Source organism: Magnolia sinica, chromosome 19 (assembly GCF_029962835.1).
Source record: "Magnolia sinica isolate HGM2019 chromosome 19, MsV1, whole genome shotgun sequence".
Classification (NCBI taxonomy): Eukaryota; Viridiplantae; Streptophyta; class Magnoliopsida; order Magnoliales; family Magnoliaceae; genus Magnolia; species Magnolia sinica.
Window position 1 is genome coordinate 9,915,650 of NC_080591.1, and position 72,089 is coordinate 9,987,738.

At 41.8% G+C, this 72,089-nt stretch overlaps 2 protein-coding genes across 3 annotated transcripts; one reads left to right on the forward strand and one right to left on the reverse strand.

Annotated features, from left to right (window-relative positions):
* Positions 1-11,379: 11,379 nt before the first annotated feature.
* On the forward strand, positions 11,380-12,131 carry LOC131234932 (VQ motif-containing protein 20). Its single transcript, XM_058231933.1, has one exon. It carries the CDS (start codon positions 11,384-11,386, stop codon positions 12,017-12,019), a length of 636 nt encoding a protein of 211 aa, XP_058087916.1. The 5' UTR covers positions 11,380-11,383; the 3' UTR covers positions 12,020-12,131.
* Positions 12,132-36,734: 24,603 nt separating this feature from the next.
* On the reverse strand, positions 36,735-59,499 carry LOC131234498 (uncharacterized). Of its 2 annotated transcripts, none has more exons than XM_058231427.1 (9): positions 58,415-59,499; positions 50,580-50,814; positions 49,572-49,768; positions 47,338-47,480; positions 45,907-46,084; positions 44,868-45,447; positions 43,364-43,476; positions 39,879-40,122; positions 36,735-37,162 (listed from the first exon to the last, which is right to left on the reverse strand). In XM_058231427.1, the coding sequence occupies exons 1-9, from the start codon at positions 58,603-58,605 to the stop codon at positions 36,932-36,934; spliced, it is 2,112 nt and encodes a 703-aa protein (XP_058087410.1). In that variant the 5' UTR covers positions 58,606-59,499; the 3' UTR covers positions 36,735-36,931. The 2 variants fall into 2 exon arrangements, with proteins under 2 accessions (XP_058087410.1, XP_058087411.1); XM_058231428.1 differs by having other exon boundaries at positions 49,572-49,741; positions 58,415-59,498.
* Positions 59,500-72,089: the final 12,590 nt, after the last annotated feature.

Below are 72,089 nucleotides of genomic sequence, written 5' to 3' on the forward strand. Positions count from 1 at the left end.
GTTTTCTTTAAAAATCAATATTTCTTTTCTACCCATATTGAGTCATTGCCTGAGATTAGTATTCTACCTTGTTTCGATAAATTGACTCCTCTCCCTGCACAGTTCAAACCTGGACTCGTGTATACTCGACGTCTATCGACTTTGCCTCCTTCGGAGACTGACCCTTTATCTGAGACTGTTCCGGTAACTTCTCCTGAGGATAACCCGCCATCTAAGATTGTTCCACTCTGTGATGCTGAGCCTGACATGCCTCCTGTGCTGGGCCCTTGGTGATCTACCCGAGTATCCCGTCCTCCTGATTGGTATGGCTTTAATGCTGCTTTGACTTCTACTCTCATTCCTACATGTTTTTCTGAGGCTGTTAAAAGTGAATGTTGGCGGAAAGCGATGGATGAGGAACTTTGGGCTCTCCAGGATAATCTTACCTGGGACGTGGTTCCTTATCCCTCTAATGTTACAGCCATCGGTTGTAAATGGGTTTACTCGATTAAACTCCGCTCTGATGGGACTCTGGACCGGTATAAGGCACGATTAGTTGCTCTTGGGAACTGGCAAGAATATGGGGTGGACTATGAAGAGACATTTGCTCCGGTTGCGAAGATGACTACAGTGCGTACGATTATCTCTATCGCCGCCTCCCAAGGTTGGCCTCTTCACCAAATGGACGTCAAAAATGCTTTTCTTTATAGTGATCTCAAAGCGGATATTTACATGACTCCTCCTCCGGGTCTGTTTTCCTCTCCGTCTTCTGCTGTGTGTAAGCTGAAGCGGTCTCTCTATGGCTTAAAACAGGCTCCCCGGGCATGGTTTGAAAAGTTCAAGTCCACTCTGCTTCGCTTCTCCTTTGTCCAAAGCCAATATGACTCCTCTTTGTTCCTTTGCAAAACCCCGACTGGCCTTGTTCTTTTACTTGTGTATGTGGATGATATTGTCATTATTGGGGCTGACTCTCGTTTGATTAGTCACCTCCAACAACATCTTCAGACTTCTTTTCACATGAAGGATTTTGGTCCTCTTACGTATTTTTTGGGTTTAGAGGTGCACACAGATTCTTCGGGTTTATTCTTGAATCAACACAAATATACCCAGGATTTAATTAGTTTGGCTGGTCTTCAGAATTCTCCCTTGGTAGATACTCCTATGGAGGTCAACGTGAAATATCGTCATGCGGAGGGTGATCTGCTTTCTGATCCCACTGTGTTTCGCTAGTTGGTAGGCAACCTGAACTATTTGACTATTACTCGACCTGATATTTCCTTCACTATCCAGCAAGTTAGTCAATTTATGCAAACTCCACGCCATCTCCATTTAGCTACCGTGCATCGTATCATTCGATATCTTCGAGGTTCACCTGATCGTGGGTTGTTCTTTCCCACTGGCTCGCCTCTTTGTCTTGTTGGTTATAGTGATGCAGATTGGGCCGGATGTCCTGACACTCAGTAGTCTGTTACAGGTTGGTGTATGTTTCTCGTTGATTCTTTAATCTCTTGAAAAAGTAGGAAACAAGCTCGTGTTTCTAAATCTTCAACTGAATCTGAGTATCGTGCAATGTCTGCTGCTTGCTCTGAGATTGTCTGGCTTTGTGAGCTTCTGGCTAAGCTTGGTTTTTCTCAAATTGATCCTACTCCTCTTCATGCTGATAACACTAGTGTCATTCAGATTGCTGCTAATCCCGTTTATCATGAGCGTACGAAGCATATTGAGGTGGACTGTCATTCTATTAGGGAGGCATTGGACTCTCGTGTTATTTCTCTTCTGCATGTTTCTTCTGATTTTCAGATAGCTGACGTGTTTACAAAGGCCATGACCCGCCAGCGCCATCAGTTTCTTGTAGGCAAATTGATGCTTCTTGATTGCCCAGCATCAATTTGAGGAGGGATGTCAGTCGGATATATTTAGCCATAATTAGTCTCTATAATTATGGTATGATTTTGGTGATATGTAAATATTCTGTAATATATTCTATAATTAATAGGTTAATTATATTTTCCTAGTTTAGTTTGATTCCCTGTAATTGCTTCCCTGTAATTGCCTTGTAAAGAGCCGACTACTTCATTATATATACATGAGGAGGAACCTTTTCATTGGGGTATCCAATACAATTGACACATTTGAGCTCTAGATTTGTCTCATATTTTGGGCTCATGCCCTAAAATGAATCGGCTGAATGGATGGTACTCCATAGATATGACCTATAATCATGGTGGGTCCTACAGTTTTTGCACACGAAATATCTTCCCACCTTATTTTTGCGCCAAAACTATCAATGTCAACTTTGGGCCAAGAGTCATATCATTACAAGTAATGACGGCTACTTTATACATTTACACTGTAATATGAAAATAATAAAGTCCTGAGAAAATGACAATTGAGGCATGAAAATGAGGTGGCCTAACTTGATGTCATGATGGCTTCTTTATATTTTTACATTGTAACATGGAAATCAAACAAGTTCCAAGTAAAAGACAATTGAGGCATGGAAATGAGGTGGCCCAACTTGATGTATGTATGACATCAATTTTGTCCATCCTTTGGCCAACATGTATTACAATGTGAACCCCAAATTTAGATAAATTAAAACTTAAGTGGACCACACACAAAAAGTTTTGGATTTGGCTGATCTCTGTGTTTTCCCTTCCTCGTGGTGGGAATAACTTTACAAATGGGTTGGCTAGCATGCATGTAGACATAACAGTGATCCCCGTGAAGATTGCAATGTTGGGCTTTTATATCTCTATTTCATGTAGTGTAGTCTTATATCTTCTTCATTTTTATGCTGTTGTACAACAAAAGTTTGTGAAACTTATATGGATGGGTGGATGTCACATAGGTGATATGGTGGGCCACATAGCTTTTATTGGCCACCCATCATTGAAACCTTCCTGGGGCTACAAAAGCTTTGAATCAAGATTATCTTTATATTTTCCCTTTATCGTAGTGGGAATAATCTTATGAATGCGTTGGACCACATATAAATGTAATGGTGTACCCCACAAATTGTATAGTAACTATATGAACATTATATATATATATATATATATATATATATATATATATGGTAAATTTGTTGAGAAAAATTGGCAATGGAGAATATCGATATCAAATACAACAGAAAATTAAATCATGAACATGATTGAAGCATGTATCACATACGCTTTCCTTAAAGCATTATTCACCCCCCCTCGTTGTTATGAGATCATTGTTGGGTTATTAGCGAACCACTTCTAGAATACGACAAGCCTTAGTGGTTCTGCATGCAGCAGTCATGAAGATAGTATAGTTTTATAATTTGACAAATTCTGTATGTAGTAAAAATAGAGAATCCACTTTTACTTACAGAGAGAGAAAGGAGAGAAAAGATTTGTTATTTTGAAACCTCGATTTACAAAGAGTTTTATAGAGAATGAATGGTGCCCATACATTTTCACATAGAGGTGTTTCTTAGAAACGCATTTAAAACCGTTCACAATGGTCAAGTCTTTGAAGATAAGATGTGACTCAACTCAAAACGTGGAAGTTACTGTTTCTTATAATGGCTAGCTAGATTCTATCAACCGTTCGGCGCAAAGAAAACATTCAACCGACCGAAACATAATAATGGTCTAAATCCATCGGCTGTTCGGTGTAAAAGGTCATTATATTCGATCGATTTGCATAATGGTCGATATTTTCCTATTGATTAGTGATACGACTGTATCTACCAGGTGATAAGTAAAATAACCGCTCTCTTAATGGTCGATTGGAGCAATGACCGACCGATATCTATAACAGTCGTTCTCTTCCGTCGATCTTGCGATGGACATACTCACTATGGTCATTTTTGCAATAGGTCGCATGGGAGCGAAGTGCAGAGTGTGGCACTAATGCCTCTGTTGCCACACTGCCTCGCAGCCCAAGCCCATGCCTGTGCGTGTGCGTGCTTGCTTCTTCTCTCTCCATTCTCCAAGTAAGAATACTATAGAACTTAGAGCTCATAATCCCATTTTTTTCCTCTCTCCAAGCAACGTGGGACTATACTTTTCAATTAGCATTTTTATTTTTCAAATAAATTTTTGGAGGAAAAGCTTAATTTTCAAAGATTAGAATAAAGTAAAAGCAAAGAAAGGTGCATGTGCATGACTCTAATCATTTCTATTATTTAATTTAACCAACCCAATTGAGAATAAATTTCAACAGTTTTTTTTGTATGACAAACTAATAGTAGGGACATTTCTAACTAGCATTACAAAAGATTGGGCTTTATTTAATAATAGTAATAATAATAATAATAATAATAATAATAAGGGAGTGATTTTTATGAGAACAAAATATAAGATGTATATGCCAACAATCCCTTAAGAGGGGGAGCAAAAAAGTTTAAATTTCTTGTAACCGGATCATGACTTAGAATCCAGTGCGTGAGGCTACCCACTATGTCCCACATGCCAAGAGGTATAATGATTGAAGCTATCCATGATTGGACTTACATGGGCAACTTTAAGAGAATTACACTGAATTGATGATTGTAAGCAACATGATCGGTAGATAAATTTAGAATAACGAGTAGAAAGTTTTCAATGACTAAAGTGTGATTATAGGAGAATAGCTTATTGTAATAAAGAAAACATGAGCTTTTCAAATCATGCATTGGACCATCTCAACATGAGGGTCCCATTGAGTGGCAATACATGATTGAATCTATATCCTGACTTCCTAAGTCATAATAGAGGCATAAGGAACTCTTATATTTCTATCACTGTCATGTATGCTTAGTTGCTTATAGTCCTATGCACATGCATATTTCTTAGTTTAAATTAAATATCAGCATATCAAACATATAATTATAAGTTGATTTTTAGCTTAAAATAACTTTTAAGCTTCATTTTTTTCTTTCCTATGCACATGCATATTTCTTAGTTTAAATTAATATATCAGAATATCAAACATATAATTATAAGTTGATTTTTATCTTAAAATAACTTATAAGCTTCATTTTTTTTCTTTTTGCTTTTGTACTTCTTAAAAGTTGCTGAAAGGAGGAGATAACCCACCCGAATGAAAGACAAAAAGCTTCAACTTTTCGCCATTACTGCAAAAAAAAATAAAAAAAAAATTCAAATCTTGCCTTTCTTTCAATGATGATCATTGATTTGATGTGAAAGAGTTAGTAGATGGAGTAAAGGTTTCTCATCAGAGTATCCCGACAATGAATGTTCCCTAAAAAAGCAGCATTGCGAAGGGGAGCAATTTTCAAAACATCAAGGAGATTGTTGGTTTCAAGATGCCTTTATCACTAGTTTTTCGACAAATTCGAGCTTTAGATGCAGTTTCAGTTGACATCTCGGGTCTCAAATTGTGAGAATCTGTTTCTTTTTGTAGTTTTGGGAGATTTTGAGGTCGCGTTGCGGATTAAGTCTTACAATTTATTTATTTTTTATGTGAGAAATTGATAAAATGAATTTATTTTCAGTAGAACTGCAATAGAATGTTCTTTCTTTGTAGAAAATTGATGTCGGGAGAATCTTTAGTGTTTATGATGGGGTGTTTCAGATCTTTTGGATGTTATATATATATATATATATATATATATATATATATATAGCAAATGATTGAGATTTAGGAAGGAACTGCATTTTTTGTTTTTATTCACCCTTTTTTAAGAGATTGAAGGTGGATAATGAAATAGGCTATTGCTCTTATAGGTTCTTGATTTTATTTGTTTACTATATGGGCCCCACAAGTGCTAACTTGGCAATTTGTAAGGCATCCAACCTATGTATCAAGTGAGACCTTGGTGCTTGTTTTTGGAGCAATCGTGCTTTGATGTGGAGGGAAGGAAAGGTTTGTTTTGTTTAGAGATTGAAATCCGTTCTCTCTCTCTCTCTCTCTCTCTCTCTCTCTCTCTCTCTCTCTCTCTCTCTCTCTCCTTATATACATATATGGTTTTATTAATTATGGATTAGGGTTTTCTCTGGCTTCGAAAACAAAAACAAAAACAAAAAAAAAAAAAAAAAGTGAGACGTTGGTGATAGTTTGGCCAAAAAACCTCTATTCAATAATATAAAGGACAAGTGATAGAAACTTGCAAACTTTCTCAGGCCTGCTTTGCTCTTTATTTTTATTTTTTTCATATTACATGTAGTTGAAAATCTTGGTTCTAGAGTTTTTATAGCGATAATTTGTTTATAAATATCCTTAATTAAAATTAACTGTGTAGGACCACCATTTGGTGATTAAAATTGTTCTTGATGGCCCACCATAAATTAGCAATGGGGTTGCAATTAGAATCTCCTTGGTTAGATGATCATCATGACTTTCCATAATGATCAATTATCAACTTATGAGGATTGTAGGGTTGTTAATGGGTCAGGCTTAAGCTAGCCTAAATCAAAATGTTAAATAGGCCCAACCCATAAGTCCCGACTGTGAATGCCGGATCAGGGGGATGGCATTCATGGCCGAGTGCCTTTTCAAGCTTTTGCTTGTGTGATTATATGGTTTGACTCGAGGCATTAGATGTTTGACTTGGAGTCACAACTAGCCAGTAAACTCATATTTCCATAGATGGGTAGACATTGCAATAGCTTTAGAAACTAGAGAATCTCAGGATTTTATGCTTATGACAACTCCTTATCTACGACCTAAGATTCTAAGTAAGGGATGTGACAACGAAGGAAGGTATTAGGCACCTTTTTTGTCTACACACGAGTGTAGTCTCTACTTTATAGGATTCAACAGATTTCAAGGGATTTGATTAACCTAGTATTAAACAACATAATGGGTGGATGATATGCAATTTAGTAGTGAAATATCTAACTCAAGAGTGAGTGTAAGAAATTAAAACACAAGCGATCTACCAAGTCCCGTTTACTTAAGAAAGATAGTAAAGAGAAGGAAAAATACCCCAATCAATTTGAGTTTTTTATGTGAAAAGGTCAAGAGAACTGCCAAGCCACAAAGCATATATTCAAATCGACTACACAAGCAGAGAAGTGGATTTGATGATGTAAATGCTAAAATACAAAAATGATAGAGATGAAGAGGGTGCAATTTCCAACTCAAGAGTGGGAGCGAGGAATCTAAATACAAGCGATCCATCATGACCCATTTATCTGAGAGATGCAGTAAAGAAAAGGAAAAAAAAAAATCTCTGATTGATCCAACCTTTTGATGTAGCGGGATTCAGAGAACAGGCAAGCCCTAATGCATACACCCAAATAAACTAGAGAAGAAGGGGGGATAAAGAGGGATGAGATGATGCAAATGTTGGATGCAAGGATAATAAGGATGAGTAAAGTAGATCCATGATCTGAATAATCCCGGAAGAGGGCAATGGATGGACAAGTTATAGCAAGGATCCATTGATAGAGATGGGTCAGGTTTTTGATGGCTTAAGGCTTGGGGGTAGCCGGACTAGCCTAGGCTTGGATGAACTCTCTCTCTCTCTCTCTCTCTCTCTCTCTCTCTCTCTCTCTCTCTCTATCCTCCCCCCCCCCCCCCTGGTGGATGGATGGGTTGGGCTATATCTCTCTCCCTTTTCCCTTAAGGATGGGTGTATTAATTTCTTAGGTAGTGTACAAATGAATAAAAATGGGGTATTTGTAGGTGAAATGGGCGGCTTTTTTGTTATGTAGGTGAAGTCCAGGGATAGAAATTGTCTTGAAGGGTTGTAATTGGTTGAGGGGATTAGAGTGTCATGCGACACCCACTCATTGGTGGAGGGGGTGGTATGGAGTGTTAAAAAGGGAAAATCCAAGGGTCGATGGATCATGATGAATTGCCGATATTGTGATTGCACAAGGCCTACATTTCTAGACATGCATAAATTAACTACATTAACCCATGTGACATGTCTACACTAGCCCAAACACAAACAATTCAAAATTGGGGCCAAATCGAATTGCAGGTCCAATCATTAATAATCATAGGTGATGGACACATGACTTGAGGGGAAGGGCGGGTGGTCACTCTTATCCCTGGATGATATGGGGAACACATGGTATGTTGGTTGAGTTGGGTCACTAGCATTCCCAAATCCCAGACCCCCTTCTGTAAAATATGGGGATAGGTCTACAAGAAGTTGAACAGCCTCCTTCAAAAATCCCCCCCTCCGATCCAAGAGTCTTCGAGGTAGCCTCACCCCCTCCCCCTGGAAAGAGGGGTTCTGGAGAGAATTTGGAGCTATTAATGTACCACCCTTTCTTGGCCTAGCTCCCTCTAATAGAGACTGAATTCTCTTCATATGTTGCCATGATATTTTCGTTATCTAAGCGGGCTGAGTTTCTTTCCTGCAAATACCTGCGCACAACCGTGGGAATGGTAATGGATGATTAACCTTAATTGGAGCCTCCCTAGAAGTAGTGTTCGGGGGCTGGAGTTGTGGTCGGATTTGGTGAAATAGTCCCATATCTGTATTCTTCTTACTCATCCATGGGGATGGAGTGTGTATGCACATCCCCCTCCTCCCCGAGCACCGATCTTCAGGATTGTTAGACAGACTGAAATATGCCTTGTATAGCTAGCATACCTTATATAGTTGGTTTCCATAGGTAAATGATTCTGATTTTATTTCTTTCCTTGTATAGATGTTGTAATCTCTATATATTCAATCCCTTTGGGTTGTCTCAAATACCCAAAAGCTTTCAGCTCCTCTCGGTTTACATGGTATCAGAGATTCACTGATCCAAATCCGGCACCACCTGTTAGATCCGATCACCCCTGCGTCGTCCGGCCACCCCTGCTGCGTCTTCCGACCATCCCTCTGCTCATCCAGCGCCCTCTGTTGCTCGTCCTGCACCCCCTGTTGCAGATCCGACTACCCCCTGCTCTTCTGACCGCCCCCTGTTGCAGATCCGGTTACTCCTTGCTCGTCCGACCGCCCCCTATTTCAGATCCGACCACTCCCTGCGCGTCCGACCGTCCCCTGTTAAAGATCCGACCACCCCCTGCCCGTCTGACCACCGCTTCTCGTCCAACCACCCCCTGCCCGTCCGACCACCGCTTCTCGTCCAACCACTCCCTGCCCGTCCGACCACACAAAAGCTTTCAGCTCCTCTCGGTTTATAGGGATAACAACAAGGGCTTCAGTGGGAAGCTTATCAGAGTGTGCCTCTAGTCCTGGGATTTGAGCAGGGATTAACCATTTGTCATGGTTAAAGGCGTCGTTGGGTCCTGGTTCTATGGCTTGAAGGTGGTCTCAACCATTCATTGAAAGTAGTGCTCGGGCTTGGACATCTATATGAAGTGTTGTTGTCTCCATATTTTCTCCCTGTTGTGGTGTGTCAGCGGCATTTCCACAAACACCACACGTGTCTGTTCTTGAGTCCCCTTCTGATCTTCCTTCTATGCTGGCTTTTTGTTTGGCCTTTCCTCGAACAGTTTTGGGGCCTTCTATTTTAATAGCCCTCCAAACTCCGGCCTTCTATTTTAATAGCCCTCCAAACTCCCTCCCTTGGTATAGCTCACCTAAGCAAAGGATGAGCGTGATTTTTAAACCTTAGGCCTAAATTTTGGTGTAGCATATAATGGTTGGAATGAATGAATAATCATCATGGCAGGCCTTGTAAAATCAAGGGTACACATCTCTCTTCTAATTTCTTTCTTTGAAGTGACCGACGTGAATAACAAGTCAGCCTGATTTTTAACTCAGCGCCCAAACTAGGATTATACATGTAATGGTCAGACTGAATTTTGCATATTTATTACAATCAAACAGCCAAAAATCAAATAGAGTCATCCCTCCTCAATTGTAGAGAGAAATTATTCAGGAAAAAAAACAAACAAAAACAAAACAAAATCAAAATGGTAGCAGTTGCTGCTCTTGATTTTGTCAGGCCCATCATGATGTCTGTGTAAGATCTATTTCAACCTTAAGATATTCAATTCCATGTGCCCAAATACAACAAATAAGGCATGCATGTGATTCTGGTGGGCCACACTAAGAAAATAGTTGGAAGAGATATATCCATCCTTGATTTTTAGAAGGCCCATCATAATAATTATATAAAATCCATTCCAATCATTAGATTCTTCAGTCTAGATTCCAAAAATCATACCCATGTGAGCCCCTACCGGAAACAGTTTGGACAGTTTGGAGGGTAAATGTTACCCTGCATGGGGTGATTTTGTAGTCCTTAGCCTAGCATAAGGTGAGCAGCTGGTGATCATAGTGGATTTTACATGGTGAGGCCCACTCAAGCAGCCTGACTCATTTGCTCATGGCCGGTTATGAAAGGCAGTAATATGGTAATTATATCAATTAATAAGGTATTTTTTAATGTAAATTTCATGTTAGTTAGGCAGTTTTTCTCGCAAGATTCTCTGCTAATTATTATAGAGAAGGTTTAAGTCCAACCGATTGGGCCATAATCTACATTCACTCTGAAATATCTTCCAAAAAATCATTTTTATGCGAAATCCAACCCTCCTAACCGTTTGTCCCCAAAATTAGATACTTTTAGCCAAAAATCAGTCCATCCACCCATTGAGTGAGCCACACCAAAATAAACAACATTTACCCATTGATAAATAGAAAATTAAAAATGTTGGTAAAATACTTAGAAAATATTGGTGATGTTTGCATAATAATATGGATGATTGGGCCAACTTATCAGACGGTTTTGATTTTGTAAACACATGAAAATTGGAAGTTATTATGTGAGTCGTACAGAAACGATGGATCAACTGGTTGGACTCTTCAGACCTACTCATTATCGTATAGAAACTAGAGAAGGGAGGTCTTGTAGTCCCGCAGGCAACTTTTACAAGAAAGAGACAAGTGACACGCGGGAAACGTGGACCCCACCATTCAGATGACCAACTGAAAGACGCAAACCATCTTACTCAGCTGAACCGCACGTGCAAGTTGAATGGTTGGCTCTTCGCAAGTTACTTGGTCCACCTGATGAAAAGACCAGATTGAGGAAATTTTCTGACGGTTCAGATGTTTCACACACGTGGGATATAGGAAGACGGCAGAGGCACGTATGAAACGTGTAAAGGTCGATGGACAAGGTGGGACGATGAGGAGGAAGAGAGGGAAAGAGATAGAGACCGTCCAAAACGAACCTTCCTCCCTCCCGCCAACGCTACCGTCGCTGTCTATCTACCCGACTCTTCCGTCTAAAATAACGTCTTCTTTTAACAGATTTCCCGCTAAACCCTAAAAACACCCCAACACATCCCTCCATTTTGTCAACGGTCATAATCGCTGGCGCTCTCTCTCTCTCTCTCTCTCTCTCTCTCACAAAAACCTTCCCCTATATATGTCTTAACCTGTCTGCAATACACCTAATTTCGGTGTATACCTCCCTCTCTCTCTCTCTCTCTCTCTCTCTCTCTCTCTCTCTCTCTCTCTCTCTCTCTCTCTCTCTCTCTCTCTCTCTCTCTCTCTCTCATCATTACCATGAGCCCATCTCAGATCAACGAAGATCAGCACGCCAGGCGCGAGATCACAGGCCAACGGCCCACCCCTCTCAAGATCAACAAGGACTCTCACCTCATCCACAAACCATCCTCCTCCTCCTCATCATCATCCTCAGCTTCATCTTCTCTCTCAAACACCGCAACGGCAGCCAAGCAGCAACGCCATCCTGTCATCATCTACACCCACTCGCCAAAGATCATCCACACGCAGGCGCGTGACTTCATGGCCCTGGTGCAGAAACTCACCGGATTATCTCATTCCGACGAAGAAATCCCTGCACCTGCAGCACAAGGCCCGGAGGTAGGATCTGCTCCGTCCGAGGTGAACAATGGTGGGAGGATGAGCGGCCGTGATGACGGCGAGTTATCCTCAATTGTAACGGATGAGATTTGCGGTGTAAGCGATGTGCAGATAAGCTCGTCGGTCGCACCTGCTTTCGACCCGCCAAACCCGTTCTTCTCCGAAGTTCCGTTCTTCACACCGAATTCCTCCGATTTGTTTTGCTCCTCCAGGCCGATTTACAGGTACCCAGATTCAGTGTTCTCTCCTTCAAATATGGGGAGCTCAATCTCGCCATCGATGATGGAGGTTCTGAAAGCATTTCCAGAATATTGAAATTCAAATGAGTTTGGCTTTTATGAGAGAATTCGAGGGCTAAATTCTCTATACATGTCAGATTTTGTCAGATTTTCTTGTTAATAGATGGGCTTGTTTCCATTTTCTTTTTTTTTTTTTTCTTGTAGGAAGATGATTTAAGCACGATAGTAATATGATTTAATTCATTCATTGGCCAAAACCCAAACCCAAAAAAAAGGAATTCTCTCTGTGGTTGGATTTGGATTGATTCCATTTCTATATAGTGCAATTTGAGGATGGTTTTCCTTGAAATATTTCTATCAAGATTCGATCATGAAGATAAAATACTAGCCCTGGATTTTACTTCGATTGATGTTCAGGACTGAGAGAAGAACTGGTGCAATTCCAGGATGATCTTCTTTTGTTAAAAGAAGAAAAAAAGAAAGAATATATTAGATTTCATGAAATTTGGCACCAGATTAGACTGATTAATAATGAAATGTCATGAAATTTCATGATATTTGGTGCATCCAAAGGCACCCTTGACAAAAACAAAAGAGCACCTTCTTGCCTCCTCTATCTCTCTCTCTCAATAAACCAAAAAAAAAAAAAAAAACGATGAGATCTTAAAAGGCTATTATCCGCCATCTCCTATTAAAATATTGGAAAGAAAAAGATCCTCGGTGAACTCGATCTTGCGTGCATCCATAATGAATTACACTTTCAAGAGTCACGTGCATGTATATCCACGTCAGCTCCAATAATTCAACATGGTGGTAGGTGGGCCAGCTCACCAGACTGTTTATTTAGTGGCACCTATCTGTGGATGGTCAGTGTTTGAAAGTTACAAGGAACCAAACAATCTAATCATTCCGACCGTGGGTCGAAGTGAGGGGAGATTGAGAAGGTGTTAAGAGAGCCTGGCCACTAATAATTATGTGGGGCTGACAGAGATGAGGAAAGTTCGTTTTGTCTCTTTTGCTACTCAAGATAAACCATGTGTTGCCACGTACTGGGGCCCACATGCTGTGATGGCCCGATTATTTTGAACCTTCCATATTTTCGTTGCTGCAATACATAAGGAAGCGAATGAAATCTTTGTAATTGTTCTAAATTCATCTACGGGGCCCACCATGATGTATGTGTTTTATCCACTCCGTCCATCCATTTTGTCAGCTCATTTTAGAAAACGAACCCAAAAATGAGTCATATCCAAATCTCAGGTGGACCACACTACAGGAAACAGTGGTGATTGAATGCCAACCATTAAAAACTTCTTGGGGGCCACAAAATTTTTGGATCAAGCTGATATTTCTGTATTCCCTTGGTCGAGGTCTGTGTCCTAATCAAATGGTTGGATGATAAATAAACACTATAAGTTTTTAACAGTGGGTATTCAATCCCCACTGTTTACTGTGGTGTGGTCCACCTGAGATTTGGATCTGCCTCATTTTTGGTGTCACACCCTAAAATGCGCCGCTAAAATGGATGGACAGCATGGATAAAACACATACATCATGGTGGGGTGCACAGAGCTTTTCCAGCACCGACCAGTACCCACCTGGATGGGTCACTACCGAATCCGAATCCGAATCCGATTCACAATTAATTCATTCAGAGTAAAAGTTTATTACCATAGCCACTATAGTATATAGTCCACAGCATGGACGGTCCAGATCGTCGCTATCAGTTGTATCCCCAGCTTCGGCCAAAGCCCGGACTGGGGCTAATATTGCTGAAGTCCTAAGTCACGGCAGAGGAATGATGAAGTCAAGAAATTAACAAGTTCGAAGAAGTCATGGTCGGACTCTGTTCAATGCACGTGTGGTCTACGGAATGAGTGGACCAGACTGCCACTTCCTTTCCATCCCCAAAACGGGCATCATCAATCGAGCTACTGCACGGCATGATTTTGGGCTTACAAGCATATCAAGTGCCAACAAAGTACATGAGTCCCGTGCGTGTAGTAGAAGATATTTGAGAAGCAAGCGTTGGAGATTGTCTCATCTCTTCAGGGGTGTTTTCATCATTTTGGCTCTCCCCCGATAAAGGTAGGTAGTTGTTCCAGCCATATTAGTCCTAAAGCACGTTCTAAGCATACAGCTAAGATAAGGTTATAAGCGATAAGATGTAACCACTCTTTTTTCCCAGTTGGTTGCACGTGAATGCACCATTTGAACAGGCGGTTGTTCTCCTCATCTCTTCCTAGGAAACTATAAATAGCATAAGCTTTTCCTACTTTGAATCCAAAAAATCAACTACTAATCCAGTGCAACATTGTGTATTTAGGTTTAGTTTTCCTTTGCTCAGTAGCAGCAAACCTTTAGTATAAATCTAGTCTTAGTCCAGCCAAATTCATAGGCCGAACTGGCTTTTGGCCATAGTCATCTATAATTCACTTTAATTTGTACAAGCGCACCAGATTTAAAAGAATACTTTAGCTTAGGAATATGTCTGCCTACAACCATATGTTGGGCTGACCTTAGATGTAATTCTCAGCATTGCTTTTGCCTCGCTCATCAGCATTTCAGGAAGCACCTTGCTACTCTCAACCAAGTTGGTGATCCTGTTATAGTGGTAAGACACTCACATTTTTTCTCGCATCCATCTCTCTAATCTTTTTCATTTCGACCGTACAACTGTTGCACCTTCGAAAGTCCTTAAATTTTCAAGAAAAAAAAAGAGCTCATTTGGAGGAAGAGCACCAACCTTTGCCAACCACTTGAGTAACGAGCACATGACAATTGGTGGAATAAGCGAATAGTCGAGCCCATGATCGAATCTCACTCTATCTCAACACAAAGGGACGTCGGTGGTCACAATTTGAATCGGAGTCAATCGTTTCTGGCATGCCCACAACCCTCGCACGTGTTCCGCATGTCCGAATTCGAGACCAACAAATATCTTATGTGCTAAAAGCTACCTATCTCAAAAGGTGTTTTTTTTTCATATACTTAGCTTTTTAACTTATTGATTTCTCTCTATCCATATTAAGGAGGCTCTCTCTCATGGTGCATATCAAAGGAGGCCCCATTTAATGGATTGTCCACATTAAAGGTGGGGCTCACACGATGGAAGGTCCACATCGAACATGGGCCCCACATGATGGATGACCCCATATTAACATGGGCTCACCACATAATGGATGGTCCACATCAAAGGTTGACTTATAATGATAAATAACCCATATTAAAAGCGGGCTAGTGTGAGGGAGACCCACTTTTGTATGACCCACTTCAAAGGTACAGCCTACACGATGGATGGTCTGCATCAAAGCTAGGCTCCACATGGTAGGCAATGGCCATTAAAGCTAGCCCTACATGATGGATGGCCCATATCGAGGTGGCCCCACATGATGGATGGACCACGTCAAAGGTTAGTCCCTAATTATGAATGGCTCACATCAAAGGTGAGCTCCGCATGATGGGCAACCCACATTGAAGGTGGGACCCACATGATGGCCCACCTTTTGAGTGGTTTGGATCTTCTCAAATTGATTTTGATTATTTGACTTTTGATCAAATGGTCATAAAGATTTGATTTCACAAATTAAGTACGTAAATCAAAGGGTTTCTGACGCAGGGATGAATGTGATGAGGATAACTACTCCGAATCCACGAAGCTTCTCTGGACTCCTCACAGAGACTTCTCGAATCCACGAGGAAAGAAAATAGAAAAATAGAAATAAATTCTAAGAAATTTGAAATTGATTAATCCATGAATAAAAACGAGTTCACAACCCTTTAAATAGGGGTACCAAGCAATGGGAAAGAAATCAAAATCAAACTACAACTCAAACTCCTAGAATCCGCGACTTACTATAAATAGTAAACTTACTATTTATAGACGGTCGTGATGTCTACTAGTGCGCAAGGTTTTCGGCCAAAAATAGTAAGTGTCCTATTTGGCTTCACCAAACCGTTCTCCTAATTATTCTAAGCTCTTTTCACGTTGGGTGCCACTCCTAAAGCCCGACGGATAAAGAGTTATAATCAAACTAAAACTTACTATTTATAGTAAAAAATGAAATTAAAACAGGGAAACGACCGTCGATCCAGGGGCTTTTCGCAATTCTGGGCTGCATAACTCGGCGTAGAGGGGTTGGTTGGTTTCAGTAGCTCATTATACCCCAAAATCATATATTTTACATCAGATAACTCATTCCGGATTGCAAGATATGCCCGATTTAAGGTTCGATGGTTGGATCACTTCTGTCATCGACTAGGCCTTTTCTGATCCATCTTGGCCATGTAACTGTCCGCGACCTGCTCTACATCAATCTCCTCCACTTCAAAAAAACTCGTCCTCGAGTTCTCGTCATGCTCTGGTTCATGATACTCGGTCAGGTCCGCGACATTGAAAGTCTGTGAGATTGTCATGCCATCTGGAAGATCAACAACATAAGCTTTGTCATTGATCTTTCGGATGATTGGTACCGGTCCAATCTTCTTATTTTTTAACTTGTTGTACGTCCCGGTCGGAAATCTCTCTTTGTGCAGATAGACCATAAAGCTGTCGCCCACCTCGAACACTTTTTGTCGCCGATACTTGTCCCCTTATTCCTTGTACTTCTCGTTCGAGGCATGTAGCTTGGTCTGCACTTCTGCATGGATGCCCATGATCTTATCTGCCATATATTCTGATGCAATGCTCGTGCCTGGGTACTTGGGTAGAGGGACCAAGTCAAGTGTGTGGCGAGGCACTCGTCCGTAAATAATCTAGAACGGTGATCTCCCTGTCAAGCAGTTCACCATGTTGTTGAATGCAAACTCTGCTTGAGACAAGGCCAAATTCTACTTCTTCGATTTTTCTCTTGAAATACAGCGAAGGAGGTTTCCTAACGTGCGATTCATAACTTCGGTCTGCCCATCAGTCTGTGAGTGGTAAGCACTGCTGAATTGAAGTCGTGTATCGAATTGATTTCATAAAGTCCGCCAAAAGTGGCTAATGAAGTTCGTGTCACGATCGGAAGTAATGGTCTTGGGGACCCCGTGTAGCCGTACGACCTTCCTAAAAAATAAATTCACCATGAGTGTTGCATCGAGAGTCTTCTTGCATAGGATAAAGTGCGCCATCTTTGAGAAACGATCTACCACCACGAACACCGAATCCATGCCGTTCGTGGGAGACCAAGCACAAAGTCCATTGATAAATTCTCTCAAGGACCGTCAGACAAAGGTAACGAGGTGTAGAGGACCTTATTCTGAGATTACCCCTTGGAGGTCTGACAAACATGACAACGTTGTATTGCTTTTCCCACATCGCGTACTAATTGCGGCCAGTAATACCGCTCTTCCACAAGAGCTCGCGTCTTGTCTCGCCCCAGGTGTCCACCAAGGCTACCTCCATGTAGCTCCTGAATAACATGTTTCCTCAGAAAACTTTAGGGGATGCACAATCGATTCCCTTTGAAGAGAAAATCATCCTGTATATGAAGGTCACTGGGGTGACCTTCTTAGCACTTCATCAAAGAATCTTTGAAGTCCTCATCATCGGCAAACAACTCCTTGAGACAGTCAAAGCCAACTACCTCGTTGCTCATCGTAACTAGTAGTGATGCACGATGGCTAAGTGCATCAGCCACCTTATTCTGCTGCCCTGACTTGTGCTTCAGAACGAACGTGAATTCCTGTAAAAATGTAACCCATCTAGCATACACACGATTCACATTAGTCTGACTATTAATAAACTTTAATACTTGATGGTCAGTGTATAAAACAAACTCCCTTTGAATCAGATAGTACCGCCAATGTCGCAGTGCCTGAACAACTACGTATAACTCAAGCTCATAAGTCGATCACTTCCTTTTGGGCTTCGCTGAGCTTCTCACTGTAGAAGGCTACCGACCTGCCTTCCTGTGATAATACCCCTCCAATTTCGACGTATGAAGCGTCACACTCAACCCCAAACAATTTGTCAAAATTAGGAAGCACTAAGACTGGTGTTGTAGACAAACGATGCTTGATCTCATGAAAGCTCTTGTCAGCTTTATCGGTCCACTGGAACGGTCCTTTTTTCATGTAATCTGTTATAGGCGCGACTATGGTGCTAAAATCTCACAAAAATCGATGATAGAAAGTCACTAACCCGTGAAAACTCCTCACCTCATGAATGTTTGTCGGGATCGGTCATTTCTTAATAGCTCGCACCTTTTCATCGTCCACACGAATGCCTGTGGACATTATAACAAATCCTAGAAACAACAGGCTGTCAGTTAAAAAACTACACTTCTTCAAGTTGAGGTATAACTTGTTAATTTGTAGGACCTATAGCACCTGCCTAAGATATTTCCTGTGCTCCGCCTCATCCTATCTATATATAAATATGCCATCAAAATATACCACCACAAATCGGCCAATGAATGGTTTTCGAACTTGATTCATCAAACGCATAAAAGTATGCGTTCGATAGGCCGAAGGGCATGACCAGCCACTCATACAATCCTTCATTGGTCTTGAATGCCGTTTTCCACTCATCACCAGGTCGAATACAAATTTGATGGTACCCGCTCCTTAGATCTAGTTTAGAGAACATCTTGGCCCCTTCTAACATATCGAGCATGTCGTCCAACCGTGGTATAGGGAACCGATATTTGATGGTAATTTTGTTGATTGCCCGGCTGTCGACACACATACATCAGCTTTCATCTTTTTTTGGCGTTAATAATACTGGTACGGCACATGGACTCATGCTATCTCTCAAGAGACCCTTACGGATTAATTCCTCCACTTGCCCTTGAAGTATCTCACACTCCTTCAGACTCATCCGATAATGAGGGCGGTTGGGCAGGCTAGCCGCAGGGACGAGGTCTATGTGATGTTAGATGTCCATCATAGGGGACAATTCATCAGGTAAATCCTTAGGCCAAACTTCTTTGAATTCGTTTAATAATAGTCTTAAACTTGGATGGATGTTTGAGGGTTCCTCTTCCTCGCCCTTCACCACTACGGCGTATACCTCGCTGGTTTTCTTGGATTCCTCCATGAAATCTCGAATAGTTAAGAGGGAACTCCCCTCTACTTTAGAGGCTTTAGAGTGGTTCTCTAGTACCATAGGGGCAAGGATTATTTTTCGACTATCCTTGACGAATACATAGACATTATCTCGTCCCCGATGGGTCGCATCATGGTCCGACTGCCAGAGTCGACCGAGTAACATATGACAAGCTTCCATATCGACCACGTCACAAAGTATTTGATCCTTATAATTTTTGTCAATTGAAAACGAGATAGTGCATTGTTCAATTACCTTGGTCTCATTCACCTTTTTTATCCAGCCATTGAGTACAGGGAAAGATGTTTCATCGTTGGTAGCCGCAACTTGTCCACCATCACTCTTAAGATGATGTACCACTGTCTATGATCACATCATAGACCTTTCCATTGACGGTGCACCGAGTACGAAATATATTGTGTCGCTATGGATGTAATTCCTTTCGTGGGGTATACAGTAATCGCCTCACAACTAAAAATTCATCACGATCCTCGCCCGTCACTTCATCGCCACCTGCTATTTCTTCAATGGTTTGTTCATGTTCATCAAAGCGATGGTCTTCTTCTGCGGCATCATATTCAGTGCCCCCTTTGTTTATAGTCAAGTGTGCTGTGGGACATTGAGGACAAGTGTTTGATAAGTGGCCTGGTTAGCCATAACGGTAAAATTGTTCGACCTTGGCCGAGCATAAGGATTTGGAATCCTACTCGGACCCGCTGTTATGGGTGCTGCACGCTGAGGTCTGGATGAGCCGCTCCCCGTATCACGGTTTACAGTTGTAGGAAGTTAAGGTACTGGATCTTTTCCTCGTGGCAACACTGGATCCTGCGTGGGACCCATCATGGGGGGTCGAGTTGAAGGATATGGACGAGCAGGAGCTCTTGTAAGTCGTGTTTCTACCCTACCTGCCAATTGAACTGCTTCATCCACAGGCCCGACTGGGTACATCTGAACTCGGTCCTGAATTGTCGGTCGCAACCCACCTATAAATCATGCCACCTTCTGTGACTCAGATTCTGACAAATCGTTTCATGTAGCCAACCGTTGAAATTCTTCAGTGTAATCTGTGACTGTTCGATTTCCTTGTCGGCAATTTTGATATTGCTGGAATAATATCTACTCATAATCACTGGGGAGAAATCGTGATTGAAGAAGACGTCTCATTCGTGGCCATGATGAGATAGGCGCCTTGTTCTGACGGGCTCGTGAGAGTTGTAATTGTTCTCACCATGCAGAAGCATCAGATTTTAATTTAAACGCTACCAATTTTACCCTTTTATGATCTGGCACGTCTATGTAATTAAAATATCTCTCTACTTCAGCTAGCCAATCGAGAAAATCTTTTATACGTAATAAACCGTTAAACTAGGAAGTTCAGCCTTACCTCGATAGTTTCTTTCAGCACGATCTAAATGATCACCTCCATGGATTGGTCATTGGGCAAAACCCTCATTAAGGTCCTCGTCGCTAGAACTTGAATCATCTGGTGTAGCCCTACGGTTTGCCACTAGTAGTGCTCTACAAAAATTGGGGTCATGTCGTACAGCAACCATGGGTGGTAAAGCCACCATGGGTGGTGGAGCAACCAAAGGTAGTGGAGCACCGCCTAGGGCTCGAGGCAGAAGTAGCGCATCCGCAAGACGGTCGAGAGTTGCCTGCAGCCCTTACATGGTCAACTGACTCTTTCGGTGGAAAGCTTCCATTCTTTCCGAAAGATAACGAATCCCTGGATCACCGTCCACAGGATTTTGATTCATACCTTCGTTATTTGTCATCGGCCCGAGGGGAATCCTCGCTCTGATATCAATTGACACAGGGATAAACGTGATGAGGATAACTACTCGGAATCCACGGAGCTTCTCTGGACTCCTCACAGAGACTTCTCAAATCCACGAGGAAAGAAAGCAGAAAAATAGAAATAAATTCTAAGAAATTCAAAATTAATTAATCCATGAATAAAAATGAGTTCACAACCCTTTAAATAGGGGTACCAAGCAATGGGAAAGAAATCAGAATCAAACTACAACTCAAACTCCTAGAATCCACGACTTACTATAAATAGTAAACTTACTATTTATAGACGGTCGTGATGTCTACTAGTGCACAAGGTTTTCGGCCAAAAATAGTAAGTGTCCTATTTAGCTTCACTAAGTCGTTCTCCTAATTATTCTAAGCTCTTTTCATGTTGGGCACCACTCCTAAAGCCCGACGGATGAAGAGTTATAATCAAACTAAAACTTACTATTTATAGTAAAAACAAAATTAAAACAGAGAAACGACCATTGATCTAGGGGTTTTTCGCAATTCCGGGCTGCGCAACCCGTCGTAGAGGGGTTGGTTGGCTTTAGTAGCTCGTTCTACTCCAAAATCATATATTTTACATCAGATAACTCATTCCGGATTGCAAGATATGTCCGATTTAAGGTTCGATGGTCTGGATCACTTCTGTCGTCGACCGGGCCTTTTCTGATCCATCTTGGCCATGTAACTGTCCGTAACCTGCTCTACATCAGTTTCTAAGGTTAACAATTGGATCTCATTGAAACCACAAATCAAAGGATTTTATAAGGTTCCTTAGGGTCTTTAAGGGTGTTGAGATGAAAATTAGCAGTCCATCTCATCAATCCAACGGACGAATAGTTCAATTTACGGTTGAAGAGTACACTGACGGTTAGATTTAAACTAAAATATAAGTGGACGATTAAGACAATATATACATGTATATGCCGAGTTAAGTTTTCATGGTAACATCCAAGTACTGAAAGTATGGGGTGTTGTTACACAAGGCTTGCCTTGGATGTGGATCATTATTAAGGGTTGACCTTCAATGTGAACTGCCATCATGTGGGGCCCACCTTGATTTGGGTCATTTATCGTGTGAGGCCCACCATTAATGCTATTGTCCACCATGTGGGGCCCACCTTTAATATCCACCACCCATCATGTGGAGCCCACCTTTGATGTGGTCCATCCAACACATGGGCCCCACCTTCACTGTGGGTCATTCATCATATGAGGCCCACCTTTAATGTCCTCCATCCATCATGTGGAGCCCACCTCTGATGTGGACTATCCATCATGTGGGTCCCACCTTCATTGTTTGTCATACATCATGTCAGGTCTACCTTGGATGTGGGCCATTCATCATTAGGAGCTAACCTTTAATAAGAACCATCCAATATATGGGGCTGTGGACGCTGGGATCCCAGGCCAGATTCAACTCGAGGGTGGCTTGGCTCCATAGGTTGCCTCTTTCGAGGGTTTGTTGTTGTGATTGATTGATAATATTTGACCAGAGTCGTCATTAGTCAATTTCTTCATTTCTATAGTCAGCTAGACCTTATAAAAACATTAGGGTGGGATCTAAAGATTTCCTATGCTAAGATGACTCTTTGGTTCTGGGATCAGAAATTCTAAGTAAGGGACTGCAGTTACAGAGAGGAAAAGTGTTAGGCACCCACTCTGCCCGTACAGATGTACGGTCTCTACTTCACAAGATCTTGACTGTTCGTGAGGGTTAAGATTTAGTTCTCGTATGTGAATGTATGCAATGCTAGTGACAAAATGTGAAGTAATTGGCAAGTTTTCTATTGGGTAGGATCTGATGAGATCAGCAAGCCTCATAGCAAACTTTTAAGCCAATTTAATGCAAAACGTGTTGGATGATGAGATGAATGTTACGCTATGCAAATGTTATGGACTAGATGAAACTTGATTGAAAAATAATTGGGTGAGCGGCAATGTCATAAGGATCATATCGAGTGGCTTGGATTGATTTTAAATTAGCTCAAGATGCTAGTATTAAGGTTGGACCTAGGCTAGGCTCTCTTCCTCACTCTCACTCTCCTTGGTGGGGAATGGCTAAGGGGGTTAAGATGCTTCTAAATTAGAAAGGAATGATTGTGGATGCTTTAAATTGAAGGGAAATAGGGATATTTATAGCCATCTAACCCGGTTTTTTAGTAATTCTTATAAAGTTCGGGGTTAAAAAGGGTTTGGATTGCTTACCAAACTAACTTAAGTTGAAAAAGTAGCTTATTAACTTACATAAGTTTTTTTTTTAATGGCTTATTTGATAGTATCTATTATGGGTAAAATGGAGCTTTAAAAAAAAAAATTGAAAAAACTTTCCATTAGAAGAAACTGGCATTACAGATTAGACGATGAGCTCAGGCTGACAAAAAAATGCCCTGAGGCCCTAGCAAAGCAAACACATTCACATTCGGGTAGGCCCCAATGAAGATGGACCGACCTATCGTAAGAAGGGAAAACAAAAAAAAACAGCAAAGAGGCTATGAAAGCCGAACCGAACCTAGGCCTGCCTTATCCAGGAGCAGCTCCCCACGGGAGAGAAAGGGGAGACCGGAAACATCATCAAAAACTCTAGATTCCTGGTTGGAGCTACCCCAGCGAGCGAGGCTATCGGCTACCTTGTTAGTATCTCTCGGGGAGTACCTGATGGAGATAATAGCTGAGGAACGAAAAGAGAGAAATCTCTTTTTCCAATAGAAAACGCTCCAAGGAGGATCATCTACACTGGTGAACATCTCTACTACTGCTCACGAATCGCTATCCACTTCAATAGAAGTGAAGCCTTTGTCTTTACAAATCCTTAGCCCATCGATGACGGCTTTAACTTCCACAAGAAAGCTCGAACCATGGCCATAAGCTTTGAAGAAAGTAAACTTGAATTCGCCTCTATCATCCCGACAGACTCCTCCACTACCAGATGGGCCGGGATTGCCTCTAGAGGACCCGTCGACGTTCAGCTTCATGCTCCCCTAATGAGGCCCTGACCACTTCACAAAGGACACTGAATGAGGAGGGGGACTGACCAAAGGGAGCTGGAGATTTTGCAGAACCTCTCTATCCACCTGATTTTTGGCCGATGGGAGAGGAAAAGCATTGGACAAGCTAATCAGCCAAGAATGAACTTTGCGAATGGACTTCGGGGCACTAGGCTTGATTCCTTCAAATCAATGAGCGTTTCTAGACTTCCATATCTCCCAGAGAATGAGGGCAGGGATTAGCCCTCTAAGGATGCCCAATGGGGATGAATCATTGGCCATGGCCCACCATTGGGAAGATCTACCCCCGGTGGACTGGTTGGGGAGGAACGCAACCGAGAGAATGGTGGAGAAATGGCTCCAAATGGATGAAGCAAGCTCACCCTCAGCGAAAAGATGATCAAGGGATTCTTCCCTGAGGCCGGGAAGGTTGCAGCAACCACATGAAGAGGCCAAGTGGATGCCCTTCTTTTTGACATTTGAATCGACTGGGATGGCGTTGTTCATGACTTTTTAGGCAAAAATCCCAATTTTCGAAGGAAGGTGGGGGTGTCATGCCCACTTGGCCCAGATACGAGACTGGCCTTGGCCGCGGACAAGCTGTCAAGCTGATTTAATGGTGAATTTCTCTGACTTTTCTCTGAACCATACAGCTCTATTTACGCCCTAGTTAAGCGATAAACCTTCGGCTATGACGTGGAGGCGGACTGAGTTCGGAAGAGAGGATGGCAGAGGAGCGTTTAGGCCCTCCAGCCCAATAACATCGTTGATCTTCAAGCTACGGAACTGCTGAGGGATGCTGCCTGTTATCCACGACTTGAGGGGGCCCAGCCCCGTCTAGTTTTCCCCCTATAAGTTGTTATTACCGTCGCCCAGAATTAGGCTGGAGTTGGCGACGAGGAGCCCTAAAAGCTTGGCCACTTTCTTCCACGTAGGGGAGTCGGATTGCTGCTGAATGGAGGCATCTTGGGACTCGTTGATCTTATACTTAGAGCACATGAATTTCCCCCATAGACTGCTCTCATGGCCAAAGAAGATGGTCCACACCCTTTTAATCCTCAGGGCCGCCGAAACCTCCTTGAGGGCTTTAATTCCCAGCCCTCCCTCCTTGGTTGGGGAAGCAATTTTCCTCCAGCTAATCCAGTGGAGATTCTTCTTGCCTTCAGACCACCCCTAAAATAAATAAGCAAAAGCATAATCGAGGGCCGCCAGGGTCCTTTTCGGGACATCAATCGCAGCTAGTGCGCGAATAGAGATGCTCAAGAGGACATGTTTGATGAGGGTAACTCTGGCGGCTTGGTTGAGAAAACAGGCCTTCCAACCCGCAATATGAGATGCAATTTTCTTAACTAGGGACTGGTACAATAAAGCTCTGATTTTACCTTTGGATAGTGGCACTCCGAGATAAAAAAAAGTTTGATGATGATTTGGCAATCTCGGTCAGCTTTTCAGTACTGCGGATTCTACTCATAGCCATTTTAGAGGAGGCCACAAAGCTGCTTTTGGCGAAATTAAGCTTCATACCAGACACACTCTTAAAATCCTGGAGGAATGCCATTTGATTTCTGACAGAGGCTCTGCTACCATTGATGAAGATTGTTGTATCGTCCGCAAACAAAAGGTGGAAAATGGTCTCGGTACCTCTTCTAGTCTTGTAGGGTTGGCATTTGTTGGTTGCAATCAGATTTTCTATGCCTCGGCTGAGCACCTCCATGACTAAAATGAAGAGACTTAGAGAAAGAGGGTCTCCCTGGCCGAGTCCTCTTTCCGATTTGAAGAAGCCCGTAGCCTCGCCATTGAAAAGCACCGAGAACCATGGGGCTATCCAGCATTTCTCCACCAGCGAGATCCACGACTGACTGAAACCAAATCTCTGGACAATAGCCCTGAGGAAAGGCCAGCTCACGCGATCGTAGGCCTTTTCTAGGTTGATCTTGAAAATCAAGTTGTTACCCCTAACCTTCTTATCTATGTCACGAAGAAGTTCTTGCGCCAAGGAGATGCTATCCACTATAGATCTCCCTTGGACAAAGGCCATTTGTTCATCAGAAATTAGCTTGGGAAGGATAGTGTTTAGCCTAGCTGCAATGACCTTTGAGAAAATCTTGTATATACGGTTACATAAACTGATGGGCAAAAATCAGAAAAAGATTTGGGAGCCACACATTTTGAGATTAAACACAGAAGAGTTGCCGAAAAAGCTCTATGAAATTCCCCATGGAACCCCCAAAAAAAAAAAAAAAATCCATCTGGGCTCTAAGACAGCCATTTTCACTTCTCCTATTGAGGGGGGGAATGAGGAAGTCATTGTCATCTAGGGAGACCAAATTTGGGATCCTGTTTATGGAATCTACGATAGGCGTCGTTGATTCTACTGTATAAAGAAGCTTGAAGAAATCAGTTGTTGCGGCTTTCATCTGGGACTTATTAGATACAATGGACCCATCCTGTAACACTGCCTAGCTAATTTGGGCTCTTCTGATACGGTCGGTTGTAGAAGTGTGGAAGAACTTGGAGTTCCTATCACCCACTTTGAGTCACCTATTTCTGGACTTTTGCTTCCAAAATATCTCTTCCATGAGTTCTAGGCGAGACAGATTGGATTTTTCTTTTTCAAGGGTCGACAGGATAGTCGAAGTTGGGGTAGCGATCGCCTCATGCTCTAGCCTTTGCACCTGCTCTGAAGATATTTTAATCTGCGAGAAGATGTTACCAAACGTCTCCTTATTCCAACGTTTCAGCGCCTTTTTTGTATTTCTCATCTTGAGAAGGAGGTGAATCATAGGATTGATGAAGGTGTCGGAGTTCCATGCTTCCGAAACAACTTCCTAGAAACCTTCATGGTGGACCCACATTTTTTGGAAGCGAAACGGTTTAGGGGGGTTTGGGGAGGTTGCTGGCGAAGAGAGAAGGAGAGGAGAGTGGTCTGAGTTAATGCGGGGCAGATGCTACACACAGAAGGAAGGGAAGGTCTGTAGCCAGCCTCGAGAGCAAAGGGCGTGGTCGAGTCTGGCCCATTTTCTGTTGGTCCCTAAGCGGTTATTGCACCAGGTGTAGGCACATCTTAAGAAACCTACATCAATCAGGTTTGCTTGATTGATAGCCTCAATAAAGTCACTTGAGCTTGGGCCTACCAACGAGTTCCCACCAATCCTCTCCGATTGGGCAGTGACTGCGTTGAAGTCCCCACAAACAATCCATGGCCTAGTAAAAGAGTTGGACTGATTAGTTAGATCCGCCCATAAATCCCTCCTACGCAAGTAAGAGCATTTCGCGTAAACACATGTGACTTGCAACTGCTGAATGAGATCCGGCACCCTGGCCCTGAATGTTAGGAATTGATCTGAAGAAGATATAGAGTCCACTACGATTGTTGCATGGTGAAAAACCCAGATTTTGCCCCCTGCCGATGCATTGGAGATGGAACAGTGATATCCGAGCTTTAAACTGGTTCTGACACGCCTACAATCTGCTAACATGGGCTCAATAAGGATAAAAATCCCTGGGTGATGGATGGAGATTAACCGTTTCACATACCTGACCGAGGGAGAATTTTCTATCCCCTTCACATTCCAAAGGAGGATACTATCTATCAAAAACACTCCCGGAGTTGATGGCCCTGATACTTTTGCTTCTGCTTTTGCCACGCCGGGTTTTAAGAAAACTATTCAAAGTCACACTGGCTGGGATCTCTGAATCTCCCTGTATATGCTCTTTATCTTCAATCAGAGCTGGCTGGTTCTCTGAAAGTTCCTGATCACTCTGCTGGCTGTCTACTTCTGAATCTTGGCCTGATTTGTACTGTGTCACATAAGGAACAATGTGGTCGGATGGGTGTATGGGGTCTGAATCTTTGTTTGGGCTGTTGTGGAAGAAAGGAGATAGGTCTATATGGATTTGGCCAATTCGTGGAGGCAATGCTTCAACTATCGGTGTGGAGAACACTTGAAAAGAAGATACGACTCTAGGTGAATTGAGAAAGGCCGAAGGGTCTCTAGGCCTCGCTCCCTCTGACAGGGAGAGGTTTAGTCTGAAGTCGGGTTTGGAGATGGAGGATTCAGGTGATCAGAATTTCTAATTTGTTGCTGGGAGGGACTTGGGATGGTGGTCTCAGTTGATGCCTGAATTTGAATGTGAGTGTGGTGGGAATTGTCGTGAATTGTCAAGGTGGGAACTTCCTTTGTCTGCAAAACAGGGGAGAGAGGGAGTTGCGAATCTAGATGCCTCAGGTGTTCGGATTCCATGGCCGGGAATGCTATAACCAGGGGTTCAACTGATGTTGGGGTGGCTGGAATGAAGGAGCCTAGGGGACTCTCATCACTGTTGGATCCATTTAACCGAGTAGCCAAGCAAGCAGATGTTGTTTCCATCTGCAGGGCATTCTGATGAACAGGTGGTGGGTGACAGGGAGAGCCTCTCCTGCTCTTGTGGAAGGACGAAAGCACCTAGTCCTTAGTATTTTGATCTCTGGTAGGGGGTACCTGGTGGGTGGGGTAGGAGTGGGAGGAGGTACGAAGCTCACCTCCTGGGTCTTCTAGGATTGTAAAGATCGGATAGTCTTCTTGTCCCACTTTCAGGTTTACAACCTAGAATAAGTCTCTCATTAGCCTCATGTTGATCTTCACTCTTGCAAAAACCTGGAATATTCCAAATCTAGTCGAAGTGTCCACCTAAATAACATTACCAAAGTGTTGGCCGATGTCAATGATCGCTAATTCAAACCATGCATGGGCAGGGATGCAATATAATCTTATCCAAGCTCCCCCATGTCCCATCACTGTATTCGAATTCCAGGCTTCCAATCTTCCTAAGCCCATGGATGCCCGGAGGGCTGAATCTAAGGCGAAGTCACTGAGCTCTTCTGAAGATTTGAACTAGAGGAGGAAAGCTTTAGGAGTTAACCGAACCACATCCACCGCCGAAGCTATAAATCTGGAGTTTCTAAGGGATCTGATTAGGTGGATAATAGGAGTATTTTGATGGGTTGAGAAGCCCACAAGAGCCTTCTCCAAACAATGTCTCTGATGGTTTACCGCAGCTTTATCCGCAATCACAGTAAAAGACTCTCCATTAACCTGTATCGGAGAGGTGGTAGGGGTTCTTTTCAGGACTTCGTTGAAGGAGCTAGATTTTTAGGAGATGTGTTGGGGAATGTTTTGATGGGTGGGTTTTCTCTGACTTCTCAGCTGGAAGATAAATGGTTGAATTAATACCACCCTACCATCGATCCGCTTTCCATTCAGCACCCTTATCGCTGCCCTGGCTTCATCTTCGTAAGGGAATGAGATGAACGCAAATCCCCTTGGTTTAATGGATCCAAGGAAAGTGGGAATGGAAATGTCCAGCACCTTGCCATACTTTCCAAAAATGGAGTTGAGATCTGTCCTAGAGCAATCAAACGGCAGATTTTCGATGAATACAGAGTAGTCGGGAGCCGGTTGGGATCTTGTAGCTCTCTGGTTTAGGAGGGAATCGTATTCCTTCCCCCGCATTTGCATTGTATCCCCCCAATTGATTTCTCAACCCCAAACTCACCTGGTGGATCACTCAATGGTTGTATCAGTCAGGTTTTTGTGGCGTAGATGAGTGGATCCACAATTTTCTTATAGTGAGGATCCTTTCAAGAAGAATTTTCTCATTAGGGGTAAAATGGAGCTAAACAAATGTATAAGATAGATGAGTCAAGTAGCAAGATTCGGAGCCACTTTCTACCTCGGTCTCAGTTGTCACTTTAGCCCCCGACCCGACCTCAATACCGACCTCGACCTCGGAATTAAAAGAAGAATTCTCTCCATATACAGGTGGGATTACCTCCTGAGATCTCCGATGAAATTTACGTCAATCAAATTGGATATATTCTTGAAATTAGAATCTGATTCCAATACGGCCCCTCTACTAAATCAACTCAGATACACAAATTGCCTAGAAAGCCTATAAATACATCATCTGTCATGGGTAAAAGGTACAGACAACTATCTCGATTCTACTACGCCTATTGTGAGTTCAGAGAGAGGACAAGCTGCTAATATACTACATCATTCATTTCAACGCTGAAGCTGTCAAGGTCGATGGTTACTCTAATCAAATAGTTCTGGCCACCATGACCGGCCTTAAACAAGGAAAGTTTCTCTTCTCTATTGGTAAGAAGCCTTCGACTATCCTCACCAACCTACTTAATCGAGCTAAAAAATATTCCAACGTCAAGTAACTTTTCAGTTCACAAAGAGCTACTCGAGGAGGAAACAACTCGTCTAAAGATAGGAAGCGAAAGGAAGAAGGGGAGCCCTCTACCGCTAACGCCAAAAGAAAGGAGGACGACTAAAACTGAGGCCAACATATCAACTGACGTCTGGAAAGTGGCTTCCATCGGTACACTTCATTAAACACCAAGCCGAAGTAGGTACTTAAGGAAGCTGGGATGAGCAAGGAAACCTGATGACCGAGCTGAACCGATCAACCAAGCTCGGTAATAAGGCTCATCGGCTAACCCCAACCTCAACCTCAGGTATTGAATGACGTATCAATTAAATGACATGGATGCATTACGAGGAATGTATCGACTAGAAGATATGGAGGGTAAGCTCTTACCTCATCCATGGAACATCAAGCACTTGAAGATCTACTACTCATGAAAAAAATTCACAAGTTAAACAATTATGCTCGACTGGTCGCCTCAGTAAAGGCTACTTGTATTCAACTATGTGGTACCTCTCCCAGTTAAGGGAAAAAGTCCTCTCTTTTACTTCTACTGTCTTGTCTACCGTCTTTATCTACAAGCTCGACCACAAGGAAACCTCCCCCAATTAAGGGGAAAAGTATTTCTTTATTTCTATTATCTAGCATGGTAGACCTGCATGCTCGACCGCTGGGAACCCCCTCTATTGAAGGGAAAAGGTCCATCATCCTATTTACTATGTGTTCGATTGTGAGTGACATCCCTCAGTTAAAGGGAAGAAGGTCCTCTTTCTCATTCTTAATATCTTGTCTACTAGTTACGTGACGCTTGATTATCGACTATAAATCTATATCCTCGACTATCGATTAAAACCCTATATGCCGACTATCATATCTACTAAGTCATTAAACACGACCATCCACACATAAATGAAAAACGGCACTTGACACGTTGTGCACGACTCCTCGTATAGAGATACTTTTGTAATATCATCCTCGATCACTGCAGCAGGCCCATCCCTTTTCAATTCTTGCATCACATGGAATGAGCTGACCTTCTCTAGTTAAAGAATCAAGAGTCATCGCTCATACATTAGTTCAAAAGTTACTTCCCCGAGTCCATAAAGTATAGAACTCGGAAGTAAAGGAGCCGCTTTTATAGGTAAAATCGAGCTAAACAAATGTATGAGACAGATGAGCCGAGTAGTGAGACTCGATGACTTTATATATTGCTTATGGGCCAAAAAATCACAACGTAACCTTTTATCTACAAGCCAGAAATTGAAAGGTTAAGATTATCCTATCGAGGAGATTCTTAAGCGTAGTCCATCTGCTGTCGGGACAAACAAACATGGGTTTGGATTATTGGACCATAGACCCCACTTATCATTGAAAACCGAGGATTAAAATCAGTGTATTGGGTATCATATCATTCACCACCAATAAGGCGGCCAATACTTCAAACCTTGTTCAAAACTGTTGTATTCTGTGCAAAGATGTAACGTTGTTATACGAGGCTCATACAAATATGCCCACCATGATGTATGTGTTTCATCCCAACCATCCATCTATTTTTCCATATCATTTTATGGTATGAGACAAAAAATGAGGTATATCCCAATCTCAACTGGACCACATTATAGGAAACAGTGTTGAATGAGTGTCGACCATTAAAAACCTTTTAGGTGGCCATAAAAGTTTTGGATCAATCTGATATTTGTTTTTTACTTTCATCTGAGCCTGTATGACCTAATCAACAGATTGGATGTCAAATAAAAAGTACAATGGGCCTTAGGAGGGTTTTAATCGTGGATATCCAATCACTATTGTTTTCATGTGGTGTGTTCCACCTGAGATTTATATCCCTCTCATTTTTTGTATCAAGCCCTAATATGATATGTAAAAATGGATGGACGGCATGGATGAAACACATACATCATGGTAGGACCTACAGAGCACTGACCACCAGCCACAGGGCTGGTGTCAGGAGGAGTGGCCAATTTGTTTCCCTCTTGGACGCCCTAGGGTGACAACACCAAGTTTTGTAGGCCCCACTATGATGTATTTGTTATATCCACACCGTCCATCCATTTTGAGATATCATTTTAAGTCATGAGCCAAAGAATGAGGCAGATAAAAACTCTATAGTGGACCCCACCACATAAACTATCTTAAGGCCCATCGCAATGTTTATTTGAAATCCAACCTGTCCAAAAGTTAAAAAAGACATAAAACAAGGGATTTATTTCAAAAATGAGAGGTATATAAATCTTGATGGGCCTGTTTGAATGCCTGTAAGTTCTTTTAAGTTGTGACTTACTTGTAAATCACTTACAAGTGAAACTTACTTACAGGTATGGAGTAATAACTCAATTTATGTTATTTTATTAAGCCCATCAAGATGAATAATGATTTCCACCGTTGATACCTTCCTTGGGCCCACAATAATGTTTATTTGACATCCAACATGTTCATAATATCAAAAAGATATAAATGAAGAGAAAACACAAACATCAGCTTGATCCAAAACTTCTATGAATGTTATTTTTAATGGTGGATGTTCGGTCCCAACTTTGTAGTTCACTTAAGCTTTGGACCCGCCCCATTTTTTGGTTAATATCTTAAAATGATCCGAGAAAAGCATTGAACGGTGAGAAAGTCAATCCATGACTTACGTGGGCCAAGAGCTTAAAAATAAAGTCAATCTATGACTTGGGTGGGCCACACCACATAATATAATGGAAAGAGGTTTCCTTGAAACATTTGTAATCATATATTGGGTCTACCTAAATGTGATTCACATATCCAACCCACTCATTATGTGTGTCCCACTTGGATGAGGGGTCAGACCAATTTTCAGCCGCATCCAAAACTCATGTGGGCCCCACCAAGTGCTTTTAAATTTTTTAGGATGTCTTCACATAGTTATAGATGGTATGGCCCACTTGAGTTTCGTATACAGATGATTTTTGAGATATCTTATAACTTAAAGGGGACACATCAAATCCACAGTGTTGATGTTCGACACACATCATGATGGGGGCCCACAAAACTTACTAACATCAATTCTTAGGTTCTCACGAGGTCAGTAAGTTGGGTCACAATTTTGACCAGAATATTTGGCCCATTTTACATGTCTGGTCCATTCACTCTATTTTACTGATCAATACCCTCAATTTGACTAGTTACTCGCCTCAATCGAGCTACATATGAGAAAAGATATTGGGTATACTAAGATTGATCAACAATTTCAGTGAAATTTGATTTAAACATCCGAAGTTATTTACTCTTCAATTTGAACGGATTAGATTGTCCAAAAACGTTTAAAGGTTCAATTAGTGGATGTGCCTAATAATCTAGTAATTTTATTTTTCACAGATAAATTTCAATTTCCTTTTAAAAATAACATTTTTTTTTCAAAACGTATATTTTTTCTCTTTTAACAAAATATCATTTTTATTAAAAAATATTTCAAAAAATATTTAAAATACAATTTTCGAATTTTTATTTTCAAAATCTCAAAAATTTTCTCATATTTTAATTTTTTCTCAAAAATTTCAAATTGCCAATTTTTTTCTTCAAAAGCATCATTTTGTTCTCAAAATTTTTTTCAAACTTTGTTAAAATTTCTAAACTTCTCAATATTCTTTTTTATGTGATATTACAAATCATTTAAATATTAACTTTTAATTTTATATATATATATATATATATATATATATATATATATATATATAATTTCCACTCATATGATATAAAAACTATATATATATATACACACACACACACACACACATTTTTACCGACAATTTTTTAAAAATTAAAACATTATTACATCATTACCGACGGTTTTCGACCGTCGTGAAAAAGATACAGCAAAAACACTTTTACCAACGAACATTTTCGTCGCTAAAAATCTTACCGAACACACTTCCCGGATAGCGTGGTTGAAAAATCAAAACAGCCTTTAGCAACGAAATTTTTCGTCGCTAAAAGTCTCAATTCCCTACAGCTATCAGCCACGTTTTTTAGATACGAAAATTTTTGTCACTAGAAGTCTCTTCCACGTTTTTTAGTAACCAAATTTTTCGTGGATAAAAGTATACCTTTCGATTTTTTTTTAAAACTGTTTACAGCCTTTAGCGACGAAACTTTTCGTTACTAAAAGCGACTTTTAGCGACGAAATTGATTTCGTCGCTAAAAGTTTTGTTGCTAAAAACCATCTTTCTTGTAGTAGCTACTTTCTTCATTGGCCTCAATTGTCACTTTGACCCCCCAACCCAACCTCAGGTACCGACCTTGACCTCGAGTACCGATCTCAACCTTGGAATAGAAAGAAAAATCCTCTCTGTATACGGGTGCAATTACTTCCCGATATCTTCTCTGAAAATCATGCTGATTGAGGTAAAGTCGGATATATTCTTGAAATTAGAATCCGATTCCAATACAGCTCCTCTAGCAAATCAGCTCCAATATGCAGACTGCATAAAAAACCTATAAATACATTCCCTATCATGGTTAAAAGATATAGATAACTATCCCGATTCTACTACGCCGACTATGAGTTCATATGCCTGACTTAGGCATCGGAGCATCCTAGGCTTTAACCGGCACCCCCGATGCATTTTCGTGTTCTCCATTAAATTGCAGGTACTTAGCGTCTCTTATTCTCTATTAAATACAAGTGAAATGCGGGCTAACAAGGATAACCAGATTTCAGCACTAATAGCATCAAACAGGTACTAATAGGTTGCTGGTAATTTCCTTTTAAAAATATAGTAAACTCGTTTGCTTGTCTGGATTCATTTGCCTGCCTTGCCTTCTGCCCATGGATGTTACCTATTATAGTGAGCCAAGTAAATCTTTTGTATCGTAGTAGAAGGTATGGCACGTGCAGCACACGTGGAAAGAACGGGGGAGAGGAAAATCAGAGATGAAAGAAAAGGATGCAGCTTCACCCACTTTGTGCTGCATGCAAATAGAGAAAGAGAAGGATTTTGACAGTGCCCATGCCATGCACGCTCTTCCAGATATTGAGGCTCATTCAAGCTTTGTCTCTGCATTGTCTTTTGTGTAGTATCCTAACATCAGCTGTTAGAACAAATGTGCAATATGAATGGTACATAGGTATCATGGTGGGCCCCACATATCCTTTGCAGCACCATCCCTTACCGTTAGCTTAATCTATGGGTCACACCCAAGGTGAAAAAGAAGCGGAGCGACCTACTTTCATCTAAGAATCGAAAAGACAAGACCTGTTGAAAACTACCTCTCCAACTAATTCCAGGGTCAAAAATGTCCAAAAACAATCATATTATTTTTAACATAGATGAACTGTGACTGTGAGCGTGCATGAGTGTATTTTATCCATTTTATTGCACAGGTATTTAATAATTAAAAAAAAAATAAAAAATAAAAAAACCGTTATTTCGGGTGGTGTTTGGTGACAGTGGAAATTGGATTGCTTACTGGGTAACTCGGTACACTTTATCGTACTAAATAAACTATTTGGCGCCCACCATGAATGTATGTGGCTTATCCACACCATCCATCCATTTTTTTCAGCTCATTTTAGGGGTGAAGCCCAAAATTGAAGCATATCCAAAGCTTAGGTGGACCCCAGTACGCAAGCTGACATTTGTGTATTCCCTTTGCCCATGTCTGTGTGACCTTTGACCTTATGAACAGGTTGGATGGTAAATAAAACATCATTGTGGACACCCGGAAGTTTTCAATGGTGAGTGTTCAATCCCCATTGTTTACTGTGGTGTGGTCCACTTGAGCTTTGGATCGGAAACATTTTGGGGCTCATGTCTTAAAATGAGCTGAAAAAATGGATAAAACACGTGCATCATGGTGGACCCATGAGCTTGGGCCACGTCCCAGCAATGAAAAGTGTAGCCCCAGGAATGAAAATGGCCCCATGGAAAACGTAAGGCATTGCGTCGTCTTTTCCATGACACAAACACACTGGCGCTTTTTTTTTTTTTAATAGTGCTATCATAACTAAGTGCCCTACTCTGGAGAGGATACACACAACCTGACAAGCCCTTTTTGTGGCTACTCGATCGCGTTCAGCAGAGTACTGGCTGCCCTGGCATCGGGCGCCAATGAAAAGATCCATATGCATGGGACCCACAGTGAAAAAGAAAGTAACTACTCCTACCATGAAATGACAATTCTTTTCAGTGTGGCCCCACACCTGTAGAGGCATGCAAATGGCGTTTTTTCAAGTGCCCTGCTGAACACAATCTGCTTGGGTGTGTCTGTTTATCCCAGTGGGCCATATCTTTTGAATGGCAGGCCCCACACACACAAGATTTTTAATGGTGGGCGTCCCCATCCCAACTGTTTCCTGTGTGTGGCCCATCTGATGAGTCAAATTTGAAAATATGCCTCACTCAAATGAGTCATCCCCTGACTCAAGACCAAACGAGTCATTCCGAGTGACCGTCTTCAATCCATGAGAGATTGAGAGGAGCCTAAACATGACACTGGTTGCAAGATGGGAAATGCAGGGTTTCGAACAGCATCGACAGGAGTTGCTGAGCAAGGGTTTTGTGAGGAGAGGAACGGAGGAGAAGAAAGCCCGAAAGAAAAATGACATTTATACAAGTACAAAGCAGCCTTTTGGGCCATTTCATGAAGACAGGAAGGCTGAAATGACTTTCCAAAAATGAAATGGGCCTAAAGTGTCATCTAAATACAATTAAAATATATATATATATATATATATATATATATATATATATAGAGAGAGAGAGAGAGAGAGAGAGAGAGAGAGAGAGAGAGAGAGAGATTTATTTTCAAAAATTACTCATTTATGCTCAACCCAAACATAGTTTCTTCACAACTTGGTTTATTTCTATCTTTTTTACACTCACCTTTGTGTTGATGTCTTGGGTAGAAGGATAACATTTCACTTTGTACAAGTACATATCTCAAGGTGTATTTGTTTTGAGCCTCACAAAGAGAAGAAAAACGCTGAAGGAAACATTACCTCCTCTTCTTATCTTCTTTGTTGGTTCTTTCAAGTATGACGGGTGCTGCCGGTATGATGAACCACCATTCTCTCAATCTTCTCATCCATCTCTCCGTGCTCGCCTTCCTCATAGGCAAATACCTTGTGAACATCTCCAAGAAGGTCGTAAGGATTATGAATTTGGTGGGCACGAAAGCCAGGAACAAGGCCATAACCACTAGCGCCAATGCAAGTTTTTCCGTCGCCTGCCCATGCACATGAAAACAGACGATGATCTATAAGCACCCACATAAGCTCCAGAACTAACGCTGTCAACGGTTTGCATTTGGGTCAGATCCTATAGGAACTGTACCAACAGAAAGCAGGTCAGGGTCACATTCTTGAAGGCATGGACCGAAATCCAATTGGGTTGGTTCAGGCACCCATCAGGTCTGTGGATCAAGGTTTCAAGTCATGTGAGAACACTTACATGGTCCGGCCCACCCAATGGATAGATTAGATTGCACAAACATTTGCCAGTTTGCAACATGCGTAGGTGTGCAAAAGGGCTCTCTTACATGCATTTGGCTTAGGAAACCTCATTCTTCTGCTAGAATAAGCAACATATATTTAAAATACATCATATTAATATTAAACTAATTGGACCCAACTGGACCTGATTTTAATTGGGCCAACATGTTGGACTCGGCCAAATTTTAACAGGTCCAACAAGGCAAGACCTCAACCCAACCGGATTTCTAACTGGGTCTTAAAAAAAAATTGAAGTAAGATCAAACAAATTGTGTTGGGTCGATCAGGTACCTGCAGGTCCAGCTACCCATCGGCAGCCCTATCCACAACAAGAAGATTGGAGAGGCTGACTGTGCATGAAACATATGAACAGAAGATTGGAGAGACTGACTGTACATTAAATATATGAATACAACACCATTTGAGCTTTGAAGCAGCTGTGTTTGGTTAGACTCTACATGGGTTTGTAGCAATGATGTATAAACCAGATTGACAGGTTTCAAACAAAACCAAGACAGGCACACAGTTCGGTTGGGTGAAAACTACAAGTGGCAATGAATCGGGTTCAGTTTAAGTCGGGGTCAGCCCGAGCAAGAATTCTGGCCCGACCTAAATTGTGACCCTGTGGCCGGACACGACCCACTTAACATTCATCAAGCCCAAGCTCGACCAACCCATGTAAAGGCTGTTACGTAAAGGTAATGGTGGCATAACAACTGTTATGGAAAAAAATGACCTGTAACTGCCATTAAAGGCCAATTACGCCACCTGTAAAAGCCGTAACAGCCCCGTAATAGTCTGTTATGGGACAAATACAGGTTTTTCGAAAAAACTTTCAACATTACGGGGCGGATACAGGTTTTATGGGTTATTTTCTTTCAATAAAAATAAAAAAATAAAAAATAAAAGAGAGAGAGAGAGAGAGAGAGAGAGAGAGAGAGAGAGACCATAAGGGCTGTAACAGTAGTTACGACCCGTATCATAAAGGTGACAGTGGTGGCCATTATGGCAACTATTACCTTTATAGAATACCTTAGACATAACTCATGTTTAAGAAGGGAATATTAGCCAAAAGGCATGACAGAGTGGCCCAATTAGTGTACTACATACATCATATCAATGCATCTAAACTCATCTTCTTTAGTTTGGTCTGGGTGTTGGGCCAGCTCAGGTCAGGTCATCTAGCCCAACCCATTAATAACCTATTATTAGTGGGTTGGGCTGGCTAGGGTTCCACCCAAGCCCGAGCCGTCTACTTAAATGGGCCACATTTTCTAGCCCAAGCCCAACCTGCTAACATCAGAAGCAGCTCAGGCCAGTAAACCCATGGGCTGACCCAACCCATTGCCACCCCTAGCCCAATCCACCCAAATCCGGTCAAAATCAATCAAAATTGATCCAAACCAGCCCCCGCCCACCCAATCTTTCTTAAACCATATGGCCTACTGACAGCCATGTTACATAACCTTTTTGTCTCTACTTTCAACCATTTAATACTCATGCGACCAATCGGACCAACTGGTGGACCATAATAAACCAAACCAACAAGTTTTCTGGTTTGATGGCTTCGTCAGTTTTTACAACATTGGTTTGTAGTGTGCCTGGATAGTGTACTATGCCAAAGTATCATTGTGTATATTAAAGTCATACAGACATGGAAATTTGATGTGAGGAGATGATTCATCTGTAGCAACATTCTAATAACCAAAGCCAAGAGTCCTGACAGAAGTCTGCTTGTTTTCTTTAAATAGGAATTACTAGGCTATGTTGCAATAGGAACATGAATAGCATCCTGGTCCGCCTGGTCCATACAGATGGGTTTTGTCATTTAGGGCCCGTTTGGATACCACCACATAAGTTACTTTTTCTACTTACAGCAGTAGATTAGTAACTTATTTGAGATAAGTGAGTTTCATATATGATCAATTATAAGTAACTTTTTTACCTAAAGGTACTTAATCACTTCATATTAATAAGCAGAAACCAAGATAAGCTGCTTGAGGCACAAGTAGCTTATCTTAAGTAATTTACTATCCAAATGCCCCCTTAGTGACCGAGACTACTATATAACCTTTTTGGCCCTATCATGGATGGGAGATGTCCCAAAATATCTCCCAGGTTACATGATCCCAACCTTAGCCAACCCCTATAATACACGATTGAGAAAAGATACAGATCATTCTGGAAAGAGGGGCTGCAGAGGCAGGATAAGGTGTTCCCTTCGGAAAGACTCTGGGTCATCCACCGTCAAATGTGAGGTCCGTCATGTAACAATCTGGATTGGCAAAAGGTGGACCCCATTTTGTGCATGTTTTTTAGCATAATCTGGTCATATTCATATCCATATATGGGCATCATAGGTTAGTGGTAGTAATGGAAGATTGTCCGTCAAATGCGGAAATTTAAAAGAAAGTGCTGAAGGCAGCAAGGGTGAGGAAAGGGCAACAACACCTGAGGGAAAACAGCCAACAGCAGCGCACGCATCTTCAAGAGGGCAATGTTTCCATCCTGGACAAGCTCTTCGACTTGGGAAATTGCATTCTGAACAGCCAAGAGCTGCTCCATAGTGTTCATCGGTGGAGGGACTATTACCTTCATCTCGTCAACTGGCCTACCTTGGCTACAACATCTGGTAAGCAACATAAAGATTGCAATGAAGAGCAGCAGCAGCGCAATTGCATAGCCTATCCACCCCCTACATGAGTCCATACAGAATACGTTAATGGCACGACGGGACCATTGTGCCAGGATCGCAAATTATAACCAGAAGACGAGAGGTTATTGAAATAACAGTCAGTCATATGGTGGGACTTCACTGTCATTGTAAAAAACGGCAGTGGCTAACCTGCCTTATACGTGGCATATGCATGCAAGGCAATCTGAACACTCCAATCATGGACTCTGTTGATGGAGCAAAGCCCAAAAGTCACATTCATTGGACTATCTTAACCATCTGATTCACCCATCAAATCTCAACCACTATCGTTTTAATTTTAACCATTCATTTGTTAGCTACCATTTGACGGTTAGGATTTTTCGATCGGGGTGGTTTTTACTCTGCACTCCATCTATAGTGGGCACCGTGAATCGGACAGTCCAGATTGATGTACACATATGCCTCTGCATGGTGCATGAGTCAACATGAATTTTTAAATGGTGGTGGTGACGTTGAAGCATTGTCTTAAATAGCTTATGCTATGCAGCATAGCGCGGCCTCAACACTACGTAGCACATGAAAATAGCTCAAGTACATGATACGCTATGTGCTCCATAGCATATGCTGCACACTCCATAGCCTACATTACAACGTTATTTTTCACCAAAACAGTCAAATCAATTCATGTTTTCAATGATTTGTTACATTTATTTATTTATTTATTTATTTGGTAACACTACCAGGGACTGAACCGTGGATTGCTCACACACTACCAGGGATCGTTCAATTAGTTATTTTTCACTTAAAATTAGTTAATGTTTTCAATGATTTAGTGAAATTAGCTTTCTGAAGCCCACACGCTTATGCACTAAAGTTTGTGTACATGCCACACATGTGCCAGCATGGCAAATAAGTGCAAGATCTAATCCATCCATCAGGTTGGTCCAACCTGGTTCATGTTTCCATGTTTTCCCAAAAATAAATCTGGTCCAATCAGCGTGTGGGCCCCAATATTGGAAACAGGTGGATAGGTTAGAAAACTTCAGCCAGACCGTACATTTGTTTTCAAACTGTGGCCCATCTGCCCGGTGGATATCTCCGACCTATTATGCCATTCTAGCACATGTGGTGTGTATATGAACTTTATTGCACATCTGAGTGGGGCTTAGCAAAGTCTGGTGAAATAATGTGAAAATAGTAAAATCAGTTCCTTTGCTATTTTGTATCTTTATATTTACTCGTTGCCCTATATTTCCCATTAATTTTAATCAAAAATCTAAAAGTAGCATGAAGCCTACTTTACACGCTATATAGCTTACGCACGCTTCAAAAGAGCGTCGCTACGCTATTCACTATTTAAAACACTGAGTTGCACTATAACTATAGTGTTGTCCTTGAAATAAAAGTCGTACGCTGAGATCAATTTAAGAAAACATTAGAATAAAACTATGCAAGCATTCAGACGCATGAAAGTCAAGACTTCCCTCCAAGCAAGCACCAGAAAATAAAAACAACTAGAGCATATTGCATTATGTATAGTCAACATAGTTGATGTCAAGATGCCCCAAAACAGTTTGGATTTAAATGATAACTTCTCTAAACTCCCATGCAGCCATTTGCATGGGAGATCCAACCAGTGGATGCTGTGGTCCACCAAATTGATGACTTAGCACAAAATCAGGCCTCTCCACTCCTTGGATGGGCCACACATCTACAATAAAAGTGGACATCTGTACACTGATCACAGGTGAAATCAAGATTCCCTGGAATGCTTTGGATTTATACAATGAGCTTTGGAATGCTCGCATGCACCTCTACACACCACATGTGAGACATCTGACCCATGCATCAGGTCAGGCCCCACCCAGTACATAATCTGGCCCAAACGCCTGCCTCCATCAGACCACCCATATGCACACATTGAATGTAGACCTTTGTCTATTTTAAATGTCAGTGAATCACCTATCAAGAAAAAGTTTTTGTTTTGGTTCAACCAGTGGGCATATGCAAAATAACTGATGGGATCTATTGCAGGAAAGGGATAACGTGCGACTACAAGATGTCAATTATATCCTTTATGGAAACGGCAAATCAATTAGAGAGATCCTGCCAAAGAAAAACTGCAACATCCAATCCAACTTATCGTAATCGATTAATTAACATCCAGTGTTTTTATACCTGTGTGACTCACCGCCCATATAATTGAGCGAAGCAGCCTGGTCTTGTCAGGCCATGTCATCCATAGAGTCAAGGCAACCAGATGGATGGCTAAGATACATCACACGAATGCGAGGTCATGTGCCCACATGTAGAGGTGCATGTTGGGTTAGCGGAGCTCGAAAACTAGGTTTACCAACATCCAATTCCCCAAGATCACCGATCAGGTATTTTGGAAACTCCATCATTGTTTTCAACTTGTGGACAGAATTCAACCATCCCGTAACTGCCCTTTTCTACAAACCTCGCAATACTTAAAGCAGATTGGGAGTAATTGGATTTATGACCATTAAACTATGTTGACCATGTCAGCTCTAGCCTGAGTTGGGTACTTGGAATTTGAGACAGCTTCACAATGTTGGTTCCACAACCCATCTTCAAAGACCTTAAAATGACATGAACATCTACAACAACTGAGGCAACCAAAGGCAGAATTTCTATTGAAAAGAACCACCCAAAGTTTGAAAACTCAAACAAAGGGTGCTACCATGCTGCAGGCACATCATGAAGTTCCTAACACCAACATACCAAAACATCTCTGTTGCACATGTGGCAACAGTGTGCAGTGATCAGGACTGCTGATTTTGTGGTAAACCACGTGGATTGGTCCTATCCCAAAAAGGCAAGGTTATTGGACTGGCAGCTAGCCAATTGGTGCTCTGAAAAAAGGATTGTACACTATAATGTGCATTAGTCCACATTCAACAAGCAGAACTCACATTGAGATGGTCAGAGGTGTCCAATAACTACAATGTTTGTCTAACAGTCCACCTACATGGTGGCCCACTGGATCAACAGTCCCAAACGATGCAAGTATTTTCAACATGCAGTGAGGAGGGAACTGGTTCCATGATGCTCACATAAAAATAGCATCCTCAACCCGAAAAGTTGAGGTGCATGTGTGGATGTGCGCCACACTCATGATTCAGAAAAATTCATCCAATTTGAGAACTACATTCCACAAAGAAAGTATGAAGAAATGGCAAACAAATATTCATGCACGTTCACACAAACATATGGAGTAGCGAATCCATACAGAATCATGCCTATAATAACGACAAACCTGCAAATGACATAAGTAATCACAGAACAGAATGCCAGAGACTTTAGCGGTTCATCCCAAGACGCTAGAAAGAGAAGGTACTTTCCAAGTTCCATGAGAGGGAATAATAATTCCTGGAAAAACAAAGAAAAAGGAAAGAACAGAAAAAGGCTTCATTAGAAAAGTTTCCTAAGGATACTGGAATTGGGTCATTTAAGGCGACATATTTCATATTGAATGGTAAATTGGGGACAGAATAAAAAATAAACATGAAATTTAACTAAGAGTACATCAATTCTTTTCATATCAGGCAGCCTTAGATATAAGCAAGGTGAATTAACTCCAAGAGAAGCATATCAGATCACATGCAAATAGTGTGCTGCAAAAAGGGCTACATTGCATGTATCGTAAACCTACCATTGACTCATTAATCATCGCAGAACTCCCCACATGTAAATGACATGCCTCGGCCCATTTGGATGTATCCGACACAAGATGGGGAAACAATAATTTTTTGGGGATATCACATCATTCCAGCACATGTGCAAGTGACATGTCATAGTCCATGTTTAAATATGGGGACCTCTGCACCAGATCTTTGATTAGTGCTCCATCATGGTTAAAAGACCCAGCAACTCGGACCAACTCATTGAGTCTCGAGTTGATTCAGGACTCACTCAAGTCGCGGGTGAATTGGCCCAACTTGTCTGAATCAGGGTGAATCATCTAGGTGACTCATGGTATCTAACCAGATCAGGCCTACCAACCCCAAGTTAACTCGGATGGGTCACACGAGACTTGTCCGAGTCTTAAAAGTTAAAACCTTTTGCCCCATATGTATTGCCTCTCAAGAGGTGCCCCAGCCCCACCAAAACTGTGCACATTAGTCCATGTCCATGCAGTGGTCCCATGCCTACAGTTGCATGGAACTAGCCCAGGTAGATGGCCAAAAACAATGCAGCTCTACATGGCCCAAAGATATGAAAGGCCTGTGTGGAGTAAACATTTTTCAGTAACCAACTATAAAATGCTTCTTCTTTTTGGCATCGGGATGCATCACAAATGGAAACCAGAAGAGAAATGACTTGTGAGGCCATGGGCTTCAATACAAATCATTAAGCAAGAGGCAAAACCAAGAGATACAATTTGATTCCAAACAATTCCTGTTCAAAAAGGATCATGCTGTGGACATGCCTAGCTGGTAAGTGGGTGGGACATCCAAGCAATGCATAGGGCGGTGCCATCATGAAGATGGGTGTACCAAAAAATGGGGCCATGCTACTCATCAAGTGGGCAACTCATGTACATCAAATGTGGACCATTGGAAATCCTTTCAAACTGTCCATTCCTTTTGAAACCCACCTGATGAGTGGACCAGCCTGATGTTGGCATATGGTCATCTTTGCAATGGGGCTGCCCATACTACTTTGGGATGCCGGTGCTTGCAATATTGGCATGTTTGTTGCACGCAAAGGCGTACTGTGTATGTGAAAACAAATTCCATGAAACTGTAAACAACTCAAACCTTCATGACGGCCAAATTGGTGTCAATACCCTCTACTTTAACTCCATCCACCGTTGCCTGTGCTAGCTCCACCTTCTTAAAGCTATTCTTGGAGTCGCTAACAGCCCTTTCCAAAGCAGTCATCTCCCCTACAACTAACTCCCCCACCAGAAGTCTTGTCCCATTATCAACGAGCGATCCTGATCCAAACCCAACTCCCAAGTTGGACAACATGGCCAGAGCTGATATCGAATATATCCCACTTGCAGCAGCTGGTTTATTGGCCCGGTCAAATTCCAGTGAATCTGACATACTAGCGAGTGTTTCTAGTATTAGATCGCCTCCTGGAAGTTGGTCAGTAAGATTGAACATGAGAAGTGTCTCCCACCGAACAGGCATTGAAAAGTTCATGTCGTGAATGGCCTGTACTCGCAGAATACCCAGAACAGCCTTTGAAAGTGCTTCCTCGCGCTCGACTCCCTCAATTTGGAACTTTCTAACAAACTTGTGAGCAAATAGAATTTCCAGAATAATAGCTAACCAATAGTCACGGCGGGAGTGTCCAGTGAGCTCTGGAAATTCCATGATAACTGGTTCTGGTCTACAAGAAAAACCAAAACAAGATATGCTTAACGGTAACATTTAAAGGATCTTCAAAGAAATACAGAATTATAAGACAATTGAGTTTTGTGAAAACCACAAGCAACTCTACATGAAGTTGCATGTGCCAACCTGACACATGTGGTGCACATCCGAGCCATGCATCACATGGGCCTTGCTTGTTGCCTCATCAGCGAAGCCACACATATGGAAACACTAGATGGTTTAGTAATTACTGTCAACAGCCCACATTCAAAATACACGTGAGGTAACTTTATGGTTGGGACTGCCTGATGCCCAGCTCGAATGCCCCACACATACCAATGTAGAGCTAGCACTTGGATCGCACGTCAAACAGCTAGCAGAGATGTACATGTAAACTTACCAAGGCTCACAAAATTACACAGGTTTGAAAAGTAAGACATACATAAACCACAGGTTGGTGGATGAGGTGACTCACAAGGAGATGGATTTATACAAGACTGCCTTGTCAAATAGTCGTGTGCCCCATGGCCCAGTCAACGCAGGTTTAACACCCTGTCTCAAATCATCTGATAAGTCATACGTTTTTGCCTTATCATAAGACACAACCCGTAATGGCTCAAAGTAAAGTGCATGATCAGTAAGAGTTAATCGACCTGCAATTGACATAGATTCAATTTGTCACGAAGTGAAAATTTTAGCAAGCATTTGGACAAACCATTGCCTAAATTTCAAATAACTAGCTCAATTGAGAATAAAAGAAATGACCAAATTGAAGTTACCTTCCTTAGAATCCATAATGAGGCATAAATCAAAATATAGTTCCTCTCCTTTCAAGTCCAACTTGAAAGTAAAGCCCTAATACTCGATATGAATATTAAGAAGGTAACTGCAAGGTATGGGCGAGCGGCCATCACCGTGGGTTTGCTCCCTACAGGTAGGGGTGTACACAAACCGAGCTAGCTCGGTTAGCTCGCTCGACTCAACTCAAAAAAGCTCGATTCCACTCGGTTCGAAGCTGAGTTCGAGCCGAGTCGAGCTGATTTTTTGAGCTCGAAAATGAGTTCGAGCCGAGTTCGAGCAGGCCCCAGCTCGACTCGACTCGGATCGAATCCAGCTCGAATCGAACTCGGATCGAACCAGTTTGGTGACTCGGTTACTTTGCCATTGATGTTGCTCACCAACTGTTTGATAAAATGACTCAACGAAATGTGGCTGGTGGCAAGGAAGGTTTGGCCGGTGGCAAGCAAGGTATGTACATTAAACAGATACCTTTTTTCTCCTCTTTTTTTTTTTTTTTTGGTTTTTATATTACTTAGAAGGTGTTTGATAAAACACCTGTAAAACCATTGCCTCTGTTTGTAAAACAGTGGGTTTTTTAAGTTGCAGTTCAGGTGTTTGTGGAAATGCCTCAATGGTGAACTCGACCCGAGCTGGCCCGAGTTGCTAACCGAACCAAGCTGAGTTGGCCAGTCAGGCTCGAGGACCGAGCCGAGCCCAGTTCGATCTGAGGTCAGCCAATGTTCGAGTCGAGTCGACCAGAGGCTAGCTCGACTCGGTTCGACTCGATGTACACCCCTACCTACATGTGTGGGTTCAACTCCCCTCCTCGGCATTACCCAATACCGGGGAATAGTCTCGCCTCAAAAAGGGGCAGGGACACCCTGTGTCGTCAAAAAAGAAGAAGGTAACAGCAATTTGGTCATTTCACAATTCAATTCAACGACGCATCCAAACATGTCTTTATGAATTGTAATGCATGTGGCACTAGTAATCCTATATAGCATTTGTAGAATTGAAACAGACTTTTGGTCCTCAAGTGCAACCACACCATAAAGCTATCATGATCATGGCCTACATTAATTATTGAATCCAAAATGGAAGCGACATTACTCATACATAAACCCACCAGGCCATGTGGACATTCCTACATGTTCGAGTACAGGCTGGGTGGTGACAGTGCCATCCACATCAAGGATCCTTTCTCCTCTAGGTAATCGAAGACTCGAAAGAAGAGATGACTCTGATTGGGTCTTCATCTTTTTTATCGCTCTGTATGAGAAAGAAAATTTTCCTGATTTAGTACTCAATTTATGTTTGAGATCATCAAATGATTAGGCATCATCACACACACTTGTTGGAATAGAAGATGAATATGGAAGTAGGATGGGAAGAAGTTGATGTGGAACATGCATATTCAGATCTTTACGAATACATTCTCATTGGAGAGAAATAAGATCAAACAATTAAATCCAAATGGTACCAAATGGATTGTTAACAATGACAAATACCTGGATAATTCAAATAGTGCCTTCAATGGGCCGGGCATGGGCCTAGCAAATGCAAAATTTTGAAAGGCCTGCCCAAATAGTTCAAAAGCCAGACCTTAGACCCAGCCTGCTGATATCCTACCCATGACGATAGGCATTGGTATGGGACTCATGTCGGAAATGCCTCAGCCATTCCCAAAAGTTTTATACAAAAGATAATTGAAAATGTAAGAAAATAAAAATAAGAAATTAAGAATATGTTAAATCATTTTAGCTAAGACAAGGCTTTGATGATGGTGATGGTAAAAATATTTTAATAATGACAAAATATCAAAATTACATATATAGCCGCATCTCTTTTCCCTTAGATTTGGAAGTCATGCAAATCACATTCCCAGACCACACTCACATGCATCCCCAAACTGCAGTAACATAAACCAAGGCCATTCAAAGTCGTGAACAAGGACCCAACACAGTCAGTGCGCCTTTTCACAAACATGGGCATAAAGAGACTTGACTATTCTTACGTGGAAAACTCAAGTTCATAAAATAAATAAACCACAAGAGATGTGTGTGTGTGTGTGTGTGTTACTAACTACTAATATAATTTTCTAGAGGCCAGGACTCGCACATTCCCACATTACTTTATACTTTAATAACAATAGAAGCCAAATCCAACGCAAACATTTCTATTGCAAGCTTAACGCACTACTCGATGTGGGGGGGCACTGTGATGTTATAGTGACATCCAACCCATCCATCATATGCGACCCCCAATGTTCTCTTTGGTGCCTACGATCTGCAACTCGGGTGGGCCACACCACATTTAACAGTTGGGATAGGAATGATGGATTGTACATGAGGACTACCATGTTTTATAAATGTCATCCAATCAATTCTGAAGATGCATCCAACCAGGATGAATCACAACCAAAAATTCTTCCCATTCTAAAACTGAGGTGGGCCACAATCCGTGCTTTTGGAGGTAGGCATGATCTTACATGGTGGTATGGCCACCTAAGTTTTGAATCAACCTGATTTTTGGGATCAAAGGATGATAGGAGGGGCTGAACACGATGTCAATAAAACATCATGGTGGGCCCCACATGCATATTTGTATGTTAAACTTATCATAGAAACATTTGTTATTGGTTCAAGCCTCATAACAATAAAATCAATTCCTATGAGAGTAAGGCAATATAATCAATTCATATAAGAGTAAGACATTTCTCTCACTACATCTCCAAAGCATATTTTTGTGATCTTTTCCATGTGAACATCTAACTATGGTACTAAGACCCAACCCAAACCCAACAGGCTAGATAATGGGCCCGGTTTGGATATTCTTAGACCAAACCTGAGCCATCTAACAAGCAGATAAACTTATTTTGACTTAGCCAACCAGTTGTTAATAAGCATGATTGAGTCTAAAATCCAGACTTGATTATTAAATTGATCAGGTTTGGAACTCCATCCTGAGCCACTTGCACAACCCTACATGATACATGAGCCAAGGTATTCAATAGTGGAAACGGTGGCCATAACGGCCAGCCTTATGGCCTTTATGATACAGGCCATAGACAACCCCTGAAACAGCCATTACAGCCCTGTTAGAGTCTTTTTTTTTTTTAAGAAAATGTATCAGCCTAATATGGGACCATTATAGGCTCATATTGGCCCGTTATGGGCCCGTACGACTGTTATGGCTGTTACAGGCCTGTTATGGGCCATTTTTTAAGAATGAACATTATAATCCCATATCGCGTAAGGGGTCTCACCATTACGATTACATAACAACCATTACAGCCATTATGTACCCTTTTTTACTACCATGATATGAGCAAGTACAACTAATCAACTGAAGAATGCTAACCTTTCTAATCCAGCAAGGTACTTCTCATATACAGAGAAAGAAAGCCGACCTCCAGTTGAATCTGTAAGTACATCAAACAGATGAGTACTGGTAACTACATCAGCGATAGTAGGAATTGCTGGCGCTATCCGAGAAAAAGCTTCTCCCCCCACTGTACTCTCCGCATCTATCTGCCACAGAGATAGGAATGATGAATCCTGATGCAAATTGCAAGAATTTTTTCTTTTTATTTATCTTAATAAAGCTTTTATTCTTTTCTTGTTGCATTTGCTTTCGGGCCCTTAATAAAATTTCCATAAACCTTCAAAAAAAAGAAAGATTTTGTTCTATCTTCCTTTTTTTCTTTTTAAAATTTTTTGGATTGCAAGAAAAGTTCCCATGTTGGTAGCTCAGTTGTAAATTTGACATGATAAATCACATTATAAGTATTAGAAACATGGACAGTTAACGTATTAAGAAATATATATCTTCATGTTTCCAGTTTGGTGAGTGGGACCCGTGGTTCAGAGATCCAAGCTGTTCAGCTGATGGTACCACACCCTGGATGGGCCATGCCTGAAATATCTCCCATGCTAGAAGGATTCTAGAAATCTAGTTTTGACCTTTTTCAGTTGAATGTGGACTGCTGCTAAATGTCAATATGAAGGCCACCAATCAACAGGCTAGGAACTAAGGATTATCATGTCGGTGAGATTATTGCGCTAGTCCATCCACTGTGAGGGCCCAGCAGACCAGCGTTCTGGGTGACTCGATCATGGACCCACTTGTGACAAACTGAGGACTAACATATCCTATGGTCAAAGCTTGTATAATTTTTCCACATGCAGACCTACGATGCACAAAGACACTTTTAGTTACAATACATGCAAGTGTATAATAATAATAATAAATCTGTGTGATATTTTTCACAGCTTCAATGCAAGTTTTAATGATTTCTTGGCATGATTTTCTCAGCCTAGTTAACGATAAAATAAAAATAAAAAATAAAAAATAAAAACCAACCCTCACCTTAAGTATTGGTTGGCTTGCTGCACCTGGAGCTTCCCAAGCTAGCATCATATCAAACGTCAGGCGTCGGAAGCTTTTGTCGCTGAGGTGGCCTATAACTTGGACAGACAGAGCAAGTGCCCTGAAACAACAATACTCCAAAAAGTTTCTAGCGTACCGCGACGGATGCTTTATAGAGTCAGAAGCCTCCATATCAAAGTTCTGGCGAAGCTCGTCCATTGAAATATCAAGGAGTCTGCATAATAGGTGGAGCCTAAAGGTTAATAAAAAGAGGAAACAATTGGATAGAACCCACGCATGACACTCAAGGAGGAACATTGTATTTAAAGAAAAATCAGGGAGAATTCAATTTTAAATGTTCTTCTTTGTATCTTGGGAATTCTTTCCCCCCTTCGTTTTTTACTTGCTCAGGAAAAAAAAAAATCTGTTCCAAATGTTTGTGGCCATTATTCTTATTCAAACATAAAAGCATCGACGGTCACTTTTGTTTGATCAGACAACTTATTGGATTGTGGGACAATAGAGTTTATTTCAAGAGACATTCCATGCTTCCTGTGTTCGCATTTAATTACTGCACCGCTTAAAATGCAAGAGAGAGAGAGAGATAAAATGCTTGGCCTGAGTTACCAGCATTTTGACTCGGGCAAGCATTCCATAGCAGTGGGTCCCGTGTTTTAGCGATCATTCATAATTTCGTATGCAAGAGTAAGAAGTTCGTTGATAGGACAGCTGGGATTGTATGGTGAAAGAAACATTGGTGCATTGCCCATCTCTGGCGTATCCTACCGGAAAATCAATCTAGATCTCTGGAAAATGTACCCAACCAGTACATCGCTAAGGCATGACGATCGGAGACAATGACATGTTCGGAGACCGAAGATGGTGAGACGATGACGATCAACGACGACGATCAAGATGACAACGGCCTGTACGACGACGGAGACTGAAGACGATCGACTCAGCGGCTAGAGGAAGGACGACGCAAGGGAAAGGAAGTTAGCAGAGAGAAATCTTCCAGTTCGAACCAAGCACAATAGCCGGAAACAGTGGATGAATGGACGGAGGTTAATCGAAAATCAAGGAAACGCTTCCCTCTACAAGGAAAGACAAGAAAGTGTCTTCCTACCCAACCCTTTTCGTTAAAGGGTACCCGAAGGGATGGCTTCCGATTAACATCGCTAGGGTTTTCGGGAGGGCGGGTGCAGTTATGGATGTCGTTATGCCAAGAGAGGCGGGTTCCGGCTAGTATAGGGGGTTTGTGCTCGTCGGGATGAGCTCCAAGGAAGAACTGTCCAGAGCAGTGTTTATGCTCCATGGCCAATGCTTTGGGGGAACATCTCTGCTGGTGCAGCGAGCACGGTTTGGTCCAGATAGGGTTAATATCAGAAACGATTCACACCATCCAAAACACAAAAAAATACCGAAACAAGTCTCAGAACTTCAACGCAGTCGTCACATCTTAGCCTCCGGTCTTTCATATAAAGAAGCCCTAATGGACCGTGAAGCTTCATCTAACCCGTTATAGAATAAAGATCAGATGCAGAAACCGGACAAGGAAGAGGCCAGGAAGGAAGACTTAATCCCCAACCAGCTGAAGAAATCGTACTCGCTACGAATTAGTAAAGAGCGTATAGAACTATCAAAACAAGAATTGCGAGACTCTGTAGTGATTATAACGAAAGAAGGAGCAACGATCCCTCAAGTCAGGGAATGGATCGATGGCGCTAGTAGAATCCAAGTTTCTCAGTACTCTATCAAATCGATAGGATATAACGAGCCATGGGTTAAGCTCAGCCCCGGTCTGAATCCAGATATCCTCGTCATGGCAGGGGTTTTGCACAAGGATGGGACAGTTTTTACAATCCAAAGCTGGGAGGAATTTTCTATGTTCGGTTTCGAGGAGATCTAGATCCTCATCTGAGGGATCCCTCTCGAATTTTGGTATGATGAGTTCTTCATCACAGCCGCAAAGCTTCTAGGTACGCTGATTGAACTGGATCCTAAAACCAAGGTCGAAGAGGAGATGGCGGTCGCCAGGTTGCGAGTGCAAAGGAAGAAGGGCGATGAGTTACCGACCCACATTCTGATAGACAACAGGGAGATCTATCTACCTGTTTAGAAGGAAGATAAGCTCTCTCCTTCAACTAGATGGGGGGATCTATGGCGTTCAAGAGAAGATTCTCTCCAGCAACGACAATGGCGGTCGGAGCAGAGCGTGAGAGAGCACCGATTCAGTACTCCCGGAGAGCACCAGTTTCTGCTACAGTTAATGACTCTATCAGAGAAAGACCTCTCCGGCAGACGTGTGGCGTTGAGAAGTCGACTCCTTGTCTTCCCGAGGACAGCATTGAGATCGGACAATCTCTCGTTTCCCGCCAGAGAGATGCGATTACGCCAAGTGGCAGTACCGTCGCGGTTGCCCTTCATTTCCCTGACCGTTTCGACAGCATAGTAGAGACACGTGGCAAGGCGAGGTTCGATGGCGGGAGTCTCAAAATTAGCTTATTTAATGCTAGACCCGATAATCGATCCGATTACAAATCTTTGTCAGGCAGGCAGTCATCGGATCACAATAAGTCTCTTTCGAGTCTAAACGGATCCGGGCCCAGCCGGCGAATATCAGACCCGGGTAACTTAAATCTCAATATAACGCCCGAGCCACTTACAAGAGCAGACAGAAGACTTCTGTATCACCCTTTTGACCCGTCCGAAGCATATGTTATTATATCAGCGCCTGCAGCTAAGGTGGTTTCAGCAGTTGATTGTTTTCAGTTGAGGCAAACCCACTCCCCGAATCTATCTCGCCCTAGAAAGTCGTTGCAGGGAACCTTAAGCTCTGAGATTGACCAAGGATCCTTTCAATCTGAAAATTCGCCATCTCTAACGTCAATGCATTCCTCGCCCCCTCCATCCATTTGCGACTGGTCGGATCACGGCCTTCTCGCGTTGTTCCACGAACATCCAGAACTAGAAATCTTAGAAGCGGAGCCGCTTCAATCTCGTGCGGGAGTTCAACCGAATTCGGCAGAAGATGTTCCCCTTTCGATGGTGGATGACGCAGAAAGATTACATCTGTTGGACAAGATTCTCAACAAGAAGTGGATGAGAGATGCTATGGGACACGTGGGCAGGTCTCTTGGGCTATCTTTTGGAGATTGTCCAGAGGATTTTATTGCCCTTTTTCAATGTGTCGAGTCCAACGGAAGGCCCCTTTCAAATCTGAAATCGCTCATAGGACGCTGATCAACTCCAAGAAGGAGTAAGAAGCTACAACGTCTGGCAGTTGGTCAGAGGAATTCAAAAGTATTTCCTAAAAGGGTTTCAGCGCAGGGTTCTCGAGGAAGTTCCATTTCCAAATGAAGCTGCCCTCATGGAACGTGAGGGGTGTGGGGTCCAAACAGAAAAGAAGACTCATCAAAGATACCTGTGACAGATATAATCCAGATATTGTGTCTTTAGGAAACAAAATGTAACAGCTTCGACGACAGACTAATGAGCACTCTTTGGAAATCTGCAGATGCTAAATGGGTCACGTTAGACTCTATAGGGAGTGCGGGTGGAATTTTGGTAGCTTGGAAGTCCTCAAATTGGGTTCTCTTAAACAGTTGGTCAGGTCGTTTTTCAGTTTCGGTTGTTCTGCAGTAGGTCTCTTTTGGTTTTTCTTGCCTTTTCTGTTCTATATACGGGCATGTTCTTGACGCAGACAGAAAGCTTTTCTAGGAGGAAATTTATAGCTCTAAACAAAAATTTTCAGGTGCTTGCTGCATGGTAGGGGATTTTAACATCATCAGATTCACTAATGAAAAATCCCATGGGCATTTGGTTTCTCCAGCTATGGCGTTATTCTCTCGCTGGATTGAAGATCAGGAGTTAGTGGATCTGCCTCCTCTCGAGGCCAGATTTACTTGGTCTAACAGTAGAGCGACTCCCACCATGTGTAGGCTCGACAGGTTTTTAGTCTCCCCTGAATGGTTAGATTGTTTCCCCCTATCTTCCCAATCGGTCCTTTCAAGGACAACGTCAGATCATTGCCCAATTTCCTTAGAGGTGGAGGAGCAGAATTGGGTCCCAAGCCGTTTCATTTTGACACTTCCTGATTTAAAGTTGAAGGGTTCTATCAGAAAGTGGCTAATTGGTGGACAAGTTTTCGGGTAGTAGGGTACGCGGGATTCCGGCTTTCTTCCAAGTTGAAGCTGTTGAAGGCAGCCCTTAAGGAGTGGTTCAAGAGTGAAATGCGCACCAGGGAGCAGGAAACTGAATCTCTGTTATTTGAGCTGAAGTCTATTGATAACCAGGCTGAAGCTCAACCGCTGAACTCCGAAACTCAGAATAGGAGAGTTCAGCTACACCAGACTATTGCTAATAGGGCTCTCAAAAATGAGATTTCGTGGAAGCAGAAGTTTGGGCTCTCCTAGATTAAAGAAGGCGATAGGAATACGCATTTTTTCCATACCATTGCAAGCATGCATACCAAGAATAGTAAAATCAACAGCATTCTGGTGAATGGGGAACGCATAGAAGATAAAGAAGAGATGGTTGAAGAGATGGTTTCCTATTTTAGCTCTCTGCTGAGGGGAGAAGAATGGCGTAGTCCTTCGCTGGATGGAATTCAGTTCAACAAAATCTCGGCTGGGGAGGCAGAAATGTTAGAAGGGCCTTTTTCCACTGAAGAAATCAAGCAGGCCGTTGACTCCCTTGGAGCTGAAAAGGCCCCAGGCACGGACGGTTTTCCAATTTCTTTTTTCCAACATTTTTGGGAGGTGATCCACTTCGATGTGATCGAATTCTTAAATGAGTTTTCACCAAAGGAGTAGGATCTCTAAGGGCCTTGGGGCAACCTTTATAGCCCTAATTCTGAAAATGCCTAGAGCTGCTTCTCCCAAAGACTCAGGCCAATCAACCTGTTGGGAGGGCCCCACAAAATCTTGGCGAAAGTGTTGGCGAACCGGCTCAGGAAGGTTATAGGCAAGCTAATTTCAGAGAATCAATGTGCCTTCATCTCAGGAAGACAGATTATTAACGCGGCCCTTGGTGCCAATGAGTGCCTCGATTCAAGTTGCAGATCGGGATCCAAATATATCATGTGCAAGCTGGACATCGAAAAAGCTTCTAATCACGTTGATTGGGTATTCTTATCGTATCTGCTTGATCGCATGGGATTTGGGGAAAGATGGAGAGCCTGGATGGGAGAATGTATTGGGTCCGCTAACTTCTCTATTCTTCTTAACGGTTCCCCGAAGGGATTTTTAGAAGCACAAGAGGTTTGAGGCAGGGCGACCCCCTATCCCCGTTCTTATTCCTTATAGTTGGAGAGGCTTTGTCTAGGATGATTCTCAAAGGGCAAGCGGAAGGCTTATTGCGAGGAGTCAGCATCAAAGGTATGTCCACTCCGATTTCTCATATTCAGTATGCGGATGATTCCTTAATCTTTTCTGAAGCCTTGAGAAATAAGGTAGAAAATCTTCGAACCACAGTCCGATGTTTTTAGGTCGTTTCTGGCCTAAAGGTGAATTTGGTGAAATCGAAAATTTTTGGGATAAATATGGAAAAGGGGGAGGTCGAAGAGCTGGCTCAAGTATTCGGATGTGCGGTTGCTTCCCTGCCTTCATCCTTTGTGGGTCTCCCCCTTAGTGTTGGAAAGCCGTCGAAAAACCTTTGGGAGAAAGTCATCCTCAAATTTCAGGTTTACCTAGCGTGTTGGAAGTGTTGGTATCTTTCTTTACGTGGTCGTCTCACCTTAATCAAAGCTACTGTTTCCAACCTCCCAATTTATTTCATGTCTCTCCTCAAATGTCCGGCCTCGGTTTTGGCTTCTATCGACAAATTGAGACGGGATTTCCTTTGGCACGGTAAAGAGGATAAGAAGAAGTTTCATCTTCTAAAATGGGCAGAGGTTTGTTTACATTCGTCTGACAGGGGAGCTGGGGTTAAAGAGTTAAAAGCAATGAATTAGGCATTGCTCGGCAAGTGGATTTGGAGGCTTGGGGCTGAGGAGGGGAGTCTTTGGAACTCCATCATCAAGAGTAAATACGGGAGATCTCTTGGTGGTTGGTGGTCTACGGAGTCTTCGTCCAAAAGGGTGTCTGTCTCCCATCTGGAGAGATATAATGAAGATGCAAAAGGTGGTTGTATCCAACATCGGCTTCGTCCTAGGCAATGGAACAAAGATTCGTTTTTGGGATGATATTTGGGTCGGGGACCAGCCGCTTAGAACAAAATTCCCGCAAATGTATCGCGTTGCCTCTTCGAAAGCTTCTTTTGTGGCTGACCATTTTGTTATTGAAGATGGTAAAGTCATATGGAACGTAACGTGCAAAAGGGATCTCCAAGATTGGGAGATATCAGACTATGCGGCCCTTTTGGAATGCATCTACGCGGCAATTCTTTCTCCTTCTGCTGAAGACAGCATTTTCTATAAACTAGACAAATCTTCGTCGTTCTCAGTTCGTTCTCTGTACAATCGTTTGCACCACCATTAGTCAGCGCCTCTTGCTCATTGTTCTTTTATTTGGAATTATGCTGCTCCCCCAAAAATTCTTGCTTTCGGCTGGTTGGTTGGCAAAAAGAGAATCTTAACAGTGGATAATCTGAGGAGGAAAGGGATGGTCATTTCCAATATTTGCTTATGTTGTATGCGGGCTAAAGAGACAGTCGATCATTTGTTTCTTCACTGCCCTTTCATTCAGTCCATTTGGGCTGATTTTTTGCTTCGGTTTGACATGTGCTGGTGCATCCCGTGTGAGGTTCAGCAGTCCATTCAGGCATGGCACGGGGTCCATTTTGGGAAGAAAACAGTAATCTGGAGGATGGTTATTTTTGCTGTCTGGTGGTCAGTTTGGGGGGAGAGAAACAACAGAATCTTCAGGAATTCCTCTAATATTGCTGGGGAGGTTAGGACTAAGGCTAAACGTCTGCTGATCGAATGGGCATCCAATGTGAGGGTCTAAATGCTTGCGATTTTTTCTTTTTAGGAGTGTAATTGCAGTCTGCCTTCTCAACAGACTTCTTTTGTTTTTTGGTTTTCTCCTTTTTAATATAATCGTTATCTTTCAAAAAAAAAAGTGTACCCAACCAGTACATATTTCTGGCTAAAATGAAAAAGCCAGAATACCCACAAAGCAAAGCATTGCATAGTACCTCTGGTGCAATTGCAGCTGAACAATAGGGCTAAGATGTTGTATATGAAAATTAGATATTGAAAACTGCCAATACAACAAGCTAAGAAACAACATTTTGTATGTTTGCTTCCTCTTTAATATAATCTCGTTACTTTAAAAATAAAAATAAATAAAAAATAAAATAAAATAAAATAAAAACATCAAGCTCACATAGAGAGAACAGATCCCATACCCGACACAAAATCATCTCATATCTATACCAGTGTTTTAAATAGCGAATAGCATTTAGCATAGTGTTCGCCCCTCTAAAGTATGAGGTGTAAGCTACATTGCGTGTAACATAAGCTACATGCTATTTCTAGATTTTTAATCAAGGTTGCACTTGCTTGTACCAATTTCATGATATTCTGCATCAAATTAGACTGATTAATGATGGAATTTAACAAATTTCCAAATGCAAGCTAAAGTGAAAAGAAAGTCCAATAATTAAGTATAAAAGTAAAGAAGGTGCAACAAAGCTGATTTAATACTATTATTTATATTATTTTACTAAAAGCACTGGAAAGATTAATTGATTTCTATTGGAAATAGAAAAATGTAACAAATCATTGAAAACATTGATTGATGGCTATTTAAAATACTGATCTAGGCACAATTTCATAATTCTGGCCTGAACAGAAAGCGAACAGAAATCATAGAGCAGGCAAAGAGATGAACCTCGAGCATCGACCCACGATTACATTCGCAGCAGGAGAGAGCTCTGACATCCACTTCCTTCGACCAGATGGAGACTGGCCCATCTCCTCAAACTCCTCATCGAATGAAGTCCGGCTGCCAAACACCCAATGCAATGACCCTTGTCTTACAAGACCCTCCAGCATATTCATGGTTTTGTTCATCATCGCCATCTCTCTACCTCTGCCTCAAAACACCAAATTCAATAATATGTACTTAATTCATACCCTTCATTTCAAAACCCAGATCCCAATTTCGCCAAAAGCTTTCTGAACTCCTAGAATTCTTCAGAAACCAAACTTCACAATGACTACATCAATCCAAATCCTTCTCTAAAGCCCATTTCATATCCTTTTATCCAAAGCCCAGATCCCAATTTCACCAAAAAAGATTTCTCAATTCCGAGAATTTTCCACACACAAAAAACCCAACTTCACAACCCCTTTATTAGTTCAATCCTTCACTAAAATCCCATATCACACCCTTTTGTCCAAAATCCAGATCCCAATTTCACCAACAAAACCAAAAAAAAATTCTCAATTTCCCAGAAACACCCCAATTCCACAACCCCTCTATTAATTAAATCCTTCACTAAAACCCCACTTCACACCCTTTCAAGCAAAACCAAATCCCAACTTCCCCAAAACTTTCTCAATCCCATAATTTTCAGGAAAAAAAAAAAAACATTTCACAACAGCTTTACCCATTCAAATCCTTCTCTAAAATACATTTCAAACCCTTTTATTCAAAACCCAAATCCCAATTCCAACCACAATTTTCCCAATTCCCACAACTTTCCAAAAGAACTCAAACAAAGTTCTACTGATTCAAATCCTAAAAAAGAAAAGAAAACAAAAAATCCATAACAGACTTCGTCATCCAAAACAAAATCCAACAGTTCCTACCCTTTTCATTAGAAACCCAACAAAATTAGCTTCCTACCCTTTAATGCATGTAAGAAAGAAGTTGGAGAGAAATCTTGAAAAAGAAGATGTGAAAAAAAGGAAAAGAATTCCAAACGTTTTTTAAGGTTCTGACATTTCTACCCTTCTTTCTCCTTCTTCTTCTTCTTGGTATTTATGATATTTCATATGGGTTTTAGGGCTTTTTTGAGAAAAGGAAAATGAAAGCAGATTAGGTGCGGCCGCGGTGTACCCAACACAGTGCGTTCCTGACGGTGGATCCCACCTTTACGTATATATAGTATATCCGATCGGTCCATACATTTTATTAAATCATATTAGATCAAAAATTCAGCAGAAAAATATCTCATGTAGGCCACACTACAAGAAAAAATGGTGAGTGACTATTAAAAACATTTTGAAGAGCTCAAAAGCTTTTGATCAAGATGATATTTATTTTTTATCTTTATTCATAACCCTATAAACAGGTTGGATGGAAAATAAACATTAAATTGGGTCCCAGTATTTTTTAATGATGGACGTTCAATAACCACTCTCTCCTGTCGTGTGCTACAACTGAGAATTTTATCTATTTTATTTTGGGATTATATCCTAAAATGATCTGGAAAATGGATGGACGGAGTGGATATACTACAGATAAATCTTGGTAGGCCCACTATCAGGTACGCACCGTGTTTAGTAAGGCCGGGGCCGCACCCAATCCTCTCGCAAAGGGATAAGGAGGAGAGAAACTTTGGTACTCGGCATTACTGTGACAGATGATACGCAGGCCCTGAGAAAACGTACGGAAGGAACAAAAATTAAAATTGAACTGAATAAGTTATGGATCCCATTTTAGATGTATCAAAAATAAATATTTAATCTTTGTTTTAATATATACTAATCAGATTGGTGGACATTTATTTGACACGACGGTTGTTTTTCACCAAAAAAGTTGTTGAGCTATCAATGTTTAGGTTTGTTAATCAATCTGATATTGCGATTTTAACTTATCTACAGAGATCTATACAATTTGGACGGAATAATTTGATTTAAGTTATTCCAAGTGTACAACTTCTAAGTGCATGTATATTAAGTACCGCATACTCCCAGAGTATCCAAAGAAAATAAAGGAAATGTGACGCAAGACACAGATGTCTCAAAGATCTGGTGAAATTTTCACTTCACATTGAGGCTGTTTGCCGAATACATTAGGACGTACTGTAATAAGATACGTCGGGACTCTAGCCGTTGTATTTGGATTTTATTTAATGATCCAAACCGTTTATCTGATAATTTTCCTCGTTGATAAAGGATTTACAAAAAATTATCACATTCAATATTTCGACCCAGTGACTTTATAAACAATATAGTAACCGCTTATTTTCAAATCCAAAGGACCGAATTATGTAAGGATTAAAAAGTCCAATCATGAACAGTGATACTTGTCATTAAACGGTTTGGATCATTGTAAGATAAGCGAGATTCAGAGACTAAACTCCAGACGTATGGTATTTCCGTACATAGGGATGTTGGATGGTGAGTAATACTCTTGGAAGTTTTTAATGGTGGGCGGTCAATCACCGCCTGTGGTTTTAGTTCACTTAATACTTGGATCTGCTTCATTTTTTGAACCATACTCTAAAATAATCAGTAAAAGCTGATAGACGGCATGGATATACAACAGATACATCGAGGTGGGCCCTAAGCTAGAGCCGTGCCTCACCTAATCCGCATCTTCCTAGAAAGTTCCTCTTGATTAAGAAATAGTAAGACCATTCGCGCAACTGTAGATTTCAAAGGTTGAATGTAGATAAAATCAAAATCAGATCTATTCAACGAGTTGGGCCCATCTTGAAAATTTACTGTACCTAAAATCAATTCCTCAAAACATTATATTTATACATTATTTCTTTAAATGTAGAACAAAGGTCAATGTTCGTTGATAATTTTTGACCTACATGAATAATAGACCTATATAATTTTCATTTATAAAAGTGAATATTGTGAGACCTGCCTGATGAATGGACAGGATTTTTTATATGTATGCGATGTTGACATCTATAACGCGAATCAACTCTATATTTTATCCTGGTGCGAATGGGTTTAGCACTACCTACTGGTTCCGGGAACGGACGCGGGCATATACAATGCTAAAGTGGACTACACCACAAGAAGCATTGTTGAGGGCCACACAAGTTTTGGATCAAGATTATATTTGTTTTTTCCATTCATCCATGTTTTTTGATCCTTTGAATAGTTTGGATGAAAAATAAACATCACTATGAGGCCTGGAAAGGCTTCAACGGTGCAAATCATTATTTCCACTGTTTTCTATGGTATAGTCCACTTGAGATTTTTATAAGCTTCAATTTTGAGCTCAACGCCTAAAATTAGATGGAAAAACTGATGGAAGGTGTGGATCAATCACATAAATTCACAGTGGGCCCAACTGAATTTACTCAGTATGACAATCTGATATTTCGTGGCCGAGTGGGTGCACGGCGGAAACGGAGAAAGATCTGTTAACGGATCCAACGGAGTAGCATTTATACGGAGGGAACCACAAAGCTACGGAAGCGTTCAGTATCCAAGCCGCTCCCACACACCATGGCGAGAGTGGTGCTGGCAACACGCCTAATCCGCGTCCCACAGCTACAACGTCGCTGGGATTGCTTGGAAGGGATTGGAAGGTAATATCCCGAGCATGTCAAATAGACTCGGTGAACTTGTCCCGGGATATAGAAATCCCATTGATCTTAAACCAATCCATCGACACCACCATCATTACCTTAAAATCCATCCCTCCCTCCTAATCCTGTGGGATTCGCCCGACCAAATACGATAAGAGCGTCTTGAGTAACTCATTACACAATGATTTCCGTAAGGTGTTCCCGTCATGGAAACGGATTGGCTACTCCTCTGCCACCATACATCAAGGTGACCATCTATCGGCCTCACCATAAAAGTTTTGGATCAAGATGATATTTGTTTTTTCCCTTCATCTGAGTATGTATGACATAATTAACAAATTGGATGTCAACAGTACAGTGGTCCTTAGGAGGATTTTAGTGGTGGATATCCAATCGTTATTGTTTTCCTTTGGTGTGGTCCACCTGATATTTATATCCCTCTAATTTTTTTCATCAATCCCTAAAATGATTTGTGAAATTGGATGAACAGAATGGATGAAACACATATACCATGGTGGGTGCCACAGAGCACCGACCATTAGCCATCGGGCTGGTGGCAGGGGTGGTAGCCAATCCGTTTCCGTTGCGTCGTACCCCCGCCCGTCTCCACCTGGAACAGGTAGGAGCTTTGGGCCTGTTTGGCCGGGTGGATTAAGACGGTACAGGAGGGATGGGATGGTAAAATCATAGCATATGGCAAACGAGCCAAACAGATATTACCTTAAAATTGATCTCATCCTTATTAGTCCCGTTCAGTCATGCCTGGGGCGTGTTTGGCTGAACGGATTGAAGGGGATTGGAAGGTAAAATCCCAGGATAAATCATGCGTGCCAAACGGGCTCGGTGAATTTGTCCTTGGATATAGCAATCCCACGGATCTTAAACCAATCCATAACACCGTCATCATTACCTTAAAATCCATCCCTACTAATCCCATGGGATCCGTCCGGCCAAACAAGCCCTTGAGTGGCCACCGTGATCCATGGGTATTATCCATGGACGCGGATTAGATACGGACAGGTTGAGCAGCGAGACTTGCTACTAAAGTGATGTCACCTAATTCTATGAGTCCCATCATGATGCATGTTTTGTATCCACACTGTCCATTCATTTGGAGAGACCCTTTTAGGGCACGATCCAAAGAATAAGCCAAATCCAAAGCTCTGGTGTACCCCACCATAGAAAATAATGGAGAGAATGACGCCCACCATTAAAAGCTTCTAAGGGTGGCAAAAGTTTTCTATCAAAATGATATTTGTGCTTGCCCTTCTTTAATGTCTTTTTTAACTTATGTATAAGTTGAATCTCAAATAAACACAACGGTGGACCTTAGGAAGGTTTCAACCATGGGCATCACTCTCCCCACTGTTTTCTTTGATGGGGTTCATTCCAGATTTGGATCTGCCTTATTCTTTTGCTCATGCCCTAAAATGATCTTTCAAAATAGATGGATATGGATACAACACAAACATCATGATAGGCCCACAGAACTTGATGACATCACTTGAGTAGGGAGCCTCCCTACTCAACCTGTCAGTAGCTAATCTACGTCCGTTATCCACACCATCCATCCTGTATCTTAAAATTGAAGCAGATCCAAGCCGGATGTGGACTATACAGTGGGGATTAAACTTTTACAGTTGAAAACTTCACGGGGCCACAAAAGTTTTGGATGAGGCTAATATTTGTGTTTTATCTTTATACACCTAACTTTATGAATAGGTTGGATAGCAAATAAATATAACAGTAGTGCTTTAAAAGCTTAAAGGGTGAGAATCATCATCACTCCTGTCCCGTGGTCCACATCTGGCTTCGATTCAGTATTAATAAGACCCATACGCCACGGTGGCCACTCAAAGCTCTTTAGCTACGAAGGGCTAGTTCCGTGGGTGGGCCATATATCTATTTATACATGCTTTCTATTCTTTTCATTCTTTGGTTGAGATCATTTCAACGTGTAAGCATAAAAATGAATCACATCAAACACTCCATTAGACAACATTACATATGACTCTTACATTTAATACAATTTGGCATTGGAACTTTAAAATGCCAATAGCATGAAAGAACAAAAACTCAATGGCCACACAGGTTTGTATGTACTACCATCATAGTATATATCATTTATCTTACCCGTTAACAGTGTGTAAGCCAATAGGATGAAGAGAAGATTAAAAAATAAAATAAAAAATAAAATAAAATAAAAACCAGCCTGAAAAAAAGAAAAAAAAAAGGGGGGGCATGCGTGTGGACTTATCAGTTTTGGGAGCAGTTTTAAATCGTTCACATAAGTGCACTGCATGTAAGTTTCTAATTGCTCCAAATGAATGGAATGGATTTTATCATGTGCAGATGGATTGGATTTTACCCTTTAGAGCTTAGAAATTTCGCACAAGTGTCGGATATAGGATTCGGGCTCCCCTTTATGGCTCAGACTGGTTTTGATACTGTACCATACCCACATGTGGTCACTACGATTACTACCATATGGAGTGAATTTTCAACCCTAACTGCATTTTAGATGATGATCTTAACCGTTCATCTTTTGGGTTCTATGTAATGGAAGCCATTTTAGGACAAATAATAATAATAATAATAATTATACTAATTGGAAGGAATGATGGACTGAATCTGATTTTGGAAATTTGAAAAGTAAAGCTCAAATGACTCATTTTTAGATCTAAAAGCCATAGATTGAGCTATCAACCAAGTATGAGCATAAGGTTATAGCTTAAATAAGGTTGTAATGAGAATATGAACGGCTTCAATGATAATCTAAGATGAAATTAGTGGTATAAAACCCATCTATTAGTGTAACATTGCATACTACACCTAAAATGTTTAAATTTAAATTTAGACACAAGCATTTTTTCGGGATCTTTATTTCATCACTTTTCATCAAATTTGAAGTCCCGTCTTTCGACTTTTTCTTTCTTTCTTTCTCTCTTTTTTTCAAAATAATAATAATAATAATGAATATTACCCGTAATCAATGTTAACCATACACTTTTACCCAACACCATCAAGCCCATCCATGCATAGGAGCTTTCAGATGATGCATATACCCATTTTAAGGGCAAAACACCTGATGGCTTTGATTCCGAAGTTATTTTTGTCATTTTCTATGAAGGGAATTTCTACCATTTCCATTGTCAGGTTCATAAAAAATATAAGAGTTTGAATTTAACTTAAATTTTTTTTAGTAAATTTGTATCTAATTAAACGAATGAGTACCATACAAATTAGGATTTTACAAATAATGCATATCCAAATCCAAGTGTAGGAGAAGTGCTTTTTGAGCGGTGAAATTATCTTAACACTACTACATAGATTTTTCTTTAGAGAGTGATAAGAATCATGGGGCCATGTGACTTTAATGATAACCAACCCATCCGATAGAAGTAATCCGTCATGACAATCTAAACAGAAGATGATCCACACCATGAAAACATAACGTACACCACTTAAAAACACATAATGCACATGCAGCCCATCTCATAATTCAATCCAACAGATTTGATACGTGTAATTATTATGGTTGGCTTCGTATGTTTGACTGGTTGAATGTCATACACAAACCCCGTGGCCTCAAAATTGATTAACTTGGTTACTTCTAAAAAAATAATATATGACGTTACTTCAGCATTTGCCTTCTCAAAAAGCATTGCCAAGAGGAATTCCTCTGGTAAATTTAGGATTTTCGAGAATTTTTTTTGGTAAAATTCATTAAACTATGAAATGGGTGAGCACTACCTAAGAAGGAACCCTTTGGTAGATTTAGGATTCATGAGGAATTAAATTCCATTAAACTATAAAAAGGGTGGTTATTTCAAATAATTCCTTGTATATATCATAGAAATGAAAAGTGTGAGGCTGCTTGCAGGCATCCATGTGATCCACGTGTCCAAGATCATATCCGCTCAATAGGCAGGCCCCACCATCTAGATGCTTTGTCTTAAAAATAAGACCGGCTTGTTCATCATAGATGGTAAGATGAATAGGTCTCAGTGGGTTGTGTTTGGGCAGATAGAGGTATGTCCTATCCCAACTAGCAAAGTTGATCTTAGGCCTAATCTTAGACCGAGCCCAGGATGGGCCAAAATAGTCACACCTAATGTAAGACCCGTATCCTAGTCTGTACTGTTCTGTATACTTCCACAGTCATCTCGGTCGAATTTCGGTTACTCGCGATCTATAATTGGCAGTTGCGCGCGATCCTGAGTCATATCCCGTATTTTAGAGTTGGCTCAACCCGAGACTTATCCCCTAGTGACCGCGCTGTCACCGCGGTTCCGATGTCGTGTCTCGAGTGCTGAGGCGATATCCGGGCCAAGAGATGTGTGCCCTCGTTCAATTCGAAGAAAACGCCGCACGTTGCGAATTTCGAGAGAATTTCTTCAACTCGTCACATCAATCATTCAAGTACACATCATTTCACAAGTCAAGTACACCACTCGTGCCCCATGCCACCTCACCCCTCACAGGTCAATTCTCTCTCTCCCCACCCATTCATCTTTTACCCCAAAATTCAACTAAACCCATACCTTTCCATTCCCTTCCTTACAACAATCAGTCCATCCATCTCTTATCACTCACATCACCTCTCTCTCTCTCATCTCTCTCTCATTTTTCTCCCAAGCTCCATGAGAGAAATCCAACGTCCAAGCTAGCTCCATGGGAGAGAGCTTGTGTGGCCCACCTTCCTACCACCTATTCCCACCCTCCATGACCCATCTCAACCGTTGAAATTGTCCCATTGGAACTCTAGTATGCGTTGATGGAAGAAGAAGTCCAAGAAGATCTACCGGTGGGTGTTTTCTAAGGTTTGATTTATGTGATTTTGATTATTTGAGGGCCCACATATGGTGGGACCTATTTGATGTATGGTTTGTATCGCCTTGAGGGGCCCATAATGGCGGGTCCCTCCATCACCATCCGATCTCTCTCTCTTTTCTTTTTTTTGTATGATGATGATGATGAAGAGGTGAGTGGCCCACCTGATGTGTGTACGTGTGGCCCACCAACATGTATTATGTCAATGCCATCTAACCGTGGGACCCACCTTGATGGCGTGCCCTGTCTAGGGCTGCCCATCCGCTGGACGTCCAGTGTCCCTGGACGAAAGGAAAACACAAATATCATCTTAATCCAAGATGAGGTGGGTCACACATGTGGACCCACCTTGATTGTGCAAGCGGATTGGCTTGTCTACCACACAGCAACTATATAGCTGACGCATTAAGGTTAACAAGTTATGAAGTTCTAATCACGTGGACCCCGCCTTGATGTATGTGTCTGATCCACACTGTCCATCCCATTTCCCAGCTTATTTTAGGCGTTGAGCCAAAGAATGGAGCCAATCCAAATCTCTGGTAGGCCACACCATCAAAGCTTTTATTTTAATAGTGAATAACTATTAAGGCTCATTGTGATGTTGTTGTGCGTCAAAAAATGTTGAATATAGGGCTTGTTAGACCCGTCACGAGCCGGAGAAACCAATCAATAGAGTGGATCCTCTAGATGCAGGCCCCACCTACGAAAATCTCTAAAAAAAAAAAGAGGGTTAGACGCTGCTACTGCTAGCGTCTAGAGGACGCTGCAGCAAGTAACGTCCAACCGCTGAGAGAAAGGCTAGGGTCCGTGGGACCCAGCAGCAGGCCCCACTATGATATGTGTTTCTTCAACGTCGTCCAATGGTTGTGGGGCCCTGTATTGATGTATGTGCTGGTCTACACCGTACATTCAAAAGGGGCCCCAAATGATGTATATGTTTTATATCCAGGGCTGGACGCTGGATCAGATATAATGATAATATTACATATATATAATAATACATATGTACATGTATATGTTGTGGGTCCCACGTGGGGACCACAATGATGTATTTATTTCATCCACATCGTCCAGATGTCTAGACGGTGCTAGACAATATTTGAACGATGTTGATCATCATTAGTGTACTGTGTGGGACCCACCATTGATGTATTTATTCTATATCCATGCCGTCTATCAAGTGGACCACTACAGAAAATAGTGGAGATTGAACGCCTACCATTGAAATCCTTTTTAGGGTTATAAAAGTTTTGGATCTATATGAAATTTACATCTGTGCTGGCCTGGTATCCACCGTGATGTAAGTGTTTTATCCCTGATGCCCAGCAGCGTGGGCCCCACAAGTGGAAACCACTTCGATGTATGTGTTTTATATGCACCGTCCATTTCTAGACAGGTGCAGGGTGGGGCCACATGATGTAAGTATTTTATTTCCACCATCTACGCTGACATGGACCCCACCTGCTGTGTGCGTTGTAACCACACCGCCACCCATGCGGCCTACCATGATGTATGTATTTTACATCTACGTCATTCATCTGTTTCACATCCACTCCGCTCATCCATTTTCTGGATCATGGGCTGCCCCTTAGGCCCGTGTGATGTGGCCCTGTTGAGATGTATTTGAGGCCTGTGGTTGGGCCATGTCATGATGTATTTGAGGCCCAGGTGCAGGGCCCACTTGTTGTGTATTTGAGGCCTATGTGGTGAGGCCCATGTGATGTATTTGAGGCCCAGGTGCAGGGCCCACTTGTTGTGTATTTGAGGCCTATGTGGTGAGGCCCATGTGATGTATTTGAGGCCCAGGTGCAGGGCCCACTTGTTGTGTATTTGAGGCCCGTGTGATGTATTTGAGGCCTAGGTGCAGGGCCCAGTTGTTGTGTATTTGACGCCCATATGAAGGGGCCCACCTGTTTGTATTTTTAGCCCATGTGATGGGGCCCACCTGCTTGAATCTGAGGCCCATGGGCAAGGCCTATTGTGATGTATTCGTCGCTTATGGGCAAGGCCCATTGTGATATGTATTAGGCCTATAATGTGTGGCCCAGTTGATGTATTTGAGTCCCAGATATGTGGCCCATTTGATGTATATGAGACCCATTAATGCGGTCCACTTGATGTATATGAGGCCCATTGGTGCGGCCCATTGATGCGGCCCACTCGTTATAATTGAGGCCCATGGGTTGTAGCCCGTGCGATGTATCTGAGGCCCATGTGCAGGGACCACTTGTTGTGTATGTAGCCCTTGTAGGAGGCCCATTGTGATGCATATTAGGCCTTTGTGTGAGGCCATGGGCCCACTATATGTTTGGCCTTATGTGGGCCACTCCCTGGGGCAATGTTGATTGAATATCCACATTAATGGGTAGTGATGGTTAAATGTTCACATTGTGACCTTCCCTTAGGCCTGGTTAAGCTCATTCTCATCATTTTCTAGTGGGTTAACCCAAACGAATGGGCCCCATTGATATTACTTAGACCATCATCAGCCATCTATCTATGGACCCCGTCTTGCGTCGATTCCGATGGTCGGGGTGATTGTCGAGGCCGATTCTGATTATCAAGGCCAATTCCGATTGTCGAGGCCGATTCCGCTTATTGAGTTCGATTCTAATTATCGAGGCTGATTCCGATTATCGAGGCCGATTCCGATTGCCGAGACCGATTGTCGAGGTCGATTTCAATTGTCGAGATCAACTGTCGAGGCCGATTATCGATGTTGATTATCGGTGTCGATTGTCGATACCGATTATGAGTATGTGACAGCATAACATTATATACATGCCCATATGCATCATCTGCATGTTTATTATGAGATGTGGTTGACCATTGCATATATCATTGGGCAGGTTGTTATGAGACTCCCTGATAGGTGGAGATTGTCTCACATAAGAGCACGGTATACGCAGGATTGATGCATGACTGGATTGTATGACTCATGCTTCTTACATTATATGTTGTGATTACTGTACGCCCTAGCGACACCAAGGTCGTAGCCTCCACAGACATCATGGATGGCTAGATGGGACATCAGAAATATTTGGTTCGAGCATCTGGGTACTTTGGATGTCCGTGGGTGAAAGTCCTTAAACCTCCGTAGCGAGGAGACACTTGAACGTCTAGACCGAGTGGATACATGAGCACCCGAGTGCCGAATACCAGTAGGCCGCATCTCTCGCTGTGTCGTAGTCGTTAGGGAGGGGGTGTGACCTTATCCACCCGAGTGAGGGGACTATAAGCTAGGCTGAGTTTGACCAGCTCCCAAATGGGTCTGCTATCAACAAACCGGGTAGGCATTGGTATACTACTGGCAGGCGGGTAGTGAGGTCTTTTCCACTCGCTGGGCTCCACGGCGGGTCGGGGCGGTAGCCAGCTTGGAGTGTACTAGACCTCAGTGATGATCTCAGAGATGTACAGTACTGATACGTGGACTTGTTGAGCAGGAGTTGCATACTCATTCATTCATTCATTCACTATCCACTCGAGCTTGTAGTGCGCAACTAATTGTTGTGTACCTTCACAATGGTAAGGATTTTGGTTAGGGCGTGTGACTAACCTGAGGTCAGGGGTTTACCACATTGAGTCTGGCTATTCAAATTAGGTATGAGACTGGTTTGGATAGAAGTCCCTTGTGATTGACCCCATAGCCTGCGATACTACGTACTATCATCCTAACTTCACTCCAGCTTAATCATTTCATTCGCACCGCATATTGCATTACATTAGCAACATTTAACATTTTAAGTTAATATATTTCTACATTTATATGGCTTAGATGATGTTGATGGTATTCGTGGCTCATCAGGATTTGCATATTGTATTACATACTTGGCATATGATATTTGGCTCATTATAATTTGCATTTCGTACTCTGATATTGTATGACTCATGGACTTACTAGTATGTTTCCGCTTACTCTGACATCGTATGATTCATGATCTTGCTAATATTTCCGACATTTTATGATTATGGCGTTGTATTTATGTGCCTGACACTTATTTTGCACACACATTTTCACCACCCTCTAAGCTTTTTATAGCTTATATACGATAGATGTGCGCAAGTAGCGTTAGGTTGCAGCAGCGTTGAGCTTGGAGTGTGCAGCTGTTCTTTGGAGCTTTGATTTTGATATATGTATTTCCCTTTCAGCATTATATTTAAATGTTTACATTAGTGGATATATGATGATGATGTTGCCTTTGTGATTTAAGTAAACTTATGGTTATGCTTATTATGAGTTAAATGTACGTTAGAAAATCCTCTTTTATGATCCCAGGATCGGAATTTGACGTATGCGCGTTGCGAGCCAAGAATAGGGTACTACGGAGGCTGTCGGCACTGGATTCGGCGATCGAGAATTTTGTGAGCCCGGTTTTCGAGTTTTGGGCGTGACACCCAAGCCCAAGCATTGCACAAAGGGTTAGCCGTTCATATGTCGGACCATCCATTGAGGTGTTCATTCAAATAAACAACCCATATCTTGAACACATTCATTTAGGAGGTGGACTGAGTACTAACCCCATCAGGACCTAGCTAGAGATTGACTGTCCTGTCAAGGGAAATGTGGGGCTCATTTGGATGTATATATTTCATCCACGTTGTTCATCCCTTTTTTCATCCACGCCATTCATCCATTTTCGCAGATTATTTTAGGATATGATCCTAAAGAAGAGGCAAATTGAAGACATAAGTGAACCACACCATAGGAAGCCATGGGGATTGAATTCGCAAAGTTAAAAATTTCCTAGGCATAGGAAATGTTTATTTATCATCTAACCTGTTTATAAAGACAAATGGATCTAAACCTGTGGGATGGGAAAACATAAATATGAGCTTGATCTAAAACTTTTGTGCCCCTAAAGATGTTTTTAACTTAAATATGGTGTATTTGTTTCATCCATGCCATTTATTTATTTTGTCAGCTCATTTTAAGTAATGAGCCCAAAAATGAAGAAAGCTTATTGGCTGGTTTATCACACACCACCGACCTAGCTAACTGGTGTGTTGATGTCATCAAGTTACGTGGGTCTCATCATAAGATATGTGTTACATCCTAATCAAATTTGGTCAGCTTATTTTAAGGCTTGTACTGTAAAATAAAATAGATTCAAAGGTCAAATGAACCACATTGCAAAAAGGAGTAGGGATTGAATGTCTACCATTAAAACCCTTTTGGGGTTGTAAAAGTTTTGAATCTATATAATATTTGTTTTTCCTTTTCATTGGAGT

Coding starts and splice junctions, on each gene's coding strand:
- LOC131234932 (XM_058231933.1), top strand. CDS start 11,384: ATGAGCCCATCTCAGATCAACGAAGATCAGCACGCCAGGCGCGAGATC.
- LOC131234498 (XM_058231427.1), bottom strand. CDS start 58,605: ATGGCGATGATGAACAAAACCATGAATATGCTGGAGGGTCTTGTAAGA. Junction 49,769..50,579: donor CAAGCCAACCAATACTTAAG/GTGAGGGTTGGT, acceptor AATTTGCATCAG/GATTCATCATTCCTATCTCT. Junction 46,085..47,337: donor AGGAATGTCCACATGGCCTG/GTGGGTTTATGT, acceptor TGTCAATTGCAG/GTCGATTAACTCTTACTGAT.